Here is a 64,054-nt window from a genome sequence, read left to right on the forward strand (position 1 = left end):
CCTGGGTTCTGTTCCTAGCTATGCAATCAATTCACTTCATGACCTTGGACAAGTCGCTCATCCAGAAAGACTTCCATTTCCCCATCCATAAAATAAAGGGTTTGAAATAGGTAGTCTTTTAAGTCCTTGCCCTTCATAGGTGACATTTAGGAAGCATTTTATAGGCACCACTTCATTCAATCCTAGCAATGAGGATTGTGAAAAGGGGCAATTATTATCTTCCTGTGACAGATGAGGAAACAAAGGCTTAGAAAAATTAAGTGATTTACCTATGGCTACACAGTTATCATCGGAGCGCAAACTGGAAGCAGGTCTTTTTTTTTTATCATAAAAGTATTTGATTATTTTCCAGTTACATGTGAAGATAGTTTTCAACATTTGTTTTCATAAGGTTTTGAGTCCCAAATCTTTCTCCCTCTTTCTCTTTCCTTCCCCCTCCCCAAGACAGAAAGCAATCTGACAGGTTACACATGTACAATCACATCAAACATATTTCTGCATTACTCATGTTGTGAAAGAATCAGAACACAAGGGAAAAACCTCAAAAAAGAAAAAAAATAGAGCCCCAAAGTAGAAACTGTATGGTTCAATCTGTATTCAGAGCCCACAGTTCTTTTTTCTGGGTGTGGAGAACATTTTCTATCATGAGTTCTTTGGAATTATCTTGGATCATTATATTGCTGAGAAGAGTCAAATCTATCGAGGTTGCCCATCACACACTGTTGCTACTACTGTGTACAAAGTTCTCCTGGTTTTGCTCATCTCATTTCTCCAGGTTTTTCTGAAATCTGCCTGCTCATCATTTCTTTCTTTCTTTCTTTCTTTCTTTCTTTCTTTCTTTCTTTCTTTCTTTCTTTCTTTCTTTCTTTCTTTCTTTCTTTCTTTCTTTCTTTCTTTCTTTCTTTCTTTCTTTCTTTCTTTCCTTCCTTCCTTCCTTTCTTTCTCTTTCTTTTTTTTCAGGGCAATGAGGGTTAAGTGCCTTGCCCAGGGTCACACAGCTAGTAAGTATCAAGTGTCTGAGGTCAGATTTGAACTCAAGTCCTCCTGAATCCAGGGCTGGTGCTTTATCTACTGTGCCATCTAGCTGCCCCAGCTCAGGTCTTTCTGGCACATTTGTGGCAGGCTGAATTCTGGGGTCCCTTCTAGCTCAGAGAAATTGTCTTCTATAGTCCAAGAACCCTACCCACCTTGACATTCCACTTTCTGTGTCCCAAAATTCCTCTCCATTCTGATATTTTGTGTTTGACATTCCAAGGTCAATTAGTCAACTGATTAACCAACATACATTTATTAAGTACTAGGCATGATGCTAGGCTCTGGGGACACCAGAACAAGAAATGAAATTATCTCTATTTGCAAGGACTTTACATTAGAATGGAGGATACAATGAGTACTGATAGAAAAATAGATGGATGGATGGATGGATAGATGTGTGTATATATATGCACATGTATAAACATCTATGCATGTGTGTAAGTATACACACATATACATACATACATATATAAATGAATAGGGATATAATCAAAGTAGTTAAGTAAATACAAGGAGTAAGGGAGGGAGGACATCAGTCTGTTAGAGGGATCAGGAAAAACTTTATGCAGAAGCGGTACTGGAGTTGTGTCTTAAAGGGAAAGAAGGGCTTTATGAAGAGGAGGTAAGGAAGGAGTGCACTCTGGGCATGTGAGATGGTCCATTTTAAGGCATGGAGAAAGGGGATGAAGAGAAAGACAGAAGAGAAGAACCCTGAAGAACAGAACAGAGAGAGTCAGTGTCATTGGATTGCAGAGGGCGGAGGGTGGATAATGTCCAATAAGGCTGGAAGCCTGGGTGGGGACTTTAAAAGGTAAACTGAGAAGTTTCTATTTGATCCCAGCATCCATGGAAAGCCAGCCCTGACATTCTTCGTTGCATGTTGGAAGCTCCCTCCCAAGTTTTACGTTTCATGTTTTATGTTCTAAGGCCCTTCTCAGCTCTGATGTTCTATGTTCTGTATTGTAAGTTCCCTCTTCCTGACATTGTAAGTTCTGTGTTCCAGGTTCTGTTCTAGCCCTGACATTCTCTGTTCTTTGAACCTGCCTTTGAGTTCTATTTTGGTTTTGTAGTGGGTTTCTTACAACTATTCTGACTCATCTCTCTCATATGTTGACCGTCACATATTTCTTAGATTCATACCACCCGCTACACACAAAAAAACCTCAAGGGGTCCAACCTTCCTTCCCTCTTAGCTTCCACCTCTCCAAGCTGGGTTTATTCAATGGGCAAACCCATGAAATGAAGGGCAGCGTAGTGTAGAGAAAAGAACACTTGATTTGGACTCCAAAGACTGGTTTTCACTTCCTTTTTTATAGAGTGGGGACTCTAAAATGATTCATGATCTACTTGCTTCCTAGGGACATTTTGGGGAAAACAGAACTCCCAGACCATATCTAGAGAACTGTGTTCAGTTTTCAGGGGCCAAAATTTACATAGTGTCCAGAGGAGGGTGACCAGAAAGGGTCTGGAGTCCTGAAGAGGCATAGCAGCCAGGGATAACACTTGGTTTAGGATATAAACTAATTATAAAAATTTAACAGAGAAAGATAAAGGGAGCTCATGAGTGGTTTAGCCTCACAAGATTAATTATAGACATCATTCAAATCTTAAAATTTATTTAATCATCAAAAATGTTTGCTACCATGATATAGGAAGTACCATGTTGAGCCCAAGTTGAAGAGGGATTCTCCCTGGCTCATGAGATCCTCCAGATGTTCCTGGTTGTAGATGATGTGCTCAGAACACTGAAGAGCTGGTAGAGATCCATAACTTCTCAAAAGAGTTTGGTCTGACCATCCACACAGAAAATGCCAAGTGGATAAAGAATATTCATTTCTCAGATTGTGGCATGCTATTTGATGGATATAACCCATAAAATGTGTTCATCTCTCCATATATTTAGGACAGGCAGGACAAATAGAATCAATTAGGTGGAAGAAAGGGAATGGAAGTACCTTTAGGAAATTTCAAAGCTTCTTTAATGACCCCAAACTTCCCCTAGAAATAAAGGTCCATCTCTTTAAATATCAATATTCTACTACTGTTGTTATATCACAGAGAGAGGTACATGGTGGCTGTGACCAGGTATAACACATTATTTATTAATAGGGAACTCTTGGGGCAGCTAGGTGGCGCAGTGGATAGAGCACCGGCCCTGGAGTCAGGAGTACCTGAGTTCAAGTCTGGCCTCAGACACTTAACACTTCCTGCTGTGTGACCCTGGGCAAGTCACTTAACCCCAATTGCCTCACTTAAAAAAAATAGGGAACTCTTAAGGAATCTTGAATAGTTTTAAAATATGGATGAAAGAGGCTTTGTTGGAAGAGTCTTCAGGGTAGAATTTTGCTTTGCCAAATTGCATGCTTTCTCATAAAAAAGTAAGGTGGCCCCACTCTGGAGGAGTTGAAAAAAGAGCCAGCTATGGAAGAAGAACTAAGTGTCCCCTTTCCCCCTCACACCTCTTAGAAATTGTAGCAAGTGAGGAGGGGGTAGAGAGGAGGATTTCTCTCCTTGCCGCTCTAGATTGGCAATGGCATCTTGTAGTAGAAGCACTTGGCAATGTCCGTGGAACAGAGTCCAACTATGGAGTCCAATCAAGCTGGTAACAAGAAGCAAGAATCTGGCACTTAGAGCTGGGATGCTGCTTGAGAGATGGCAGCACCTACAGCCAAGACTGCCAGTCTTCCCAGGATTTTAGCTCTGCTTCTTTCTGAAAGGGCATAGAAGTACCCTTGACCAGGAGACTAGCTAACCTCCAAGTGAAGGCAGAGTGACTACGGTAAAGCAGGGAAGCAACATCTGTCCTAGAGAAGCATTCAGTGGCATTCTTCAGAGGCTGAGGTATGAAGACATGGGCAGCCTTGCAGGCTGGAGACCTTCTTACCTCACTCACAGACATGTATTCTTTGATCCAGTGACACCAGCCTCCTGGCAGTTCTGTGAATAAGACCCTCTATCTCTCAGCTCCAAGCATTTTCTCTGGTTTTCCCCCTGCTTAAAATGCTCTTTTTTTTTTTTTATGAGGCAATTGGGGTTAAGTGACTTGCCCAGGGTCACACAGCTAGTAAGTGTTAAGTGCCTGAGGCCAGATTTGAACTCAGGTCCTCCTGATTCCAGGGTCAGTGCTCTATCCACTGTGCCACCTAGCTGCCCCAAAATGTTCTCTTCCTAATCCTGACCATTGACCTCCCCAGCTTCCTTTAAGCAACAAATAAAATTCCTTCTTTCACTGGAAGCCTTTTCTACCACCTCTTAATTCTAGTGCCTTCTCTGTTAATTATTTCCTATTTTTCCTGTATATAGCTTCCTTTGTATATGTTTGTTTGCATGTTGTTTCCCTCATTAGATTGTATGCTACTTGAGGGCAGTAACTCTCATTTGCCTTTTTTTTTGTATCCCCAGGGCTTAGCACAGTGGCTGGCACATAGTAGGCACTTAATAAATGTTTATTGATTGACTAATAGATTGATTGATCTAAGTTGCCCCTCCTCATGAGTGTCTTGGCCACAGGTATTCTTGTGTTAATGTTCCTTTTCATTTTGGATCACTGTGTATTCACTCTTCATTTGTGGGAAAATGTGCTCAAGTTTATGGGAGAGGTGTTTTGTTGTTACTGTTCTTTTGTGTGTGTGTGTGTGTGTGTGTGTGTGTGTGTGTGTGAGGCAATCAGGGTTAAGTGACTTGCCAAGGGTCACATAGCTAGTAAGTGTCAAGTGTCTCAGACTGCATTTGAACTCAGGTCCTCTTGACTCCAGAGCCAGTACTCTATCTACTGAGCCACCTAGCTGCCCCTGTTGTTACTGTTCTTATGGAATTTCAGTAAGTGCCTTTGCTTTGAGTTAATCATATCCTCTGACCTACTAAAATCAAGGCAAACACACAAGTGGGGGTTCGTGAATTATAGTTTTAGGAGTTCAGGCCTATGGCATACCTTGAACCTGGGATAGTCATTCCTACAGGGACTTAACTTATGAATGTGAGTTGGGGAAGGATGGTCCAGAGGGTTTCTACACCAACAAATATTTTCATGGCTGAAAGTTTGTATATTTGGGTGATTGGAAGGATGGTGGTACCCTTAGTGCAGAAAGGGGCAAGTAGGCAGCACAGTGAGTGGCTAGAGCCCTGGTCCTGAAGTTGGGAGGACCTAAGTTCGAATTTGACCTCAGACACTTACTAGCTATGTGACCCTTGGCAAGTCACTTAACCCCGATTGCTTTAAAATAAATGTCTGGGCTATTAATGAACTCCCTAAGAAAAAATCCCCAGGGCCAGATGGGTTTACGGGTGAATTTTACCAAACATTTAAAGAACCATTAATTCCAATATTATACAAATTATTTGGAAAAATAGGTGAAGAAGGAGTTCTACCAAATTCGTTTTATGACACAAATATGGTGGTGATACCAGAACCAGGCAAAGCAAAAACAGAGAAAGAAAATTATAGACCAATTTCCCTAATGAATATTGATGCTAAAATCTTAAATAAGATATTAGCAAGGAGATTACAGCAAGTGATCACCAGGATAATACACTATGACCAGGTGGGATTTATACCAGGAATGCAGGGCTGGTTCAACATTAGGAAAACTATTAACATAATCAACCACATCAATAAGAAAACCAACCAAAATCATGTGATTATCTCAATAGATTCAGAGAAAGCTTTTGACAAAGTACAACACCCATTCCTAATAAAAACACTAGAGAGTTTAGGAATAGGGGGAGCTTTCCTTAGAAAAATAAACAGTATCTACCTAAAGCCATCAGCAAGTATTATATGCAATGGAGATAAATTAGAGGCCTTCCCAATAAGATGGGGGGGGGGGAACAGGGATGTTCATTATCACCCCTATTATTTAATATTGTCCTAGAAATGTTAGCTTTAGCAATCAGAGAAGAGAAAGGAATTAAAGGAATTAGAATAGGCAAGGAGGAAACAAAACTATCACTCTTTGCAGATGATATGATGATATACTTAAGGAATCCTAGAGAATCAACTCAAAAATTACTTGAAACAATTAACAACTTTAGCAAAGTAGCAGGATATAAAATAAATCCACATAAATCATCAGCACTTCTATACATGACCAACAAAGTCCAGCAGCAAGAGATAGAAAGAGAAATCCCATTTAAAGTAACGGTAGATAATATAAAATACTTGGGAGTCTACTTGCCAAGACAAACCCAGGAACTCTATGAACACAACTACCAAACACTCTTCACACAAATCAAATCAGATCTAAATAATTGGAAAGATATCAATTGCTCATGGATAGGCAGAGCTAATACAGTAAAAATGACAATACTGCCTAAATTAATTTACTTATTCAGTGCCATACCAATCAGACTACCTAAAAATTATTTTATACAGCTAGAAAAAATAATAACAAAATTCATCTGGAAAAACAAAAAATCAAGAATATCCAGGGAAATAATGAAAAAAAATTCACAGGAAGGTGGGTTAGCGGTACCAAACCTGGAGCTTTACTATAAAGCGGCAGTCATCAAAACTATCTGGTACTGGCTAAAAAATAGAGTGGTAGATCAATGGAATAGGCTAGGCTCAGGAAATGCAGTAGTAAATGACACTAGTAATGTAGTGTTGATAAACCCAAAGACTCCAGCTTCTGGGATAGGAACTCAGTATTTGACAAAAACTGCTGGGAAAACTGGAAGATAGTATGGCAGAAATTAGGCATAGACCAACATCTTACACCTTATACTAAAATAAGGTCAAAATGGATACATGATTTAGACATAAGAGGTGATACCATAGGTAAATTAGGAGAGAAAGGAATAGTGTACCTATCAGATCTTTGGAAAGGAGAACAGTTTTTGACCAAACAAGAGATAGAGTATATTATAAAATGCAAAATGGATGATTTTGATTATATTAAATTAAAAAATTTTTGTACAAACAGAAGCAATGCATCCAAAATTGGAAGGGAGGCAGAAAACTGGGAAACAATTTTTGAGGCCAGCGCTTCTGATAAAGGCCTCATCTCTAAAATATATAGGGAATTAAATCAAATTTATAAGAATCCAAGTCATTCCCAATTGAGAAATGGTCAAAGGATATGAACAGGCAGTTTTCTGATGAAGAAACCAAAGCTATCTATTCCCATATGAAAAAATGCTCTAAATCTCTAATGATTAGAGAGATGCAAATTAAAACAACTCTGAGGTACCACCTGACACCTATCAGATTGGCTAAAATGACAAAAAAGGAAGATAATAAATGTTGGAGAGGCTGTGGGAAAATTGGAACACTAATGCATTGTTGGTGGAGCTGTGAGCTGATCCAACCATTCTGGAGAGCAATTTGGAATTATGCCCAAAGGGCAATAAAGCTGTGCATACCCTTTGACCCAGCAATTCCACTTTTAGGTCTTTTGCCCAAAGAAATCATGGAAGGGGGAAAGGGACCCACATGTACAAAAATATTTATAGCTGCTCTTTATGTGATAGCAAGCAATTGGAAGTTGAGGGGGTGCCCATCAATTGGGGAATGGCTGGACAAGTTGTGGTATATGAATACAATGGAATACTATTGTGCTGTAAGAAATGATGAGCAGGAAGAGTTCAGAGAAACCTGGAGCTGATGATGAGTGAGATGAGCAGAACCAGAAGAACATTGTACACAGTATCATCAACATTGAGTGTTGACCTACTGTGATGGACTATATTCTTCTCACCAATGCAATGGAACAGAAGAGTTCCAGGGAACTCATAATAGAAGAGGATCTCCAAATCCAAGAAAAAAAAGAAAGAAAGAAAGAAAGAACTGTGGAGTATAGATGCTGATTGAACCATATTATTTCTTTTGTTTTGGGTGCTGTTGTTTTTTTTTTCTCTTTTGAGGTTTTGCATCACTGCTCTGATTTTTCTCTTGTAACAGGATTAATGCAGAAATAGGATTAATGTTATTATGTGTATATATATGTGTGTGTATATATCTATATGTATATGTATATGTATATAGATATATAGATATAACCTATATCAGATTACCTGCTGTCTAGGGGAGGGAGGGAGAAAAATCTGAAATTGTAAAGCTTGTATAAACAAAAGTTGAGAACTATCTTTACATGGAACGGAAAAAATAAAATACCTTATACATAAAAAAAAAATGTCTGGGACCATCTTCAGTCATCCTGATAATATATCTTGCCATTGGACCCAGATGGCTCTGGAGGAGAGAGTGAGGCTGGTGACTTTGTAGAACTCTCCTTCACTTAAATCCAATTCATTCTAAGTCATCACATCTGTCATGGTCCTCTTTGAGAATGAAGGACAAACAGCAGAAAGGTGCATTTGGAAAATAAGATAATCTGTTCTGTTTGGGATATATTGAGTTTGGGATGACCAATTAGGTGGTTCTTCTCCAGCTGAGAGGTGATGAGGGCCTAAATTAAGATTTGACCACATGAGTGTGTTAAGGGCTAAAATTCTAGCTAAACTGTCTAAAATATCTAATGAGTGGTCGCCAATAAATTATAAGCTTTAGCAAGAGTTAGACTTTTAAGCATTTATTAAGGAGAATAAGAATTTTGGTAAAGAGAGAGAAAGGCCTAGATTCCTATCTATTAAAGGGAGAGCACATTTCTAGCTCCGCTCTCCACCAGAGTCCAAAGGAAAGAGAGCGAGACTGAGCGCCAGTCTCTTCCTTCCTCCTCCCACTAGCCCGCGTCACTTCCTAACACCAAAGAAAAGACTCCTGGTCTTGCCCTCAAAGACCTTCGCTTCATGGGCAGAACTCTTCTACAGTAAGTCTCCAGCAGGTGGCGTCATTCCAATCGTTACAGTCCCCCCTGTTGTTCCTCAAGAAACAAAATGTTTCCTTGATGGAACAGTAATAAGAATATAATAACTATTGCTAACTAATAATATGTGAACAACAATATAGAAAAGGAAGAGAGGAAAGTTTTGTCCAGAGGGGCGATTTTTTTTTTGTCCTCATGAACCGACGCTTTGACATTGGTCTTGCAAAGGGAGGGCCTCTGCAGAGAATACATGTTACAGATGGCGTATATTATAACAGAAAGAGAAAAGAGAAAAAAAAACAAAACAAAACTGTTCATTTAAAGTCTCTGAAAGTCTTTTCTCAGATGTCCTCTAGGTGTAGTCTTGGAATGGAAGTCTTTTCAGGGATTGATGTGTGGATGCTGGTAATCAGCCAGGAAAATTTCCTACAACATTGAGCTTAACACAACTTTAAAATAGCTTTGTCAATAATCAAATCAAACAATGAAAGTTCTCAAAAACATGTCCAAGGGAATTCAGAATCTTAGTTGTTACACATGAAACATATAATAAAACAAAAATTGAACCATTCTTTAAAATTATAATATTACTATAGTCCCCCCTTATGGAGGGTAATTGAGAAGACAATTGCTGTGATATTAATTTTTAAAAATAATTTTTATCTTTGTTTCATCACTTTTTGCATCATCTGCCTAATCATCCTCATGCCATTATGAGAAATTTTAAAAATCTAATATAATTGGTAACAGGTGTCAAGGCCAAATTCAACAGTGTATTTATCATGACACCTGAGATAATTATGGGGGTTACCATAAAATAACAGAGAAATGATGGGATATGAGCATTCCCACACTTGAGCAATATATACTGCCCATGCAGTATGCCAGGCTTAAAATAGGTGGATGGAATATATGTCCATGCCACCGAACATATTGGAGGAAACTGAGTCAGACTTAATCAGATGCATGGGATTGAGATGTCCATGACATTAGGCATATAGGAGGGAGCATAGAAGCCAGGTGTAGAAGTGAGATGGGTGGGATGAATACTTCCAGCCATCTGTACAATATTGTGGGGAAAAATAAAATAAAATATTAAACCAAGAGAATCCAACCTCAACATTAGTCAAAAGCCGTTCCCTCGGCCATACCTTGACTTCATGCATGTCTCCCCTCATGTGACAGTTCAGTGTCTGCTCTTGCATGTATTCCTCTTGTGATTGGATGGCATCTTGGCCAACTGGCATCTGATAACTCAGAATAAAGGCAATTAATGTCTTAAATGATAAGTTCCCATAATCCAAGTCTCATATGGATTTAAAAATTGAGGATAATAAATGATTGCAAAAAATGTGAATACATCTTGACTCAGAACACAATATATAATTATGCAACAATTTCAAATAATACCCCCTTTTTTTTAACTTAGTATACAATTACTTTTTTGAAAAATCTGAACATATTTAAATACAAGTTAAAGCACAACACAATCTCAAAGACAACTTTTACAAATGTTCCCCTCTTTTTTTTTTTTTGGAATATGCTTATCAAAAATAATACTTCTAGAATCAATTTACACTTGCCATGGCAAACAATTTGCTAGGGAAATGCTTTAAAGAGTTTGATCAAATAATCAGTTGAGAAAAAATAACAAAACAAATAACTCAGAATATGGGAGCACAATACTCCTAGAATTAACATTGTATTATGAAATCAAAACCATGTTTCAAAATTAGATAGATGAATGAATAGAAGAAAATACACATGGAATAATAAGACAATGAAATTCAAACTAGGGAAATCTAAATGAATATGAATTTAATATTAATAAGAGTCTTATAAAATATAAACTTGATCACATGACTATAAAAAACTTTTACAAATATTCTCCTTGTTTTAAAAACTAAGTATAAAACACAATCTCAAAAGCATGAAAATCTCTATGAAAATAAACCCATACCATTAATTTCGAAATGTAGATGTAATAGCATAGAAATCCTATGTAACCTCTGAATTAACATTAATACTCTGAGTGAATTCAGAACACTTTTGATTCCGGTATCTAAAATCCCCAATACTCATATCAATACCTTGCTTCTTACTTCTACCTTTCTGTAAAATATATACCCTTCCATGGCAAAAGAAGCAGAGTCTTGAACTGTGTTGATGGTTGTCATTCTTATTCAGCTTAAGTTTTTCTTCTTTAACCCCTCTATATTGTCTGTCAGTCTACAAATGCTTTATAAGATTACTAATTAAAGACAAAAGCAGGTTCGCAAAATTATGAACAAAACAAGCATATCTGGAATTTAAAGGGTTTTCTAAGGTTGTCTCAGAAGCACAGCCAGGCTGGGGAAGGGCTGAGCCTGAAGCTGCAAATGTAGTTAGAGAAAGTTGCGCATGAGCATTAGATCTCTGGACTTCCCAGGCCTGGGAAGCAATGGGCTTGGCCATGGGAGGAGTAGAGGGTGGGGTCTGGAGAGGAGGGGAGGGACCAGCGCAATTTGAATCAGACTTGATTTTGAACTCAGGCCCTACCCCCACTGCTAGGGGATTAAAAGCTTCTAGAGGTTGGGTCCTTGCCTCCAGGCATGCAAAATTAAAGCAACAATTAGTGTTAGAACTGGGAAAAGCTGCGGGAATCTCTTCAGGTTTCTCTGAAAAAGCATGGTTGAGAGAGGGAGAGATATTTCCTTGTGTGAGTAAGTTGCTGGCTCTTTTAATAAAAAGAAAAATAGAAAATCCACAAAAACAAAGCATTAACATGATCTTATCTCCCATTTGTCTGGTTAAACAGACTAAAATAAAAAATAGGGTAATTAGGGAGTTTAAAAGGTGCATTTGAAAAAATTTAAAGGGAAAACACAGCCAGTACGCCAGTACTTAGCAGTTAAAAGGGAGAGGGAGGGGAAATTTCTTACCCAACCAAAAGATCAGAAGAAGACTGAGGTTTAGCTTTCCTCTTCGTGGTCAGCCATCTGTTAAGGGCTAAAATTCTAGCTAAACTGTCTAAAATATCTAATGAGTGGTCGCCAATAAATTATAAGCTTTAGCAAGAGTTAGACTTTTAAGCATTTATTAAGGAGAATAAGATTTTGGTAAAGAGAGAGAAAGGCCTAGATTCCTATCTATTAAAGGGAGAGCACATTTCTAGCTCCGCTCTCCACCAGAGTCCAAAGGAAAGAGAGCGAGACTGAGCGCCAGTCTCTTCCTTCCTCCTCCCACTAGCCCGCGTCACTTCCTGACGTCAAAGAAAAGACTCCTGGTCTTGCCCTCAAAGACCTTCACTTCATGGGCAGAACTCTTCTACAGTAAGTCTCCAGCAGGTGGCATCATTCCAATCGTTACAAGTGGAAAGAATGTATGAGAGAGATATTTTGGAGGTAGAACTGGCAGAATAGGTTTTGAAACATTGGATATATGGAGTAAGGGAGAGTGAGGAATCCAGGATAACTCTGAAGACTGAAGACTCTGGGACACTGGAAAGGTGATTTAGCTCTAAGGTCCCTGTCAACTCTAAATTTATGATCTTGTCAGAGCTTAAATGTTACAGAATCACACTATATCAGAGCTGGAAAGTCCCTCAAAGGCCTTCTATTCCAACCCTGCCTAAATAAGGATATTCTCGACGTCATTCCCAATGTAACACTTTTGCTTCCATGGGTTGGGTAGTGTCCAGAGGGATAGCCCTTTCATAAGGCATTCTGCTTTCAAGGGATGTGATTCCTGATTGGCAGAGGAAACGCTGAGCCCATGACACTGCAAACAGCACACGTGAAGGAGACTTGTTCAGAAGGTCTGAGGGTTTGAGAAAGGAAAGCTCTTTTTGAATGGTAAGTTCTAGATCCTGTGGAGCCTCAGATAAGGAAGTAAGGTGTGTCCTTAGTAAGGAAGCCAACTGCCACTGTTTTTTTCCCAATTTCTAGAGTCAGGTGGAACTAAGATCTTCTCTGACTTCTAGTTGAAAAGTTCATTTACTTGGATGTATTCTTTTATCTGCCCCTCTCTGTCTACTTCATCCAATTTGTGTTTACATCTTACTTTAAAAGAGTTTGACTTGGGCAGCTAGGTGGCGCAGTGGATAGAGCACCGGCCCTGGAGTCAGGAGTACCTGAGTTCAAATCCGGCCTCAGACACTTAACACTTACTAGCTGTGTGACCCTGGGCAAGTCACTTAACCCCAATTGCCTCACTAAAAAAAAAAAAGAGTTTGACTAGCTAGTCATTATGGTACTTTGTGTGGGGGGAACTAAGCTTATGTTAATGAGTTAAGTATTACCATCTCCTTGAGAGTGAATGGGAAGCTCCCAAGTATCAGCAGATTCCCAATAGTTGAGGTGTAGATATACTTCTAGCTCAATGTTGGAGATAGGTGAGGGAAGAAGCAGTCACTGCCATAGCCATAACCACACATAACCCACCTGCTGTTGGTCCTTGTTTTTCAGTTGTGTCCAATTCCTCATGACCTCATTTGGGATTTTCTTGGCAAACCACTGGAGTTGTTTGTCATTTCCTTCCCCAGCTCATTTTACACAAGAGGAAACTGAGGCAGACAGGGTGAAGTGACTTGCCCAGGGTCACACATCTAGGAAGTGTCTGAGGCCAGATTCGAAGTCAGGTTCTCCTGACTCCAGTATCAGTACTCTGTCCACTGTGCCACCTAATTGCTCTTCTCTCATTCCACAAGTGTGGGAATTATCTCCAAGGGTGAGACAAATCCCAGATCAGGTATCTATCCAAGCCACATGTGAATCATTCTGTTCTCCTCATATATAAACAATCGTACTGTATTGCATCATTTCATATCATATTAATATTATATTATAATTATGATAGACATTAGATATGCTTTCAATCAAGCAGCTAGGTAGCTCAATGGAAAGAGCATTGTACTTAGAATAAGGAAGTCCTGAGTTCAAGTAAGGCATCAAACACTTACCAGCTGTGTGACCCCGGATAAGTCACTTAACTTTTTCAGCCCCAGTTTCCTTATCTTTAAAATGGGCATAATAATAGAAGCTAGTTCATAGGGTTGTTCTGAGGTTCAAGTGGGTTAAGATATATACAATTCTAGGAGCATCTAGGTGGCGCAGTGGATAGAGCACTGGCCCTGGAGTCAGGAGTACCTCAGTTCAAATCCGGCCTCAGACACTTAACACACACTTACTAGCTGGGTGACCCTGGGCAAGTCACTTAACCCCAATTGCCTCACTAAAAAAATATATATATATATACATATATATATATGTGTATATATATATATACACAATTCTTTGCAAAAAGGTGGTATGTATATAGATATTGTTATTTTTTGTTAGATATTATTATATTACACAGCAAACATGTCTTTTTCTACATATTGGAGCTTGTCCACAGGACCTTTTTTTTTTTTTTTTGTCGTTAATGATTCCTGGTTGCTTCTGTTCCATGCATTTTTTTTTCTTTATTTTTCTGATCTTTTTAAGCTTTACAATTTTAGCCCTGGTTCAAAATGAATGTGTATTTGCTCCAGGTGTTTCCCATTGTATTTTCTGAAAAACTACAGAAGCTTCAGTAGCAATTTCAGTGTGAAAATCCCTGGACCCAGGCCTTTACCCTTTAGTTGCCTCTTACCACAGGTTTTTAATGTTCAGAGGCCAATTATTTTGGGTAGTTCAGTTTCAAAGAAAACTTTTCTGGCTTCACATTTTAAATTTAAATTTCTAAAAATCTTTCCTGAATTCACATTTTAAATTGGAATGGTTGCTTTAGGCTTGAGGTCTCGCTTCAGGTTTTGGAGTGTCAGGATAAAAAAAATTTTTAAGAGTAATTTCAAAGGGCAGTGTTTATTTGTTTTTTGGCCAGCCTGCTTTTAAAATAACTTTAAAGATTTGTTTCCTGGGTGAAGGCATTTGGATTTCTATTTTCCTTTCAACTTTTTTAAACTTTGGTAGTTTTTGTCAAAGATATAGTTTGACGTGCTGACTCTTGGAGTTGCTTCCTGGGGAATATTTTGGGGAAGCCATGTTGTTTTCAATATTGTTTCTTTGATGAGTATTTATTTTCTGAAGATATAAAGAGGAAATCTTGGCTTCACCCCCTTGTTGATACTATGATTAAAATGTTATTGTGGAGGGGCAGCTAGGTGGCACAGTGGATAAAGCACCTGCCCTGGATTCAGGAGGACCTGAGTTCAAATCTGACCTCAGACACTTGACACTTACTAGCTGTGTGACCTTGGGCAAAGTAACTTAACCCTCATTGCCCAGCAAAAAACCAAAAACAAAACACACACACACAAAGATTTAAAAAATCTTATTATGCAATTTTCCTATTGCTTAATTTTATTGTTGTGCAATATGTTTATAAGCAAGTTTCAGTGACTGCTATAATGCATAATTTGTTGCAATATGTGGATGTATTTATTTTTTTATTTTTATTTTTTAATTTATTTTTTTTATAAAAGTATTTTATTTTTTTCCAGTTACATGTAAAGATAGTTCTCAACATTTGTTTATACAAATTTTCCAATTTCAAATTTTTCTCCCCCCCTCCCCTAGACAGCAGGTAATCTGATATAGGTTATATATATATATAAAATAACATTCAACACATTTCTGCATTAGTCATTTTATAAGAGAAAAATCAAAGCAATGAGGAAAAACCTCAAAATAGAAAAACAACAACGACAACAAAAAGGGGGGCCAGCTAGGTAGAGCAGTGGTTAAAGTGCTGGCCCTGGATTCAAGAGTACCTGAGTTCAAATCCAGCCTCAGACACTTGACACTTACTAGCTGTGTGACCCTGGGCAAGTCACTTAACCCTCATTGCCCCACAAAAAAAAAATTGAAAAACAACAACACCAAAAACAAAAGAAATAGTATGTTTCATCCATCATCTATACTCCATAGTTCTTTTTTTTTTTCCTGGATTTGGAGATCCTCTTCCATCATGAGTCCCCTGGAACACTTCTGTACCATTGCATTGGTGAGAAGAATCTAGTCCATCACAGTAGATCAACACACAATGTTGATGATACTGTGTACAATGTTCTTCTGGTTCTGCTCATCTCACTCATCATCATCCCATGCAAGACCCTCCAGGTTTCTCTGAAGTCCTCCTGCTCATCATTTCTTACAGCACAATAGTATTCCATTACATTCATATACCACAACTTGTCCAGCCATTCCCCAATTGATGGGCATCCCCTCAACTTCCAATTCCTTGCCACCACATAAAGAGCAGCTATAAATATTTTTGTTATGTTGATGTATTTAAACTCATTGGTATTATTTCCTGATTTTATTTCATGCTGTTGCTTTGATATTGCATTATTGATAAACAGCTCCCAAGGAGCCCTGAGTGCTCTAAAATAGGGAATATTTATTGTTTGTGTTAATATTTGAGTATGGGTATTGGCACACAGGGTGCAATCTCTTTAAAATGTTACACCAGATAAGGGCCATCCAGGATTTTCTCGAAGATCTTTGATGAGGGGAATCCCAATACCTTTGTACTTAAGGTTGTTCATTATTCTAATTGCAGTTTGAGATTTCATTAGCTTTTTTTTTTTTGAGGCAATTGGGGTTAAGTGACTTGCCCAGGGGCACATAGCTAGTAAGTGTCAAGTGTCTAAAGCTGGATTTGAGCTCAGGTCCTCCTGAATCCAGGGCTGGTGCTTTATCCACTGCACCAGCTAGCTGCCCCCTGAAGTTTATTTTTGAATGCAAGTGTCAGGCTTTTTTTGCTTATTTCTATTCAATTTTATCTTCTTAGATTCAGTCCAACATGTTAGACAGAAAAATATTTTTGTATCCTTTATGCTATTAGTTTTCCTTCCTAGCTTTGTGTTATCTATAAATTTGATAAGCATGCATCTTATGCTTTTATCCACATCATTGGTCAAAATGTTCAACAACCCGGGGCCAAGCTCACATCTCTGAGATACTGCACTGGAGATTTCCTTTCAACCCGATGAACTGTTAATGATTAATCTTGGGATTCAACCAATTCCAAATACAGCACTAACTCGAGTAACATAGCTCATATCTTCTCATCTTTAAAAAAAAATAAGAATGGCATGAAACATTTGTTAAATGTTTTGCTCAAATCTTAGCTAGCTCTACAGCATTCCCCTAATCTACCAATCTAGTAACTGGCAAAAAGAAGGAAAGAAAGGAAGAAAGAAAGAAAGAAAGAAAGAAAGAAAGAGAGAGAGAAATAAATAAATAAATAATTGAATGAAATGAAATGTAATTCTATTCAGGCATAATTTGTTCTTGATAAAGCCTTGTTGGTGTTTTGTGATCATTACTTTCTTTTTTTAGATGGTGACTAATAATATGTTCTAGAACTCTGCAAAGGATCTTGTAAAAACAGGGAGGGAGAGAGAGAGAGAGAGGGAGAGGGAGAGGGAGAGAGAGAGAGAGAAAGAGAGAGAGAGAGAGAGAGAGAGAGAGAGAGAGAGAGAGAGAGAGAGAGAGGGAGAGAGAGAGAGAATCTCTGTTAGGGATTCCACTCTGTTCCCCAGTTAGATTCAGGTCTAGACCCCAGATTCCTTTCTTCACCTTTTGATAAGAAAGTTGAGGTGAGTTAAAATTTTTTCATCTTTTAGTAGAGAAATCATCAGCAGATTTCCAAAGAGTAGAAAGCATTAATTAATATCACCTACTCAATTGCCACATCAGACTCTTGAAGTATCTCTTAAACTCTTCATCCATTCCCTTCTTCTGTTTGGGTGATTTGTAGTATATTCACATAGAAATGAAAGAATCATTGATTGAGAGTTGGGAGGGACTTTAGAGTTCTTTTAGTCCAATCAGCTCATCTTACCACTGAAGAAAGGAAAGCCTACAGACATTTAGGTGACTTCTCCAAGGTCACAAAGGTAGAGAACAGGGGGAGGGGCAGCTAGGTGGTACAGTGGATAGAGCACTGGCCCTGGAGTCAGGAGGACCTGAGTTCAAATCCAGCTTCAGACACTTAACACTTACTAGCTGTGTGACCCTGGGTGAGTCACAACCCCAATTGCCTCACCAAAAAAAAAAAAAAAAGAATAGGGGGGTACATTCCTTTTCTGAAGAAACAGCATAGTGATGCTCAGGGTGCATATTGAAACATTTTAGTTTGGACAATTGATGAGCATTGGCTCACTATGTATATTTGTTATAAGGTTTTTTTTTTCTTTTCTGTTTTTTTTTTAATGAGTCAATTGGGGTTAAGTGACTTGCCCAGGGTCACACAGCTAGTAAGTGTTAAGTGTCTGAGACCGGATTTGAACTCAGGTACTCCTGACTCCAGGCCAGTACTTTATCCACTGCGCCACCTAGCCGCCCCTCTTTTCTTTTTTAAGAAGGGGGAAGTGGGGGGCAGCTAGGTGGCACAGTGGATAGAGCACCGGCCCTGGAGTCAGGAGTACCTGAGTTCAAATCCGGCCTCGGACACTTAACACTTACTAGCTGTGTGACCCTGGGCAAGTCACTTAACCCCAATTGCCTCACTAAAAAAAAAAAAAAAAGAAGGGGGAAGTGGGAGCTAGAGGAAATGGATTTTTGTTAAAAGAAATAAAATAAAAATGTTTAAAAGACACAGAAACGGGAATTGTTGTTTGGGTGGGGGAATTCTGAATAGGCCCGTTTGATTGGAACATAGAGTCAAACATTACAGCCTACTTGTGGTTCCCAATGTCCAACATTCCATCTTTGTAAGTTCCCTAAGACTGGAGTAGTGTACTTGCTCTTTGTGGTCTTTTAGTACATACAGCATCCTTTTGCTTGTCCTTCTTTCTAAAAAAGGATTAATGACATGGATGGGGAGTGATGTCTTGACTTGCAAGTGAATTGGATCTAAGTTGGGGCAGAGCTATGCAGAGTCATCAGCTCACTCTCTCCTCCAGAGTCATCGTAGTCCAGTGACAAGACATAGGTCAGGATGCGTGGCAATGGCCCAGGATGCAGTGGGGGATCTTGGCCTTTTTAAGCTAAGGTCTTTCCTAGGTCTTAGTTTGTCTGAGGCAACACCCAAGTCGACAACTTTTTTTTCTTTTTTTTTCTTTTTTTTTTTTGGTGAGGCAATTGGGGTTAAGTGACTTGCCCAGGATCACACATCTAGTAAGTGTCAAGCATTTGAGGTCACATTTGAACTCAGGTCCTCCTGAATCCAGGGCCTGTGCTTTATCCACTGTGCCACCTAGCTGCCCCCCCAAATCAACTACTACAGGCAACTACTATACCCCATTTGTTATTATCCTCTTTCAAGAAATTATTTTGTATCTTCTCTATGTATTTTGTATTTATTTATCTGTACGTGTGGTTCCCCCAGAACCAAAAGGTAGAATGAAGCCAACTTCAGAGGAAGAGTTCCCCCAGCTTATAATAGAATATAAGCTCCTTGAGAGTAAGGCCTATTTCATTTTTTGCCTCTGTATCTCTAGCACAGAGCTTGGTACCTTATACTCTTAAAAAATCCCCAGTCAATGAATATTTGAATAAGTAACCAGGAGCACAAGAAGAAGTCATTCAATTTAATTGAATTCAATAAACATTTATTGGGGTAGCTAGGTAGTGCAGTGGATAAAGCACTGGCCCTGGATTCAGGAGGACCTGAGTTCAAATCAGACCTCAGACACTTGACACTTACTATCTGTGTGACCCTGGGCAAGTCACTTAACCCTCATTGCCCTGCCCCCCCCCAATAAGCATTTATTGAACACCTATTATGTTCATGGCAATTTGGTAGGTCTGGATGTAGAGACAAAAATGAAAGAGTCCTGACCTTTTAGGAGCTGTTAAGTTTTCAACATTCATTTTCATAAGATTTAGAGTTCCAAATATTTCTCCCTCCCTCCCTCCCTTTCCTCCCCCCTCCACAAGATCACGATCAGGTTATATATGTACAATCCTCAAGTGTTCTTTTTATCAGTTCTTTCTATAGGAGTGCATAGTAAGCTTCCTCATTAGTTCCTTGGGATTGTCTTGGATCATTGCACTGCTGAGAGTAAGGAGCTGTTAAGTTGAAGGAATTCTGCCTCAGCCTCATTTGGCCCTAGTCTCTCCTTGGGAAGGGTGAATGGATGTAATTTTAGATCTATAACTTTTAGTTATTTGAGATACTTCGGTATCTCCTGTGTGTGGGTGGCAGAAGTGAGCTGAGTGTCTGGTCCGAGTGGACCACACCAGGATACTGGAGGCAGTGGCTGCGGATGAGAAAGATCCTCCCATTCATGGATAAGATTCATGTCTGAGAATATGGTTCTGTAATTTCCTTGCTCTGTTCCCACTAGCAATGGAGAGTGGGATAGAGACAGTGCTCTTCTGTGCTAAGAGGTGGGGCTAGACTGTTGAGAGTGGGGAGCCTTCTTTTCACTCTTCCTGCTCCTTCTCCTATCCAAGCTCTCCTGAATCCTGCTCATACTGCCTTATTGATATTTTTGACATCCTTTCCATCCTCTCCATTCCTCTCTCCACTTTACTTCTCTCAATTTCCTCATCTCTAAAATGGGGACATTCCTTGTAGAGAGGCTTTTCTGTGAGGCAATATATTTGCTTTGCCAGCCTCAAGGGGCCGTAGAAATGGGAGCTGTTGTTACCTCCTATAATACTTATGAAATAGATGATAGATTGTTTTTGACAACAACAAGAACCACACAGTTCGAGTTTAATCAGCAGATGTCACTCAGTGAGCTGTACCTAAGCTAGCCACCGGGGGGAGCATTATAGACTTGAATTGCTCTTGCTCATTTATCATTTATTGGTTATATGTGAATGAACCCAAAAGGAAGGAACAGAGATTCCTGTGGGGTTTCTGGAAGGAATCTTAGAGGCCATTAAGCCCAACTTCCTCATTTTCTAGATAAGGAAATGGAGGCTCAGAGTGGTTAAGTGTCTTGCCTAGAGTTACACAGCCAGTAAATGTCTGAGGCCGGTAGCTGGCCCAACGTACTGCTATACTCGATCAAGCCACTAGATGGTGTTCAAAGATTGAACGATATTAATTCACTCTGGCCACAGACGAGGGATGGATGACCAGTTTTTGCTAGAGGGAGTTTCTCCTAACACTGTTCTGGTCCCCATCTCTGGGTGTATGAATAACTCAAACGATAAACTCCAGTGGCTTCTTCTGAGCTCCAGGATCAAACAGAAACTCGCTTGCCTGACATTTAAAACCCTTCACAACGTGGCTCCAACCTGCTTTTCATTTTGAAAAATTCAATTCAATTTTCAAGTTCTAAATTCTCTCTCTCCCCTCTCCTTTCTCCCCTCCATTGAGAAGGCAAGGAAATCAGGACCCATTACGAATATATAGTGAAGGGGCAGCTAGGTGGCTGAGGGGATAGAACACTGGCCCTGGAGTCAGGAGGACCTGAGTTCAGGTCCAGCCTCAGACACTTAACACTTACTAGCTGTGTGACCCTGGGCAAGTCACTTAACCCCAATTGCCTCTCTCTCACACACGCAAAACGAACAAACAAACAAACCAAATATATAGTGAAGAAAAACCAATTCCCCTGTTACCTGTATATTTTTAAAATGCTTCAATCTGTCATCTGAGTCCATTAGCTCTCTATCTGAAGATGGGCAGCATGTTTCACCAAGAATCCTTTGGAATTGTGGTTGGTCATTGTTCCGACCTGCTTTTCCAGACAGATTACATATTCTTCCCTGCCACACACTCTACCGATCAGTCAAAGTGCTCTTTTTGCTGTCCTTCATAGATAATATTCCACATTCCATCTCCTCCGTGCCCTCTTGCCAGGAATCCCTGCCTCCTCCCTCACCTCTGCTCTTAGAATCTCTAGTTTCCTTTAAGATTCAGCTCAAGGTGGGGGGGGTCAGCTAGGTGGCACAGTGGATAGAGCACCAGCCCTGGATTCAAGAGGAGTTCAAATCCAGCCTCAGACACTTGACACTTACTAGCTGTGTGACCCAGGGCAAGTCACTTAACCCTCATTGCCCCACAAAAAACAAAACAAAACAAACAAACAAAAAAGATTCAGCTCAAGGGCCACAATTTACTTGATGCCTCTGGCCACTCCCTCTAAGTGGAACCCCACCCTCCATTAACCTTTATCTATTTTAAATATAACCATATATGTGTATGTGCCTCCTTTGACAAGATGAACTTCCTGGGGCCTAGGAAGGATTGCTTCCTCACAAATATATTATCAAAGCTGTGCCCAAAGAAACAAAGTAGAAGGCAATAATTCCAGATCATTGGTTGCATGTGGACAGGGTCTGAATCTCTGCTCCCCATCCCAGTCTTTAGAGTCTAATTGCTTCAGGTGCCTACATTCTCTTGTTCTAAAACCCTTTGTAGCTCTGACATTCTCTGTTCTTAGTCATGTCCTAGCTCTGGCAGTTTAGATGATATAGGGTTTAACAAATGAAATAATATTTGTAAAGTGCTTAGCACAGTGCTTGGCACATAGTAGGCAATTTAAAAATTCTTGTTCTCCTTGTTCTCCCTCCAACCTCAGCTATGACATTCTCTGTTCTAGGTTCTAAGGTCCTTCTCAGCTCTGGAATTCTTTGTTTTAGGTTTTAAGATTCCTTATGTTTTGACATACTGTGTTCTAAGGTCCTTTCCAGCTCTGACATTCAGGGTTATAGGGTCAAAGCCAACCTTGACATTCTCTGTTCTGGGCTCTAACATTTTTCTAGCTCCAACATTTCCTTGTTTTAAGGTCGATACTGACCTTGACATTCGATGTTCTAGTTGATCCCTTTCAGCTCTGACAATCTATCACGTTATGATTCTATGAGTTATTTTGCCACCTTGTGGTCATGTTTGAGAACTCCCAATCTCTACAAATTCCTGAAGGAAAAACAAAATTGAGAGAGATAGAATGATAGAAAGAGGCAGAGAGAAAGCAGAGCAGAGACAAAGACAGAGACAGAGGGAAGGAAGGTGGGAGGGAAAGAGAGAGAGAAGGGAGAGAGAGTGAGAGAGAGAGAGAGAGAAAGTGAGAACACAGAGTACAGTGTAGTAAGGACAGTGGACAGTGGTAAACCATACTGTGTTCAGAGCAAGTAACCAGCATGGTGAGGGGATTCCAAAGTGGGGGATTCAATGGGATGAGTTGAAGTTGATGTTACCTGGATAGTGGTCCTCTTTGACAATAAAGGATAACTAACTAAGCTGAATAAGAGAAAAGGGAAGACCCAAAAGGGGAGACATGAAAGTTGCCTTCAAGTATCTGAAGAGTTATCTGGAAGAGGCATCAGCCTTGTTCTGTTTGGTCTCACAGAGCAGAACTAGGAGAAATGAGGGTAACTTGTAACTTGAAAGAAGTAACTTGGGCTTCATGCCTTCCTTGCACTTGAAGCTATCCTAGAGTAGAATGGACTGTCTTGGGAGGGAGGGAGTCCCTCCTCACTGGAGGTCTTCAAGCAAGTCTGGATGCCAATTTGTCCCAGATGTGGTAGAGGGGATTCTTTTACCTTCCTTTAAAAAAATTAATAAACATTTTAATTTTAAGTTTGAGCTCCAAATTTTATCCCTCCTCTACTTCTCCTCTCCCTTCCCTGGGGTGGTAAGCAATCAGATCTAGGTTATACATGTTCAATTATGTAAAACATTACTGTATTAGTAATTTTATATAAGAAAACTTGAATAAAAGAAAAAAGGAAAGTAAGTGAAAAATAGCATATTTCAGTTTGTATTCAGTCAGTATCAGTTCTTTCTTTGGAGGGAGATACTATGCTTCATCATTAGTCCTTTGGGATTGCCTCGAATTGTATTGTTGAGAATAGTTAAGTCATTCACAGTTCTTCATCGAACAATATTGCTGTCACTGTGCACAATGTTCTCCTGGTTCTGCTCACTTCACTATACATCAGTTCATACAAGTCTTTCCAGGCTTTTCTGAAATCATGCTGCTTGTCATTTCTTATTGCACAATATTTCATCACCATCATATACCACAGCTTGTTTAGCCATCCTCCAATTGATGGACATTCCCTAAGAATTTCCAATTCTTAGCCACCACAAAAAGAGTTGCTATAAATATTTTTGTACAAATTGGTCTTTTTCAGATGACTTTGGAATATAAACCTAGCAGTGGTATTGCTGGTTCAAAGGGTATGTACAGTTCTTTAGCCCTTTGGTCATAGTTCCAAATTACTCTTCAGAATGGTTGGATCTGTTCACAACTCCACCGACAGTGGATTGATGTCTCAATTTTTCCACATTCCCTCCAATATTTTCCTTTTTTTGTCATATTTACCACTCTGATACGTGTGAGGTGATACCATAGAGTTGTTTTAATTTGCATTTTAGGGGGGATTCTTGTTCTGGCAAAGGACTGGACTGTATGCTAACCTGAGGTTTCTTCCTCTTTTTTTTTGCAAGGCAATAGGGGTTAAGTGACTTGCCCAGGGTCACACAGCTAATAAAAATAATTTGCCTTTTTTTTCCCCAGAGCAAAGAGGGTTAAGTGACTTGCCCAGGGTCACACAGCTTGAGGTCTCTTCTAACTCTGAGATTCTATGATCTTGGGCAACAATTCCTCTGAGTGCTTAAGGAAGCCTAGTCACCCTGAATGATGCGAAAGTGACTTTGGGGAGGAGGGAAACCTGTGAATGTCTTAGAGATCAGTGCCAAGGCAGATGGGGGGTGTATATGGGAGGAAATCACTATTCTTCTCCCTCCCTTTTAATCTTCCCTTTCACTGCTAAGATTCTGTAAAGAAGCTGCTCTCATCACCCACCTATTAGGCTCCTCCTACCTCTGACTCAGGCCTGCCTGGGCCCATAGAGCAGAACTCAGAAGGGGTGGCAAAGGATGCAGCTGTCCCTGACTCTGGATGCCTAGCCCTTCAGTACTCTCTGTGAACAAGATCTCGGACAACTCCATCACAGCATAGCTATGAGACGTTGAGACATTCCCAATCATTACCCAACCACAGGAACACACACAGCCACTGCTGAAGAAGCATCAGACCAATCCATGCCTTTGAATGTCAGGCCGAACAAGGTCTCCCTCCCCTAACTCCTGCTTTTCTTCTTGCCAAGGCAATCAGATCTTCAGCTCCAGTCTAAGGGCCAATACAGAGAGTGCAAGCCCACAGGACAGGAGTCTCTGCTCTTAGCTCTTGTATGTAGGTGTTCCCAGGGTGGAAGACAGGCTTAGTGCCCTTCCTAAGGCTAGGGGCATCTTGGTCCCCTTCCCCTGAGAAGTTCCAAGGATCCTTCTGCTCATCTCACTAAAGCAGGGCTTCAAAGGGTCTGTCAACACTACACAATGCAGCAAGGTCTGGGCCACCATAACCACCTTGATCTCTGGGAGGATCATTGCAGTTAGGATAATGACAAAAATAATAACTCACATTTCTTTTCTTTTTTTTCTTGCGGGGCAATGAGGGTTAAGTGACTTGCCCAGGGTCACACAGGTAGTAAGTGTTAAGTATCTGAGGTAATATTTGAACTCAGGTCCTCCTGAATCCAGGGCCGGTGCTCTATCCACTGCACCACCTAGCTGCCCCATAACCCACATTTCTACAAAGATATGCAAAGTGCTTTCCTCTCAAGAATTCTCTAAGGGAGAAGGATGAGTGTTTTTTATCCCCACTATACAGCTAAGCTGAGACTTGTCTACGGATACAGAGAAGCCAATGGCAAAGCCAGGCTTCAAACTCCTCTCTCTCTTTCTTCCTTCTTCCTCCCCTCCTCTTCTTCCATCTCCCCATTTCTTCCTTCTGTCTTCCTTTTTATTTCTCCTCCCCTTCTGTCTTCTTCCCTCCTTCTCTCCTCTCTCCATCTCTCTTCTTTTTCTCCTTCACTACAATCAACTGATCAATTGATTGATAGACATTTATTAAGTACTTGCCATGTGCCAGGTACTGTGCTAACCACTGGGCCCCGGGGACTTCACATCTGTGACCTTAAGGATCCTTGTCCTCAGACTTATATTCTGAGTCTGTACCCTTGATTCAGATTTCTGGCTTGACATTGAGATAAACCTCAGTGGTTTTGTCTCATCATGGTATGGTGGAAAGAGGATGGGACTTCATTTGGTTTCAGGCTGTGCTAAGTATTAGCTGTATGGTCTTGGGTGTTATTCTCATCCCTAAGTCTGCATTTCTCCCTCTGTAGAATGGGAATACCAACCCTTGTCCTTTCTAACTCACACATTCATTGTGTGTATTAGCACTACATAGATGAATTGCTCATTAATACTGCCCTGAACACCTTGTCAGAAGTCGTGTTTGCCTTTGTTCATGGTCCAAATAAAATGACGAGTCACTTTTGGTTATATATTTGCTGTTATTTATATGCAGTCAAATTCTTATTCTCTGAGTGTTTTTTTCTCAGCACTGCAGAACTCCTCAGACCCAGTTCTACCCTAATGTGTATACAGAACCCAAGTTTATTAATTGCCAATAGTGATTCAAGCCAGAAAAATATTAGGAAGACAAATCTCTCCCTACCCACAATTCTCTTCCCAGCCCCCAAATCACAAAATCCATCTCAAAGGAACAGAAAAAAAGAAAAAAAAGAGTTCTGTAATGTTTGTATGTGTTTACTTGAATCATTGGCTGTTAAGTGAAGGGACTTTCTGACTGGGTCATGGTATCCATTCCTAGGAACAGCAGAGCTAATGGAGTGATCTTAGGTATAGATGAATCCCATTCTTAGACCTCAGAAATAAGTGGGGCATTGGTATGGGAGGCTTCTCTGGATCTGGCACCAGCTCAAAACGGAGGAGGGTCAGGGCCAGTCCCACCTTCAGCTCCAGCATGGCAAACTGCTGCCCAATGCAGTTCCTGTGAAGGAAAGGGGGAAATTGCAATTTGGATAAGTTTTGTTAACTCTTCTTCTTGAAGCTTGTTGATGTGAGATAAATCATTGAATAGAAAGACTGAAACATACTTCCAGGATTCAAAGGATTTTGAGATAGAAGGGTCCTTAGAGATGTCTAATTCAACCACCTTATTTTACAAAAAATAAAATAAAATAAACTGAGGAGAGAAAGGGGGATAGACTTGTCCAAGGACACCTTGGATAGCTGTGATAGTATAATATCCTGTTACAGTAATTTACTAATTTTAAGTGTAGGTAAATATAATGACCCTTCTAGTACACATAGTTTACTCCTCCACTGCTCTAGAACATTTGTATTAAAGAAAAATTAGGAATATGATGAGAGTTACATTGTGCTTCCTATAAGGGAAAAATGCCAGATATTTTACGTTTACTTACCTTCATATTTCTTTCTTTTTTTTAAAATTTTTTTTTTTTAGTGAGGCAATTGGGGTTAAGTGACTTGCCCAGGGTCACACAGCATATTTATTTCTTGATGGCCTCTATTACCAGGAAGATTTGGGAAAAGAAGCAGCAAAGTATCTTACAGTGGTTGTTAATAGACATGCACTGGGAGGAGAAGTCGGGAAAAGAGACCTTTTATTGGAACTTCCTTCTAGGTGTATACAGCTGGTGGCTTTGGCCTGAACCTTCTGCTTCAAGATTCTGAGAGGGCTGATGTCCCTCCTCCATCTCTCCTTAACTCTGCCACAACTTAGTCCTATTTTCTTTTTCTCTCTTTGCAGTTGTCCTTTGCAACCATGCAGCTATGCTGCTGATTCTTTCAGGCTCAGCTCTCAGCTGACTTTTCCTTGAGATCTCTCTCCATGGTCCTGAACGAGAACCTCCTTTAACACAAGTTCCTTAGGGCATGCCCAAATCCCTCACCCAATCAGAATAGACTTCTGGTTGCACTTAATTAAAATATCTTTGATGGATTCAAGGAGATTTCCAGGCCTTGAATACGTAGTGTTCTCACCTGTCTAGAAAATCCCAAACAAGTGGTCATGTAGTCTTTCACTCATTTGAGAAGATCCATTACCTCCTTTTCCTTTGGGACAACTCCAATGGTTAGGGAAGTTTGCCGTTTTAACAAGCCTAGGTATTTTTTTAAACTTGACCTATCTATACCTACCCTATTATTCCTAGTTCTACTGTCTCAGGCCAAGCAGATGATTAGGAACATTTAATTCTTCTTCCACGTGATAGCCCTTCTAATACACGAAGGCAACCATCATGTACCTGTGTCCCCAACTGGTCACAAAATATTCAATGCCACAGGTTAAAAACAATGTAGTCCCTTCAACTGTGCTTCATGACTATGAGGTTTCTCACCATCCAGTTTGTCCTTTCCTGGACTTGCTCTGGATTATCAATGTCTGTCTGTCTGTCTTTCTTTCTTTCATGGGGCAATGAGGGTTAAGTGACTTGCCCAGGGTCACACAGTTAGTAAGTGTCAAGTCTTTGAGGCTGGATTTGAACTCGGGTCCTCCTGAATCCAGGGCTGGTGGTTTTATGCACTGTGCCACCTAGCTGCCCCTATCAATGCCTTTCTTAAACTGTGGTGTTTGAAAGTAAGCGCAATATTCCAAATGAGGTTTGACCAGGGCAGAGTATAGCAGGATCATTACCTGTCCAATCCTGGACATGCTGTCTCTTGAAGCAGGCTCCCTTTTCAGTCTCATTTCACATTTCTCCCTTTTACATACTTTATCCCACTCAACAGTCTGTTATTGCCTGTAGATGTCATTTCATCTTACCTCTTCATGTCTTGGTATAGGTGGTCTCCTATGCCTGGAATGCAATCACTCATCACTTCTGCATTGATAGTTCCTTAGATTTCTTCTATTTTTTTTTAGTGAGGCAATTGGGGTTAAGTGACTTTCCCAGGGTCACACAGCTAGTAAGTGTTAAGTGTCTGAGGTTGGATTTGAACTCAGGTACTCCTGACTCCAGGGCCAGTGCTCTATCTACTGCACCACCTAGCTGCCCCCTTAGATTTCTTCTAAGCCCAGCTTAGGTGCTATCCTTTTCTGGTGCTCTCAGTGATTAGTGCTCTTTCCCTTTGGAAATTACCTTGAATATACTTTGTATTTATTTGTACATCCGGTGTTATCTCCCCATAAGCTTCTTGAGAGCAGGGGTTATTCTTGTGGGTTTTTTTGCATTTGCATCCCTAAACACATTACCCCATACCTGCACACAGTAGCAGAGGACATGAAGCCCACTCAGTTAATATTTACAAAATTTAACTGCACTGACTGTTCTAATTTTGTACGAGCCACTTGGACTCATATCATCTTCTTGTCCTCAATAGTGTGACATTAGCTTGCAGTGCCTCAAAATATCCAGATCTTTTCCAAATGCACTGTACTTGCCATGACTGTCCCAGTTTGCATTTGAGAAATTGATTTCTTGAAGCTAACTTGGGCCTGAAGTACACAGAAATATTGCAAACAAATATAAAAAGGCAGAAATCATAAACATATCCTTTACAGACCACAATGTAACAAAATTAATAAACACTTCAGGAGCACAAACAAAAAACATAGACCCAAATAGAAACTTAATAATGAAATCCTAAGCAATGAGTAGGTCAAAGAACAAAACAAAGAAATAATTAAAATTATGTGAAAGCAAATAATATTGATGAAACAATATATTAAAATTTCTGTGCTGCAGATTGAGCCCAAAGTTCCAGCCCGTCCATATATTTTTGGATCCTAGATGTTTTTCAATATATTAGCTATCGCACCTGGTTTGGCATTATCTGCTAATTTCATAAGCATGCTGTCTCTACTATTATCCAAGTCATTAGTAAAATGTTAATGTGCAATTCTAAGCACAGATAATTGGGACATTCAACTAAACACCTCCTTTCCATTCTACATTACCAGTTACCCTACTGGACATCTCTAGCATCAAGTGAAGATTTAAAACCCTTCCCAACCTGGCTCCTTCTTATCCTTACAGGCTCTATGTCATTAGTCCCCTTCAAATATTCTATTGTAAAGCACAAATAGACTTCTTGCAGTTCTTCAGATACTAAACTCTATATATTACTTCTGTATCTTTGCATAAGGTATTTCTCATGACTGTAATGCATCCCCACAATTTCTGCTGTTAGAATTTCTAGTTTACCCTAACATGACGTTTCTGGTGTTCTGGTTCCCTGCTATTCTTATTGGGGGTTGACTCAGTCACTTGTTCCATCTGACCTAGTTCCAGCCATGCTTTGCTTGACTTCCCGGTCATTTCTGCATCAGCTGCCATGCTGCAGAGTGTTTACCTGCCACTTCCTTTCTAGTTTTTGGAACCATAATCAAAGCAACTTTGTCATTTCTCCCAACTTTGCTTATTCTCTCCAATGAGAGAGGAGGAAAAAATTCTATATGGGGAGAGATGTCAGGTCAATCTTCATCCAAGGTTAACCTGTTATGCATGAATATGGGCTTCACTTATTGGTCTCCATTCTTTTCTTTTAGGTAGAGGAAATCTGTGATGATTACAACCTTGTGAACTTCCATAGGCCCAGGAGTCAAGCCCATGCCAGGGTTTGCAGCTAGATAATTCCACATTGACGTTCCAAGCAGGGATTTTGGGGACCATCTAGTCAGGAGCAGAGACGGGGACATAGCCAACAGCGATATGATATTCGGAGCATTTGGAAACAAAATTGGTGGAAACAATGCTATGAAGAAACTGAGTTAAATCTGAGCACTCTCTCCCAATGGACCAAGATGGGATAGCATGAAGCATGTCTGCTAAATGTTGGGGGTGGAGAAATGTTTGTACTTCTGTTCTTGCTATACCCTTGTAAAAGCTAACTGACATTAACTTATTAATTATTTTTTTGGTGAGGCAATTGGGGTTAAGTGACTTGCCCAGGGTCACATAGCCAGTAAGTGTCAAGTGTCTGAGGCTGCACTTGAACTCAGGTCCTCCTGAATTCGGGGCCGGTGCTCTATCCACTGCACCACCTAGCTGCTTCCTGACATTAATTTATTAAACATAATTGAGGTACTAGTCACTGGTGGATAGCAGAATGTAACACACCAGAATAGGGCTGGAGCCAATAGCATTAAAGAAGATACACTCCAAACCCTTGGTTGGAACCTGTGTGGGAGATGTGGTCAAACTCATTTTGTGAGACTGAGGTAAGAGGAATTGCAATATTTGGAATATGATCAAAATATGAACTAGCCCACCATTATGGTATTTGCTCCTGCAAATTTGACAACTTGTTCCCTAGAATCTGAATGAATCTTAATATTTGTGGTGTATCATGTTTAAAAAAGATCCCAATATGTATTGGTATTGAGTTACTGATAATTAAATCTTGTTTTACTAAAAGCTTTGCAACCTGATTTCTGTAAATGTTATCCTTTTTTGGCGCAACCTGATTTCTAAAGAAGAATCTCTTGAGACTAAATTTTAGATGACTTTATCGTCTCATTATTTTTCTAAGCTATTTCCCAGCCATCTGTTTAGATGCTTCCTATATTCTGGTCACAATTCCTTGGACCCTGTCCCTTGTTTCACTCAGTTCTTTATTTCTTTCTTTATTTTTGTAGTGAGGCAGTTGGGGTTAAGTGACTTGCCCAGGGGCACACAGCTAGTAAGTTTCAAGTGTCTGAGGCCAGATTTGAACTCAGGTCCTCCTGACTCCAGGGCCGGTGCTCTATCCACTGAGCCACCTAGCCACCCCTCACTCAGTTCTTAAAGGTGAACTGTTGCCTTATCTTGCCTGGACCTAGGCTACTTCCTGGCCATTTCCACATGATGCTACTACATGTTAACCTACTCCCCTTTATGTGCTGTTCCCACTCCCACCCGTTCAAATCTATCTGGCAAGTTAATAAATGATTCATACATGCTCTATTGATTCATCTGGTAAAATGTGGTACAGAGTTAGCTAGGAAAAGGAGGTAAAGACTCAGGAGAATAATAAGGTGTATAAAACAAGCAGAAAGCTGCCAAATCAGCAATCTGTGATGCAAAATAAAAATGCTACCCCCCTCCCCCATAAGTGGGTGTTGGTGCCTTTCCTATGCTATCCTTCCCAACCATGTCTTCACATCCTCCAAAGTGAAAGGAGGACTTTATTATAGTCTTTGATCTCTACTCCCTGATTTTCAGGATAACAACCTTCTTGCTCTTGAAGCACAAAATGAGGGAAATATGGAATCTGACTTCTAAGTCTGTTTTATTTTATTGTCTTCCTAAAGAATTTGGCATCATTGTAAAGGACTATGGGAAGATTATATGTTGCTATGTTGAAAATACTTTCCAATGGAAAGCATTGCTCTCTTCAGGAGGGATGATGGGAATTATTCTGTAACTTGTTTGTGTGACTTCCTAACCTAATAACATATTAATGTTTTGCCTCATTCTCAGCATATTCCAAATGATACCACACAGCCTGTAAATCTTGTTGATTCTATTAGTGTTGTATACCCTTAGCATTCTCCTAAGTCTTTTTCATTCTTCTCTTAGCTAATTCTGCACCACACTCATTCTTTTGGTCTTGTATCCTCATTGTTGCTATGTCATTATAGTCCTGTCCCACTCTTTGTGACTTTATTTGGGGTTTTCTTCACAGAGATACTGCAGTGGTTTGCCATTCCCTTCTCTAGCTCATTCTAAAGATGAGGTAATTAAGGCAAACAAGGTTAAGTGACTTGACCAGGGGTCACACAACTAGTAAGTATCTGAGGCCAGATTTGAATTTGTGAAGATGAGTCTTCCTGACTCCAAGCCCAGTGTTCTATCCACTGCACCACCTAGCCACCTGTATACTCAAATGAATAGAACTTTTTCAGCTATAGTTTAACTATGGCAACAATTAGTGTGCCTGTAGTCTGTCTCTTCCCTTACAGCTGTAAGTAACAAAGAACAATGACTATGTTAAAAATAGAAATACAGAGTATAGAGTCAATTTCTTACCATTGCTCTCTGGGTCTGTCCTTTCCAACCAATTCTAAATAAACCTAACTGAGAAGCCATCTTTTAATTCACCTCACTCCATCTTATCCACTAGACTAGCACGAGAGGCAATCACATGCTTTTCTACAATTTACAAAATATCTATCTATACCATTCCCCTGTTGTCTGAGTTTAATAGCCCATGAACAAAGGAAATGAGCTTATACTGCTGTGACCTATTCTGGATGAAACCACCTATCACAGCTTCCTTTTCTAGGTGTTCCCTAATCATCCTTTTAGTCAGATGCATAATAGCTTTTTTCCAGGAATTAATGCTAAGTTCAATGATTTATCATTTATAGACTCGATTTTCTTCCTTTTTTTGAAAATTGGAATAGTATTTACCCTTTGTTAGGCCTGTAATACATCTTCCATTCTACTGTTTTTTCCTTTTTCAAGATCACTGACAGTGACACAGCAATCACACTTGGCTGTTCTCTCAATGCCTTGGAATCATTTGGGTCTAGTGACTTGAACTCATTAAGAGGATGTAGGTGCTCTGTGCTCTCACATTATTCTTTTATCTTGCATGGCAAGCTCAATTATCTATTTTTTTCCTTTCTGGTTTAAGGATATTTCCATTGGTAGACAAAAACAGAAGCAAAACAATAGCTGCCTTTTTTCACGATCTGTTAACATTAACGTACCAACCCTTAGTGGCGGCAATCCTAACACCCTTTCTCCTCTTTCCTTCATATAGAAAAAGACCCTTCTGTGATCCTTAATATTCATCACCGCCTTGATTCATTCTCAGGTTAGTGCTTCTGATCAAAAATGATGCTTGTTCTGTATCCTTTCTCTGTTACCTGCCCTTGCCTCTATCTTCTCTACATGTCCTTCCAAAGATGTCAGTGATTGGTGAATTTCCTTTGTATCCACCTTTTATTTAGATAATTTCCTCTCCACGTTCAGCAGAATTGCTATTCTTTGTGACTTCAAAATTTCACCACTGAGAATTTACCATCCCTTTGATAATCTCCACAATTAAGCATCTTAAACCTCATCTTCCACTCTATCTTCTAGTCCTCCTGAGACATGGCTCATATTGTTCATCCTCAGCCCATGTCAGTGATCACAAACCCTATTTTCTGCACAAACCCCATTTCCCCCCTACATTTGATGGTTCCTTAGGCCTACATACCTCAATCCTACCCCTCCTCCAAGATTGCACACCAGATCTGCCTGCCCTTCCACTGGGACCTCTGGATTGCTTGTTCCATGATTAACATCCTTCCTTGTACCTTTTCCTCCTTCCATGTTCTAGATATCACATAGACAGAGATCTCTCCCAATGGCTCAGTCTCCCTCACCATTCTTTCCATAACTACCCACACTTTCTCTCATATGCCCCTCATTCCTTGATGCTCTGGTCATGGTGGAGGAGTACAAATATTTCTTGCTCTCCATTGACATTTTCCCATCTTCTCCTGAGCATCTTCATTATGATACTTCCCTTCCTTTCAGGTTCATTCTATCTAAATTTATTGTTGGATTTGCAATATGGATCCCTGTGACTGTTATCAAGGACTTGTCCTTCTTTCCCTAAGGAGTTTGAGGCCTAGCTCACAATCTTTTCTCCCCATACTGGTGGGCTTAATAGGTATCAATGTGCCCTAAAATACCCTAATGTGCCATTTCTTTCTATTCAATTTCCATGACTAACTTTTCCACTCAATCTCAGCTACACACAGATATGGTAACCCCTTTGACCTTGTCATCACCTACAAATGTTCTTTCATGTGCATGAGTTCCAAAGTTCCTTTATCTGATCATAATCTTTTATTATTTCATTTTTCTCTATGCTTTATGACCCTTAACCTTGTTCTTCATAATCTCCATTCTCTCTACCCCTCATTTCTTTCCCCGGCCATCTCCCCCTAGGCTGGCCATATTTTCCTCCACTTCTTACCTTAACTCTTTGGTTAACCAATTCAACTCTATAATATCTTGCACTCTTGATTTCCTTGTTCCTTGTCCTATTGCTGATCATACCTTCCCAAGTCCTGACCCTGGCTTAATGCCACCATTTGTCTCTACTTGTAAGCTATGGAACAGAGGAAGAGGAAACCCCAAAACCATCCTGACTGAGCACACTAGTATGTTATCTAATTTCAACTGGGTCCTCACTGTAGCTGGTAGTGCAGTAGACAAAGCACAGGACCTGGCATCAGGAAGAAATGACAACCTCAGACACTTACTTGCTGTGTGAACCTGGGCAAGTCACAACCTCTCAGGGTTGTTGTGAGGAACAAATGAGATAATAATTGTAAAGCACTTAGCACAGTAACCAGAACATAGTAAACACTACATAAATGTTCATTATTTTTGTTCATATTCTTAACCTTTTTTAGCTTTGGTTTCCTCAGTTGGAAAATGGGGATAATAATAGTCCTCACCTTGTAGGATTATTGTGATGATCAAATAAGATAATATTCTTAAAATTGCTTAGCAAATGCCTGGCATACAATAGTGCTATATAAATGTTTGATTGTTCCCCTTCCCCCATTGATTCATCATTTTAAATCTCCATAGTGGCTGTTCCAAACCTTCTCATCTTTCCTTAAACCTTTCATTAGGCCCACACCCCATTGTCTTAGTCTAAGTACCTTGGCTCTTACTTTACCAAAGATATTGAGATCCTTTTCCAAGAGCTTCTCTTCTCCCCTTTTCTTTATCTCTCACATCATGCAGACCATTGATGGTTGGCATTTTTTATATTCTCTGCTTTTTCATGGCTAAACTTCTTGAGAAAATCATCCATATACAGTGCCTACACTTCTCTTACTCTCTTCTGTACCAGGGTGTTGTAAACTTTTTTCACTGTTGACCTCTTTTTGCCTGAGAAATCTTTATGTGACTTCCAAGTATATAGGTATATAAAATAAGGCTACATAAGCTTTTACTCTTGCCAAATTTTTTGCAACCCCACATTCAGTTATGTGACCCCAGATGGGGTTGTGTCCCATAGTTTAAGAAGCTTTCTTCTAGATGGCCTACACTTTGGATTCAGAGCTCACTATTCAGCAGAATCTGCCTCCTTTAAAATGACCTTGTTTTTGTTGAGTTGTTTCAGTCACTCCCGACTCTTCGTGGCCCCATTTGGGCAAAGATACTGCATTTCCTTCTACAGCTCATGTTATAGGTGAGGAGGCAAATGGAGTTAAGTGACTTGCCCAGGGTCACACAGCTAGTGTCTGAGACTGGATTTGAACTCAGTCTTCCTAAAGCCAGATCCTGTGATTTACTGTATCATCTAGCTGCCCTTGAAAGTAACCAATAATCTTTTAATTGCCAAAATTGAAAGCCTTTTCTCTATCCTGATCCTCTGTGATCTCCCTGAAGCATTTGACACTGTCAATCATCTTTTCTTCTGGATGGTTGCACCTCTCTAAGTTTTCATGACACTGCTCTCTCCTGCTTCTCTACTGATCTCTATTACTGCTCCTTCTCAGTCTCTCGTGCCAGGTCATCATTCAAGTCATGCCCTCTAACAATGCATGTTCTTCACAGCTCTGTTCTGAGTCCCCTTATCTTTTTCTTTTTTTCTTTTTTTTTTAAAGTTGTAGATTTCTTTTTTTTATTGTTTTTTTTTTGGGGGGGGGTGAGGCAATTGGGGTTAAGTGACTTGCCCAGGGTCACACAACTAGGAAGTGTTAAGTGTCTGAGGCCAGATTTGAACTCAGGTCCTCCTGACTCCAGGGCCGGTGCTTTATCCACTGCACCGCCTAGCCGCCCCCCCCCCTTATCTTTTTCACTCCATCATCTCTCATAGGTTGAATTGTCTTCTCTTTGCAAATGATTCCTGGATCTCTATGTTTAGCCCTAAGTTCTCTCCTGAGCTGCAGCAACAGAGTTGTCTCCATCCTGTTGCCTCTTGGATAGCTGCTAGATCTCTTGTAGAAATCTCAAACCAAACACGTCCCAAATCATCTTTTATTCCCAAGCTTCTTGCCATCCCAACTTATTGTAATTATGATTATGAACAACAGCTAGCACCGATGTAGCACTTTAAGGGCTTTTAGACATGCTCTCTCATTTAATGCCCACAACTTCAGCATGTAGGCATTATTAACTCCATTTTTAGATGAGAAAACAAGGTCTGAAAAGCTAAGTGACTTGTCCAGGGTGCACAGCTAGTTGTGAGAAAATAATGGGCTTTGCCAACACTCAAAGGCCCCAGCTGGGATTAATTTGGACTGATTGGATTGACTGAGATTGACTGACTTCACTGATTAATGTAAAGTTAATTCAGTTGAAACCACATCTGGCAGAAGAATGTGGACTATGACCTCAATAAGGGACCACCCTCAAGTCCAGTGAACCAATGGATTTGGGTGATGCTAGCCAATGAGCTTGAAGCTGGGTGGAAGGACTGCCTCTCCTCCAGATATGGAAGAAGGATCTTGGGGGCAGTTCGTGGCTTGAACAAGCACATGGTGAGAAGAAGCAGGCCAGGCTGAACTCTTATCTCTCCTCTAGGGTAGATAGGCTTTTTCTTGGCTTTCTGAGCCAGGTGTTCTCTTTTTCACTAACAAATCTTAATGCCCCAAACTGGTGTTAGAGCTTCTAATTTATAAGTAAACCCTAGGGGGCAGCTAGGTGGAACAGTGGATAAAGTACCAGCCCTGGATTCAGGAGAACTTGAGTACTAATCTGGCCTCAGACACTTGACACTTAATAGCAGCGTGACCCTGGGCAAGTCACTTAACCCTCATTGCCCCACCAAAAAACAAAAACAAAGAAATAAGTAAACCCTAGCTAGCTTTCCCTACACTTGGGACAGGAATAAGGCTACCACAATTAGATTTTAAATGTCACATAAGTAAGCAATGGGGGGCAGGATACCAACTCAGGGCTTCTGACTCCAAGTCCAATACTCCATCTGCTTATTTACACTGCTATGTCTGTTTGGGGACAGCATCCATCTTTCAGTGTTGAAGGCCCACAACCCAGGTATCATCCTCAACTCCTCACTCTCACTCATACCAAATAGCCAATCTATTGACATCTCTTGTTTTGACCTGCACAGTATTATGTGCGACCATTTCCTGCTCTCCCCTCACATTCCTAGTTCAGATCTTCATAATCTCTCCCCTGAATGATTAAATAGCCTTCTGGTTGGTGTCCTAGCCTTGAGTTTCTCTTCATTCCAACCTGTCAAAGCTGTCAAAGTGATTTTTCTAAAGCATCGGTCTGGTCGTCTTACACCCCTGCTTAGTGAGCATTAATGACTCCCTAGCAACTACAGAATCAAATATCCAATCCTTTCTTGGGTTTTTAAAGCTCTTCATATCCTGTCCTTTTTCTACTTTTCCAGCCTCCTTATACCTTCCCTATCCCTGAAGTTCCTGCTACAATGGGCTTTTTAATCCCGCAAACATGATATTCTATCTCCCATCACCATGACTCTGCACCAATTGCACCATTTTCCTTCTCCACCTAAAATTTGCTGCCTTCTTCCCCCTGCCTATTATTTTCCCTTCTTTTAAGGCTCAGCTTAAATCCTCATCTTCTGCAGGAGGCCATCCCTGGTTCCCCCAGCTGCTAACATTTTAATATTACATTCAGGTTGTTCTCTATATATCTTGTATGTTCCTAGATATTTACATCTGTACTCCATTAGAGTGTGAGCTTCTGGAAGACAGACTGGTTTTTGTTTTGTTTTTGTTTTTATCCCAAGTGCTTAATACAGTGCCTGGTACATAGTAAGCTCTTTTTCCCCTTTTTCCCCTTTTTCATAGTAAGCTCTAGTTTGATTAGCTGACTTTCCCTATGGACTTTTAGTCTATAAGATCCTACCTTTTTTCCCTGAACCCTTTAAGATCTAGGTTACATTTTAGACTGTGCGCTGCTTTTCTCTCCTCTATTACAATGTCTAATGGGGGGAAGCTAGGTGGCACAGTGGATAGAGTACCAGCCCTGGAGTCAGGAGGATCTGAGTTCAAATCTAGCCTCAGATGCTTGACACTTACTAGCTGTGTGACCCTGGGCAAGTCACTTAACCCCAATTGCCTCACCAAAAAAAAAAAAAAGGAAAAGAAAAAGAAAAAAACCCACAATATCTAATAGGGCATGGTAAAGCTCCCTTAATATTGCTATCATTTCCACCCCAGCCACCAGTTTGTCTTTGTCAGTGAGAATCAGGAATAAATCACCACTTCTACTCATTGACTCTTTCACTGTTCAAGGATGAAATTCCCATTCAAGCAAGCTAAGAAGTTGCAGTCTACTTTGCTTTGGGCAAAGAGAGAGCCCCCCCCCATATATCCAGATAATGGACATTTCTTATCATTGCTATCGCAGGCCACCATGACAATCTCATAACCTATTTCCTGAACTCCTCATGGATTTTCTCTTTATGTCCAAGCAGAATGTGGCACATACCCTAATGTTGTTGGTTTTCTCCCAAATGCTCCCCACTATGTTGCCCCTTTGCTTTTAAAATTTCCTCACGGCAATATAGCTTCTTGACACACACTGCTATTATATCCCCTACCTTTTGTCTCTTCTGTTTATTGTGAATAAGGTATACCTCCCTTCAAAGATCTATACACATTATTTGTCCTATTCTATCAAGTCTCAGTGATACTTTTGATGTCCCACTAAATATCAGGGATACAGATGAGATCCTCTGACTTCAAATCCTTTCTTCTTTCTTTGACTCTTCATGCCACTCTTTCCCCCCATAAAATCCCAAACTTTAATTATAGAATTTATTATCACTATCTGGCTGCTACCAGAAGTGCTAATCAATAGCAAAATTGACTAACTTAAATTTCATCATCTTTTTTTCTTTCCATCTACTTAGTTGAGACCAAGTTAAGAGTAAGTAACTGAGGTTTTTGTTGAGGTCAGGTTAAAAGTAAATAGCCAGGGGCAGCTAGGTGGCGCAGTGGATAGAGCACCAGCCCTGGAGTCAGGAGTACCTGAGTTCAAATCTGGCCTCAGACACTTAAGACTTACTAGCTGTGTGACCCTGGGCAAGTCACTTAACCCCAATTGCCTCACTAAAAAAAAAAGTAAATAGCCATCTCATGCCTCTCTTTTATTTATTTATTTATCTATCTATCTACTATCTATTCATTCATTTATCTATCTGTCTGTTTATTTTTTGTGGGGCAATGAGGGTTAAGTGACTTGCCCGGGGTCATACAGCTAGTAAGTGTCAAGTGTCTGAGGCAGGACTTGAACTCAGGTCCTCCTGAATCCAAGGCTGGTGCTTTATCCACTATGCCACCTAGCTGCCCCTCATGCCTCTCTTAAAACCATCCCTTATTACTGTCTATGGCTCCATCTGTCTAGTTGACCTTCCTCATTCTCCAACCCTGGGGTGAGCCTGAAGAATCATTTTTCTTGGAGTAGTGACAGGTCTTACTGCTCTATTTCTATGCTTTGTGACCAGTGGCATATAGCCATCTACAGGGTGAATGACTAAGGTTAGTGGTGTAGGTTGTGATCATTGAAACAAATAGTCTCCTTTGTGAAGCCTCCCATGACATTCTCATGCTTAAATACCTTTAGTCTCTGCCTAGTGCTTCTAGGATAAGATGCACATCCCTTACCTGGACATTGAAGGCCTTCCATAGTCTGATTCCAACCTAATTTTTATTTCATATTGCTTATCTTCATCCATTTTGTGTTCCAGACCAACTGTATGATTAACTGTTCCTTGAGTTTGATATTCTGTTATCTGTGTGTATTGGCTTTAACTCCTGAACCAACCAGTTATGGTCATGACTTCAACAAAAGAGAACCCAAGTGGGGGCATGGAACTAAGAGGGCTGAGGAGCTGAGGGGAAGAAGTGGTTTCCAAGTAAAAACTTGTGGCTATTTTCACCATGGTACCCCAATACAATCATGTGATGCATCCTCACCTATGTCCATCTGAGAATGGTAAGAAAGCATAGGAGTGTCTCTTCGCAGAATTCTCTTGGGAGAACCTCTGAGGGTCAAAGACCTGTAATGAGATCACCCCCCAGGCCCCAACTATAATGAATATATTTCTTGTCTTTTTAAAAATTGCTCAGAAGTTGGCCTAGGTAATTAAACATTCAAGGCTTTACTTCAAATTTGGCTCTCCTTGCATTGAACTCAAATGGAAAAAAATAGGAACTTTGGCACTAGCCAGGCTACGTTCTTTTCTAAAGAAACAAATAGGAAAGAGTCCCCAGTGATAAGAGCAATAGGTCTGCTCTTTGCTATCAGTTTCATGTAAGACACTTTTCTCTTCATGTCACAATTAGATCTTCAATCCTAGTAGACTATAGCTGGACTTCCATGAAAAGAAAGAATAGGGGCATTTATTTAATGAATTTTGAGTGGTTTAGATGAATGAGACAAAAAATTCAGGCAAAAGAAGACTTTTATGGCTTGGAAGGCTGAACTCTGGCATATTCTTGGACTCCTGGCTTTTGCTGTCGGCTGCGCAATCACAGATTTCTCTGGGCATGGTCTCTCTTGTCCATCCCCTGGTCACACTCACTGTCTGGAGCTTCTATATGGGTCTACCTTGGAATCTAGAAAAATCAATACTTCAAGGGACCTGAGTTTCATCTTGGGAGGCCCCCTTTCCATCCTTCCTCTACATGTGTTCCAAGATGGATCATATTTATGAACTGCTATGCTGAACCTACCCAACTATCTATCACCTAAGAGCCAACCTCTGCGTGATGAACCTCTTTGGACTTCTTGACTGGCCCTTGGGAGCTAGATACATACTACACTGTCCATCTATAGTCCCATACTCAGAGCCTTCCGGGAAGTGGGATATGACCTTCTAGGGTATCAAACTCAAACAGAAATGGGGGCCACTAAACCACACATAAGGATTCCTGAAGGCCACATATTGATAGAAAACCACATATTAACATTAGGTATTTTTTGTCAATATTTCCCAACTAAATTTGAACTGGTTTGGGCAGCACTTAAAACTGTGGCCCATGGGTCACCTGTTTGACACCTCTGTTCTAGAGTGCTTTCTCTTCTGGCAAAACTTCAGAGAGCTTAGGGTCATCTTCCAAAGGAGATATGTTAGAAGACTTTAATGAAAGACCTAAGTAATATGCCTTCCATTTCACCCATTCCCCTGCCCCAAACCAAATAAACCCATTTCCACCATTTCCAGGCAATTGAAAGAAATGGGTTGAATTTCTCCTTTTTAATTTTCTTCCCCTGCCATTGTCCTCTGAAGACTTGTCATGGTGTAGAGATAATCATGGGGGTCTTGAAGGCTCTCCAAAGGAGTAACAACTTTCTCTACCTAAGCTGGAACAACTTTGAGACTAGGCTTAGCAGATGAATCAGGTTCTATCCTATGAAAACCTGCCTTCTTAGGGAGGAGTTCATCATCAGAGAGGTGACTGGAGGTGATAAGTTTTCTCAGCTCCAGAAACTTACCAAGGACACCTGCTAGAGAGAGGCATGGACTAGGGACATGATAATGCCAAGTACATGTTCCTTCAATAACTGAATGAATGAATGAATGAATGAATGGAGTTAGTGGAGGAAGGATCTATATCATTGAAAGTTACTTCAGTTTTTGAAGCAACTTAACTCATTGTATCCTTGGCTCATAGATTTAGAACTGAAAAGTTCTTAAGAAACTTTTAAGTGCAGCCCTTCATTTTATGGGGGAGGATCTAAGGCTCAGAAAGATTAGGTGGGTTACCCATTAGCAATGTGTAAGATGCAGAAGCAGGTGTGAACTAAGGTTTTTAGGTCACTTAGGGTTGTTGGGAAAGAACAATGTGCATTTGAGTATCTGCCACAGAGTGGATTTGGATGTAATTGCTTCTGTGAAACATTTGTGGTAGAATGAGTCATACCTGTGGGTTTTCCCAGATAGCAGGGTTGTGGTGGAGAGCCCAGATGTTCAGGACAACTATCATACCTAGACAGGGAAGGAAGGATGAAGGGGATGAAGAGGGAGAGGAAGAAGAGGGAGGGAGGAATGGAAAGAGAGGGAGAGGGAGGGAGGAATAAAGGGATGAAGAGAGAGGGAGAGGGAGAGGGAGAGGGGAAGAGAGAGATCATTTCATTTTGACTGCCACCTCCTCTCTGAAGCCTTCCATGATCTCTCCCTCCCCCCTCCAAAGTGTACTCTTTCTCCTAGCAGTTTCCTAGAGCCCCCTTTCTGGATCCTTCCTTTCTCCTCTTCACACTGTACCTTGCATAATATATACCTTTGTAGATGTTGTACTCTCCCAATTAGTAGGTATGACTACATTATACCCTCATTATTTTATAGTTGATTCACATATTCAAACCTACTTCCTGAGCATTACCGAATATTAACCTTATCTGGTCTTTATCTTTTCCTAAATTTCCCTTTCGTTGTAACCACAACTCTTAGCACTTGGCACAATTAGGCACTTATGCTAGTTCATTGACTGACATGGTGAGATCCACAAGGGTCCACACAGGGCCAGATTTACCAGAAATTTAGGAGTGATTTAAAAGGGACCAAATAAGTCTGGAGAAGTGAAGACTCAGGGGAACACAAGATCAGTATCCTCAAATATCTGAAGGCCTGTCAAGTGGAAGCAGGATCACAGGATTGGCTTGGTTTGACCCTACAGGACATAAATAATGGCTTGAAATTGCAGAGAGGCAACTTCTGCTTGATATAGGAAAGAGAACTCTCCAAAATTAAATTGAGCTGCCTGGGGCATAATCAATCTCCTATTTCTGGTGGTTTTCAAGTAAAAGATGGTTGAATACTTATCAGGATTGAAGAAGAGGGGATTGTTGTTTTCAGGTTGAACTAGATGACATCTAATGTACCTTCTGACTTAGATTCTGTAAAATCTAACTTTCCTTCCCTGTAAAAGCCCTTCCAATAATTGAAACTGCCTCTATAAGGCTTTTTATTCATTCGTTCATTCATTCGCTCACTCATTTATCTATCTATCCATTCATTCATTCATTCATTTTTATAAGTCTTTCTTGTTCTGTTTCCATACAGTGTTTTAAAAAAAATCAACCATTCTGTATTGTTTCCAATAAAGACCTGAGCTAGAAATTCAGTATTCTCTCTTAGCTCCTCCATGAACCAACAGGCTGCTTGGTCCTATTTGCTATGATCCCTGGGGCAATGAATTCTAGAGGAAATTGATTGTGTTGGGCAGACAGAGTGATACCTGTGGGCAAGGAGCGTCCATCTGGGAAGGTGATGGGTTTGCTCAGCTCCCTGGCTATGGTGATGTTAGGTGGGTAGAGGCGGAGGGCCTCCTGGATACACATGGTGCTATAGGGCATCTGGTCCAGGTGGCCCCTGTGAGGAAGCACAGACAAGAAAGAGATGGAAAGGTAAGGGTTTTGCCAGGGTCTCCATTAGGCATATAAAGACCCCTGGGATTTTGGAGTTTTAGCCCTTAGAAGGCAGCCAAGAGTAGTGAGGACTGCTGGATTTGCAATCAAAGGCTTGTGTGTTATCAATTCTTAACAAAGCCTACCCTGGTCATTAAAATAATTGGATTTGGAAGAAAATGGCCTGAATTCAACTCTGGCCCCTGTTTCTAAGCAGCAAGTCATTTCTGTCCTCTGAGCCTCAGTTTCTCTATCAGTAAAATGGTCATAATCATTTTTGCACTCCCTCCCCCATGGGTTATTATAAGGAAAGTACCCAAAGAACCATAGAAAGCGGAGTTATCATTTTAAATACCTATACACCAGAACACATTCCAAAATTAGACCCATTTTGAACTGTGGGATCAAATGAAATAATATTTGGGAAAGGACAGCACAGTGCCTGGCACATAGTGGGAGCTATAGAAATGATTTTTCTTTTCCCACACTGGGAAGAGATGCAAATCCCAGGGCTTTGGTGACCAGCCAATATCTTGGCCAAGATTGTTCTAATTATGCCTCCCACCTGCCATCTTTGTGCCTTGGCACTGGCCGTCCCATGCTGGAAATGTTCTCCTTAGTCACCTCACAGAATCCATCTTTTCCTTCAAAACATTGCCAAGGGGCAGCTAGGTGGTGCAGTGGATACAGCATGGGCCCTGGAGTGAAGAGGACCTGAGTTCAAATCTGGATACAGACACTTACTTGCTGTGTGACCCTGGGCAAGTCATTTAAACTTGATTGCCTACAACCTAACCCTACCACCAAAAAAATCCAAAACCAAAAATGTGCTCTTAGTACCACCTTCTATATGTATTCTTTCCCAATTCCCCCAACTTGCTCATGCCTTTGTTCCTCCCTAACAACCTTGTATTTAACAACTATGTACATATATATATATATATACATATATATGTATGTATATATTCCACATATGCTTATATAGTAGCAAGCATTTATTAAGTGTCAGGCTCATGTTAAGCAGATATCTCTTTTGATTTTCTGGACAGGATGTGTTATTATTGTTCCATTTTATAGTTGTAGAAACTAAGACTGAGAGAGGCTAAGTGACTTGCCTAGGGTCCCATAGCTAGTAAATGTCTGAGGTCAGATTTGAACTCAGGTCTTCCTGACTCTTTGACTAGCACTCTAGCCACTATGCCGACTAGTTGCCCCAATACGTACATATGTACATGTTGTTTCTAAGCTCATAGATATTGTTTCCTTTTTTTGTATATGTAAAATCAGAGCCTAGTATAGTTCCTAGCACTAAAGGTGATTGATGGATTTATTGACTGGTGATAGTGTCTATATTGTATCTCCCTGTGCACTCAGTACAGGGTCTAGGAAATATTAGGTATTTAACTGAATGTCTGCTGAATTGGAATGAACTTATCATCACTGTGGGGCTATGGTTTCAACATGCCAAAGGACTTGAGCCAGGTGCCTAACATTTGGTGAGGCCTCTGGGGATCACCTGTTCTTTTAGGAGGGCACCCACCTCTACTCGAGCTGAGACATAGCAAGAGACCCTGGTGTGAAGAAATAAGAATAAGTGATGGGCATCCACAGTGCCTGAGGAGCAAAAGAAGCAAAAACCCAAGAATTAGGATCAAGTGTTTGATGTTCTTACCAGGTAATGGTGTCCCCATGTTTTAGGATACCTCTGATCTCCTCTCGGCATTGGTGTTGGTGCTCAGGGTTCATGGCCATACAGTAGAAGAGCCAGGATAGGCTCGAGGCTGTGGTGTCATGGCCACTGAACACAAATGTGTTAAACTCAGCCTCCAGCTCCTCATCTGATAAGCCTTCTCCATTTTCACTCTGAAAAAGGATAAAAGCATTCTTTACCCAAAGCTAATTTTTTAATGATTCTTTCCATCTGCCAATTATGAGACTGTGGCAGAAGAGAACTCAAGAGGCTCTGATTTTATTTTATTTTATTTTTTCCATAAAATTCTTTTATTATTTTCCGGTTACATGTAGAGATAGTTTGCAACATTTGTTTAAGATTTCTAGTTTCAATTTTTTTCTCCCTCCCTCCCCAAGACAGCTAGCAATTTGATATAGGTTATATATGTACAATCACATTAAACATATTTCTGAATTAGTCATGCTGTGAAAGAAGAATCAGAGCAAAAAGGAAAAACCTCAAAAAAGAAAAAAAATAGAGATAGTATGGTTCAATCTGCATCTAGATTCCATAGTGGGATCTTTTTCTGGATTTGGAGAGCATTTTCCATCATGAGTCCCCTGGAACTATCTTGGACCATTGCATTGCTGAGAAGAGTCAAGTCCATCGCAGTTGATCAACACACAATGTTGTTGATACTGTGTACAATGTTCTCCAGGTTCTGCTCACTTAACCCAGCATCAGTTCATGTAAGTCCTTCTAGGTTTCTCTGAAATCTACCTGCTCATCATTTCTTACAGCACAGTAGTATTTATTCCATTACATCCATATACCACAACTTGTTCAGCCGTTCCCCAACTGATGGGTATCCCCTCAATTTCCAATTTCTTGCCACCATAAAAAGAGCAGCTATAAATATTTCTATACATGTGGGTCCTTTCCCTTTTTTATGATCTCTTTGGGAAAAAGACCCAGTAGTGGTACTGCTGGGTCAAAGGGCATGCACAGCTCCATAACCCTTTGGGCATAGTTCCAAACCGCTCTCCAGAATGGTTGGATCAATTCACAGCTCCACCAACAATGTATTAGTGTTCCAACTTATATATGTACAATCACAGTCCACAACTTCTCCAACATTTATTATTTTCCTTTTTTGTCATATTAGCTGATAGGTGTCAGGTAGTACCTCAGAGTTGTTTTAATTTGCATTTCTCTAATCAATAGTGATTTAGAGCATTTTTTTCATATGACAATAGTTTTTATTTTTCCATCAGAAAACAGCCTGTTCATATCTTTTGACTGTTTCTTAATTGGGGAATGACTTGGGTTCTTATAAATTTGATTTAGTTCCCAATATATTTTGGAAATGAGGCCTTTGTCAGAAACACTGGCTATCAAAATTGTTTCCCAGCTTTCTGTATCTCTTCTAATTTTGGATGCATTGCTTTTGTTTGTACAAAACCTTTTTAATTTAATGTAATCAAAATCATCCATTTTGCATTTAATAATATTCTCTATCTCTTGTTTGGTCATAAACTGTTCTCCTTTCCATAAATCTGAGAGGTAAACTATTCCTTCCTCTTCTAATTTACCTATGGTATCACCTTTTATGTCTAAATCATGTACCCATTTTGACCTTATTTTAGTATAAGGTGTAAGATGTTGGTCTATGCCTAGTTTCTGCCATACTATCCTCCAGTTTTCCTAGCAGTTTTTGTCAAATGCTGAATTCCTATCCCAGAAGTTGGAGTCTTTGGGTTTTGATTACTAAAGTCATTTACTACTGTGTCTCCTGTGAAGAGGCTCTGATTTTAGACATCATTCATAGACATCCATTGACATCATTCATAGAACCTCCCCTTTCCCAATGACGACAGCCTTCTCCCTTAAATTCCCAGAGCACTGTATTTTCACCTCCCTAATGGATTTGTCAAGTGGCATTGCATATCAGTCATCTGCATTTATGTTTCATATCCCCACTAAACGGTGATCTTCATGAGGCTGAGCATCATGTCTTAACTAATTTTTTTATCTGCCCCAGTGGTTACCATATTCTTTAACATAAATACGTACTTAATGAATAGTTTAAATGACTCAATCACACAGTCAAAATCACAAAATTCCACTTTTTCATCAAAATGGAGAGTTGGGGGCTTCTTAGCCCAGTCAGTTTACTGAACTTCTATGACAACTTCATTTAATCTAATTTATTGATCATTTCATCCCAACAACCCAATTTGCCTGTCTTTCCATGCATCTTGATTTTTTAGTAAAATGCAAATTCCTTGGAGTCAGGGATTATTATCAATTTTGTCTTTGGGTCTCCAAGACCTAGCATGGTGGTAGGCAAAAATCTTTATTTCTTTTTTTTGTTTTGTTTTGTTTTTGGTGAGGCAGTTGGGGTTAAGTGACTTGCCCAGGGTCACACAGCTAGTAAGTGTCAAATGTCTGAGGCTGGATTTGAACTCAGGTCCTCCTGAATCCAGGGCCGGTGCTTTGCCACTGTGCCATCTAGCTGCCCCTGGCAGGCACAAATCTAACAAACAAACAAATAGATAAAAGAAACAAACAGATGAATGAATGAATGAATGAATGAATGAATAGTGGTTCTATTGAATTGAATGGAACCAATGTGTTGGGTGGGTTTGCTCAGATGTCTGGTAGACTTACTTTGGCACAGAGAAGAATATCCAAAAAATCCAGGTATTTCTTCTTTTGGATTTTGTCCTGTTCACCATCATTCTTGAGGGATTCCCTCCTTTCTTGGATGAGTTTGGCTGGGGAAAAGTTCAAAATATTTTTCCTCTTACCATGAGGAACATGGAGCTAATTATTACCAATGATTCTGTGGAGAGCTGCTGCCTCGCAGCTGGCTCTCAATCTCATTTGGCTTTACTATGTTGGTAGTTGACAGTTTCAAGCTACCTTTTTGTAATTTCTGATTACTGTTCCTTGTTTTGCCCACTGGGGCTAAGCAACTTAATTTTTCAATTTGACTAGCTTGTCTCCTCTAGGTCTTCTCTGGACTAAACAGGCTCAATTTCTTTCTTCCTTCCTTCCTTCCTTCCTTCCTTTCTTTCTTTCTTTCTTTCTTTCTTTCTTTCTTTCTTTCTTTCTTTCTTTCTTTCTTTCTTTCTTTCTTTCTTTCTTTCTTTCTCTCTCTCTCTCTCTCTCTCTCTCTCTCTCTCTCTCTCTCTCTCTCTCTCTTTCCTTCCTTCCTTCTTTCCTTCCTTTCTTCGGGAAAATGGGGGTTAAGTGACTTGCCCAGGGTCACACAGCTAGTAAGTGTCAAAGTGTCTGAGGCCAGATTTGAACTCAGGTCCTCCTGAATCCAGGACCAGTGCTTTATCCACTGTGCCATCTAGCTGCCTCATGGCCCAATTTCTTCAACCAAATTTCATAAACTCCAGTCTCAAGGCTGTTCTTCAACCTGGTTGTTCTCCTTTTGATGCTTTGCAGTTTATCAATAAACTGTCTAAAAATGACACCAAGAAATCTATAAATTACTCCAGATTTCGCCTGATAGGGTTTCCTTCCTTCCTTCCTTCCTTCCTCCCTTCCTTCCTTCCTTCCTTCCTTCCTCCCTCCCTTCCTTCCTCCCTTCCTCCCTTCCTTCCTTCCTTCCTTCCTTCCTTCCTTCCTTCCTTCCTTCCTTCCTTCCTTCCTTCCTTCCTTCCTTCCTTCCTTCCTTCCTTCCCTCCTTTCTTTCTCTCTTTCTTTCAGCAAACATGATTAAGTGACTCGCTTGGGGTCACATAGCTAGTAAGTGTCTGAGGCTGGATTTGAACCCAGATCCTCCTCACTCCAGGGCCAGTGCTCTATCCACTGTACTGCCTAGCTGTCCTAACATTATATTTCTTTTTTTTTTCCCAGTGAGGCATTTGGGGTTAAGTGACTTGCCTAGGGCCACACAGCTAGTAAGTGCTGTGTCTGAGGCTGGATTTGAACTCAGGTCCTCCTGAATTCAGGCATATTTCTTTTAATGTAGCCTATTGCATGATATTCATTGCTTTCCCTATCATACTATCGGTTCATGTTAAGCGTGTGGTTTAACCGGGAATTTCATATTTTTTTTCTAAGAAACTATCTTTTAACCATGTTTCCTCAATCTTGTGCTTATGAAATTGACATTTTGAGTTTGAGTGTAAGCCTTAAAATTTATTTGATAGGGATCAACATAAATATTATAATATTTGACCTAATATTTTATGAAGCTTGATTTTCCTCCAATTCAGCTCCACTAAAGAGCTATACATTAAATTCTTACAGTGTGCCAGGCACTGGAGATACAAAAATGCATGTTTATTACACATGGAATGCTTTTCCTACTCTCCTCTGTCCTTGGAATCCCTAGTTCCCTTTGGAATCCCAAAGTTCAGCTTAGCTTGACAGCTCCATAAGGCTTGTTTTTATATTCCCCCAAAGTTAGCATTTTCTCCAAAGTTCTTTGTCTATATTTTGTATTTATCTACATGTGTAATATGTAAGCTACATATTAGGGTTAGGGGCTGTTCCTTTCTCTGAATCCACATAGCCGATCAGAGTTCTTGGTACATGGTAGGTGATGACTCTATTTTTGTTGAATTGAATTGAGTATTCCAGCCAACAGGAGTCAGTGAACTAAAGAGCATGCAGAGATTGCCCAGGGTGCAGGAAATACCTGGGTGCTGATGTGCTATTTGGCAGAGAGCCTGGAATTCTTGCCCCTTAGAGCTCCACCTGTAAATCAAGTCATTGTGATGGAGGTCGCTGTGCAGGCGGTGAAAGATGAGGTCTGAGAGTTTGGTCACAGTCAAGAAGTAGTTGGTAGAGAAGCTACAAGAGGAGGCACAATGCATTATCAGGGGCTAGGGTGCTGATCAACAGGCCTCTTACTCTGTACCCCTCACCACTGACCTTTCTGTCTGGGAGCTGGTCTGAACATTGAAGGCACATTTCATGATGCTGTCCAAGGTCATCAGGCGGATGGGCTCACAGATCTCCGCAGAACTGTCCTGGGTGCTGAGCTTCCCCCATGTATCCTGAGACAGGAGAGTAAAATGGGCATCATCAGTGCCTTCCAAGACTCTTTCATTGCTTGTCTATGGCATGACTGTCCTCCCTCCCTCTTTCCTTCTCTACTCTTCCCCCCTCACCTTGTCCCTCTCCCTCTCTCTTTCTGTCTTCCCCTCCCTTTCTTCCCACTCTATCTCCCTCCTCCTTCTCCCTCCCTTCTTTGACTCCATGGACAAAATGTTATATATAGAAATGTTAATATTGATGGTCTGGTATAATGGAAGGTACGCTAGAACTGAAGTCAGAAGACTTGGGTTCAAATCCAATCTCTATGACCGGTTTGCCCTGGGCCAGACACTTGATTCCTCTGAATTATTATTACTACTGATCAATGACCCAAGACTGAATGACTACATAAACAAATGAATTAGGATTTTTACATTGGATAATGCCTACAACCCTTGCAAGTTCTAACATTCTTTATTCCAATGAAACAATGATTATATGCTATTAGTATTGGTACTAATCTTGTTCTTATAATTTTCTTTTTGGATGGGGCTCAAATAGAAATGTTCCTTTGTCAAGTTATTATCTTACCATTATTCTTTTACATTTAATGTTTTATGAAATAGTGCAAGGTTATTCTTTTGCAGTTAATGTTCTATGAACATTTGCACAGATGAATAAAACAACACCTCTGTTCTATTTAAGAAAAGTTTTCAAGTCCTCAAGCATGCAAAATACAACTTCAGTAGTAGACAGGGACCTTTGTTCAAAATTTCCTTGGTCCTTCACCTTCCCATATACCACAAGTTCCTAGCACAGTGCTTAGCACAGAAGGAGATGCTTATATTGTCTCTGGTGGCTGGCGCTATTTCCTGATGGGTCCCTGGGCTATTCCCTCACCAGCATCCTGCAGACAGAGTCACTCATCACATGGATGTAAGGCTTCAGAATGCTGAAGTGGAAAGCAGGAGTGAGCAGATGGCGATGCTGGTACCACTTCTTTCCCTCTAGGCTTAACAATCCTCTTCCTTAAGAGATCATAAAGACAAAAACCCCTCAAATTGTGTCAGATGATCAAAGGGATGTTCATGTGGCACCACAGAAAGAGTGCTGGTCTCAGAGGGTCTAGGCTGGTGGGATGGCTATCTCTCTTTTTTTTGCAGGGCAATGAGGGTTGAGTGACTTGCACAGGGTCACACAGCTAGTAAGTGTCAAGTGTCTGAGGCCAGATTTGAACTCAGGTCCTCCTGAATCCGGTGCCGGTGCTTTATCCACTGTGCCACCTAGCTGCCCCTAAGACTTTCCCACATAACTGCTCTTCTGGACTTCATGATCTCTAGAAACTCATCATCCTACAAGATGAAATCAAATCAGTAACTCAGGGCTCCTCAGATCATATTCCACTTCATCATGCTTCTCTAGAGTACCATCCCCTCCTTCACCTGTTTTATAAGGGACAATAAATATGCATTTGTTGTCTGTTTAATATTAGTTCTCTGACATTGAATTTAAAGAATACAAAAAGTATCATGTAAACTGAAATTGAATAAAAGTTAGGATAAAACCAATTATCTCTCCTAGTTTGCATTTAAACTACTCTGTAGGGGCAGCTAGGTGGTACAGTGGATAGAGCACTGGCCCTGGATTCAGGAGGACCTGAGTTCAAATCCAGTCTCAGACACTTGACACTTACTAGCTGTGTGACCCTGGGCAAGTCACTTAACCCCAATTGCCTCACCAAAACAAACAAACAAACAAATAAATAAATAAACTACTCTGCAAGTCATTTTAATCTGCAAGTAGATGTTTTCAAGAGTATAAATTGTAGTATAAAATATTTGTGAGGGGGCAGCTAGGTGGCACAGTGGATAAAGCACTGGCCCTGTATTAAGGAAGACCTGAGTTCAAATCCAGCCTCAGACACTTGACACTTACTACTGTGTGACCCTGGGTGAGTCACTTAATCCTCATTGCCCCACAAAAAAAATTGTGAGAAAAATACTTTTAGAAATACACATATATAGGTTTTATTTCCAAAAGGATTGAGAAATTAAATTCTACTGATCAGTTTGAAAATGATGTTGAAAGTGACATTAAATCCTAAAGGTAGCTGTATTTGTTTTGTTCTCTCCCTCTTCATTTTCCTCCCCCTCCTCCTTTTCTTCTTCTTCCTCTTTTTCCTCCTCTCTTTGCCTTGGCAAAACCCCATGCCTGGAATTCTCTCTCTCCTCATCTCTGCCTCTGGCTTCTTTAAAGACTCTTTTTGAACACCTCTTTTTGCAAGATGCCTTTTCCAGGGGGCAGAATCAAGATAACAGAGTATAGGTCAGGCCCCTGCTGAACTCTCCCAAAATTCCCCTTCAAACAACTTTAAAATAGCAGCTCAAATAAAATTTTGGAGTGGTAGAGCCAAAAAAAGGTCAAAGGGAAACATTTTTTCTAACCTAAAACAACTTAGGAGGTCCACAGGAGAGGCTATTAACACTGGGGTGGACACAGGTCTGGAGCATGACAGGAGCATCAGCAGTAGGCTTTGGAAGTGGCCATGACAGCAATACCATCAGCTTTGGAAATCCTTAGTCCAAAGATGATAAGGGGGTTGGACAACTGATCACAAAGAGATTACAGGAGGTCCTTTGCTGGCACTAGGTACATCCAGCACTGATTTTCAACTCTATTGCATATAGTTAGTTTTGGGTTGCAGTTCCAGGTTGATGAAAAATGCTTGTGATTGGGTCACAAGGGAGTAGAGGCCCTTGTCACAGTTCCAGGGCATAGAACAGTTCTAGTACTTATGGCTGTAGAAGAGCAGGGGCCCTTCTTAGGTAAAGACCAGAGCACAGACCTAGAGAACTCTCCCAGGATAACCCCACTTTGAAAGAAGCAAAAACTTGCAGAAGATCCTCCAGAACTAGCTCTGAAAACAACAGCACAAGCACCAGCTCTGGAGTCAGGAAGACCAGAGTTCAAATGTGGCCTCAGACACTTGACACTTACTAGTTCTGTGGCCCTGGGCAAGTCACTTAACCCTGATTGCCTCACAAAAGAGAAAAAATAAAACAGAAATGCAAAAAAGCCTGAAGCTTGGTAAAGTGCCTCTGTACCTTCAGGTGAGCAGAATCCAACTTTGACATAAAGTTCAAAGTCAAGAAGTAGGCTGGAAAAATGAGCAAACAACAACAAAAGACCTTGATCATAAAAAGCTATTATGGTGGCAGGGAAGAATAAGACATAAATTTAAAAAACTACAACAATGTGAAAACAACTACAAGCAAAGCCTCAAAGAAAAATGCTAATTGGACCCAAGCCCAGCAAAAATTCCTAGAAGGGCTAAGGAAAGAGTGGTAGAGGAAAAATTAGGAACAAAAATGAGAGTGATGAAAAAAATTATTAAAAGAGAATTAATTAACAGCTTGGTAAAAAAGACACAAAACAATTGAAGAAAATACCACCTTACAAACCAGAATTGGCCTAATGGTACAAGGGCACAAAAATTCACTGAAAAAAGAACTCCTTGAAAAGCAGAACTGGGCAAGTAGAAAAAGAGGTACAAAAGCTCACTGAGGAAAATCATTCCTTAAAAATTAGAACTGGGCAAGTGGAATCTAATGACTATATGAGATTTTTAAAAAAAACAATAAAACAAAGTCAAAAGAATGAAAAATGAGAAAAATGCAGACTACCTCATCAGAAAAAAACTGACATGGAAAATAGATTGAGGAGAGGTAATTTAAGAATTACTGGATTACCAGAAAGCCATTCTCAGAAGAAGAGCCTAGACATCATCATTTAAAAAAACATCAAGGAAAACTTCCCTTATATCTTATATCCAGAAGATAAAATAGAAATAAAAAGAATCCACTGATCACCTCTTGAAAGAGATTCCAAAATGAAAACTCCCAGGAATATTATAGTCCAATTCAAGAGTTCCCAGGTCAAAAATTACTTTGGATTTACTTTTTATATGTTTTGTATTGATCTATCTGGGCACATCTTTTATTTCCACTGATACAATGTAAGCTCCTTGACACTAGGAATTTTTTCCTTGCTATATTCTGTAATGATTGGAATGACGCCACCTGCTGGAGACTTACTGTAGAAACGCTCCACCATGAAGTGAAGGTCTTTGAAGGCAAGACCAGGAGTCTTTTCTTTGGTGTCAGGAAGTGAAGTTTGCTGGAGGGAGGAAGAAGGGGGGAGCCTGGTGCTCTGACTCTCACTCTTTCCTGGGGACTCTGGTGGAGAGCGGAGCTAGAAATGCACTCTCCATTTAATAGATAGATGAAGGTAGGCCTTTCTCTCTCTCTTTACCAAATTCTTATTCTCCTTAATAAATTCTTAAAAGCCTAACTCTTGCTAAAGCTTATAATTTATTGGCAACCACTCATTAGATATTTTAGACAGACTAGCTAGAATTTTAGCCCTTAACAATTCCTAACTCTCATTGAGAAGACCAAGCTGATCATAGGTACTCACCAACCCAAGGGACAATAAACTTGTACCCAAGCTGAATTTTGGGATCTGTAAAGTCAAGCACAGAAGAGAAAAGACCTACATTAGGCAGAAACATAGTGTTTTCAGGCTTCTACATTTTGCTTGGGATTAATAGATACATAACTTGGGCAAGAAGAAGCAAATGTGGGGCAGCTAGGTAGTGCAGTGGATAAAGCACCAGCCCTGGATTCAGGAGGACCTGAGTTCAAATCCAGCCTTAGACACTTGACACTACCTGTGTGACCCTGGGCAAGTCACTTAACCCCAAGTCAAGTTAACAACTGGAACTCTCGTGCAAGAGTGGCAGGTCCTATGAGGTCTGTAGGGAAAGACTGGATAAAGATTTTTTGAATAACTAGGTGGTGCAGTGGATACAGGAATGGGCCAGGAGTCAGGAAGACCTGATTTCAAATCTGGTCTCAGACTCTTATTAGCTGTGTGACCCTGGGCAAGTCACTTAACTTAGTTTCCTCAATTATAAAATGGCTATAATAAGAACACTTACCTTTCAGGATTGTTGTGAGGCTCAAATGAGACAATGATTTTAAAGCACTTGGCCCAGTATGTGGCACACAGTAGGTGATTACTAATTGCTTGCTTCCCCCTTTCCCCCTTTATTCAATCCTCATCCTCTCCGCAGCAAAGGGATTCTCTCTCCTCTCTGGCTTTTTTTCCCCTCTGGGGCAATGAGGGTTAAGTGACTTGCCTAGGGTCACACAGCTAGTAAGTGTCAAGTGTCTAAGGCCAGATCTGAACTCAGGTCCTACTGAATCCAGGGCTGGTGCTTTAAACCACTGTGCCACCTAGGTCCTCCCTCTCTGGATTTTCTTAGCATTGTTTCCTCTCAGTTCTTCTCCTATCTCTCTGACTGCTCCTTCTCTGTCTCCTTTGCTGGAGCATTATTCAGGCCATGCCCCTTTCTGTGGGTGTCCCGTGAGGATCTGTCCTGCCTCTTCTCTTTTCTCTCTACATTGCTGCATTGGACCATCTTATCAACTTCCATGTGTTTCAACTTTCTCCTTATTGGATATTTTGAACAGGACATCCCATAAGCATCTCAAACTCCACACATGTCATACAAAACTCATCATTTGCCTCCCCCTCCTTTTCCCTCTTTCAAACTTTTAAACATTTCTATTGAACATATCCTGGGCTTGAGATCTCAGAGTCATCATCTATTCCTCAATCTTACTCATTCCACATACATAATCAGTTGCTAAGTCTTGCCATTTTGACCCTCATGATGTTTCTTGCAAATGCTTTCTTATCTCCACAACATAGCCACCACCCTCATTATATAGAAGGAGCTTCCAAATTGAGGCTCTAAGTTAGGCCTCTCCCTACTCCAACCCCTTTACCCACAGAGCAGCCAAAGTGATTTTCCCAAAGTACAAGTGTAACCATTCACTCTCTAGTTCAATAAACTCCAGTGGCTCACTAGCCCCTTTAGACCCATATATTTATGAAAGATAAACTTCTTCAAAGTTCTTCACAATCTGGCCTCAACTCACTTTACCAGTTTTATTACAGATTAACCCTCCCCCTTTACACACTCTAGGGTCCAGCCAAACTGGCACCTTATTATTCCTCATATGCAACACCCCCATCTTCCATCCTCATGGTTTTGCACTTGCTGGGTCTCTCATTCCTGGAATATACTCCTGTCTTATCTGTATCTCACAGAGACCCCAGTTCAGGAAGCACCTTCCACAAGAGGCCTTTCTTCATTCCCTGACTGCTAGTTCCCACCCTGCCCAAATTAGTATGAATCAATTTTATATACACCTACATATGTATCAGTTCATGTGTGTCTCCTCCTTTAGAGTGTAAACTTCTTGAGGGCAGGGACTGTTCACCTTTGTCTTTGTATCCTCTGGTCCTAGGCACTTTATAAATACTAGTTGATTGATTGTGAACTACACAGCCTCTCCCATCCTCTCCAGGTCCTACAGTTTAGCACTGGTCCACTCTGAGCATCCTTACCTCTTCGGTTCAGAAGAATTTTTGCATACTCTGGGTCATAGATATTTAAAAGCACCTGAAAAGCTCCAACCCAGCGAGGGAAAGCACAGGGGTACTTTTCTACCAACACATCGAATTGTTGTAGTTCTTTTTCTGGGTTAAACTGCAATGAGAAAATCAAGAAGGTTGAGTTTGGGCAGTCTGCCTAAGGAAAACTTCAGTTAGTCCTTGGGTGACTGGTCAACAGAATATACTTGAAATCTTCCTAGTAAAGTAAGACCTGCCCCACACGCCACTTGCAAAGCTTTGAAGAACTCAGGGTTATCTCTAGCCCCATTGGACAGTTCTGGAGGACTTCAATGGAGGGAGGGGATGAGCTTCAGGAGAAATGGGATCAGGGCTCATTGAAATGGCTTAGGAGAGCCTACCGCTTGGGAATCATGCAACCATAGTCTCAGGACTCAACAAATGATCAACCAGTCCCTTCTTTCTAGAGATGGAGTTGCTGAGGTCTTGAGGCCACTGACTAGCACAAAGGACACACCCAGAGTAAGTGAGAGGGCAAGAATCTGAACCCAGGTCATCTGACAAGTCATTTTTTCCCCCATGATGGTCAGTGATTGTGTGTATGTGTGTGTTTATGGTGGGGTGGGGAGTGAGTCTGGAGAAGTACTGTAAGATGGTATTGGATTTGAAAAGGGTCATAGAGAAGCTAAGAGAGAGACACCATTGCTAACCCAAGTTTAAAGCGGCAGTCCCCAGACCTCAAGGGTTCATTCTAAGGTTTCCTCTTTCATGAGGGTGTCCTTAGTGCTGCAGTGGGACCTCAGGGTATTGTTGTTTGCCTTTCTCTGAGGCATTGATTATGACTATTGGGGATTGCATTTCTCTCTCTCTGTCCTGTGCTGCTTGAAGGCACACACACACACACACACACACACACACACACACACACACACGATAGACACAGCTGCTTGGGGACACTGACTGGAGATGATCTAGACTCGAATCTCCCATAATGCCCAGCACACAATAGGTGCTACATAGTTGTTGAATTTAACTGGATGAATGGGATACTGATGGCAAAGCTCTGCATTTGGGGTCAAATTCTTGGTTTGCCTGTAAATTTACTAAGTGGGTGACTTCAGATGGAGGTCCTGTTCCACAGTAGTAAAATGCACCCAGGTCATCTGACTCCACAGCCTTTGTTCTCTGTGTGCCATCCAGGAGCTGGGAGAACAAATCGAAAGGCTGGGGAAAGGGCCATGCTAATAGGGAGGAGGGAGAAGGCCATGAGCTGTCAAGCAGACTCTCCCAATGTTTCCCTAGAATGAATGTGCGTCGCTCCTAAGGCCCTTCTCTCCCCTCCTGCCTCCTACTGAGGGAGACCCCTCCCCCTTGGACCTGAAACCTGCCCTCCCGGGGAGTCAGGCCAAGGGCAGCAGCCTCTCTCTCCCTCTGTCCCGGTCGTCGTTCTGAGTGCCGCCAGAGCCCCCGCTTACCTCCCTCTGGTTTCCATAGAGCCAGTGTGTCGGGGGTCCCGGGAAGGGGCGCAGGGCTCGCAGCAGTCCCTGGCGCCGGAGGTGGAGCTTGACTATCTGCAGCAGCAGCAGCGCGAGGGCGAACGTCAAGGCCAAATGCAAGGGCCGAGCCCCGTGGCTCTCCAGCCAAGAAGGGTCCGCGTCCGAGCCCATGGCTCCCGGCGCTCCCGGGATGCTCAGCTGGCGAGGTCAGGTGGCAGGTGTGGCAGCTCCTTCTGTCTGTCCCGAGGTCCCTCCCCCACCCAGTTCTCCCACCCAAAATCCCCGCCCCCTTCTCCCACCCTGCATCCCCAGCCTCCTCTCTGCACATCCCAGCCCTCTTCCTTTCCGTCCCCTCCAGGCGGTCCGCACTTCCTTCTAGCCAACCCTTCCCCGAATCATCATTTGTTTGCAGTATGCACCGCCTCCCTCGCGTTTTCCTCTCTCGATCTCTGCTTTGAAGGTGGCTAGGAAGGGCCAGGGGGAGAGCAGAAGGAAAGGGGTGGGGGGTGAGGGGGGGGCAGCACCAACGAGGGGAGAAGCCACTCCGGGGAGGGGCGGCCCAGTCCAGCTACAGGGACTTGGCAGCAACACCAGAAGAATCTTAACAGAACCCATTTCCTGATAGGGGAGGAGGGATTGGGGGCGGGGAGAAAAAAGGAAACAAACAAAATACCATACGTTGAGTGGCTTCTGGTATTCCAAAGCAGGAGAGAAGCGGCGCCCTTCCTCTCCCAGAAATCGCGCCTGGGTGGAATGGGGCCATGGGAAGGTGGACCCAAGGTCCTCAGCCAAATGAGCTGGTGGCTGAGACGATCTCTCACTATCACCGCCCTTCCCCACACACCTGGGACAGTCTCGGGGCCTTTCTTGCGCCTCCTTTCCTAGTCTCAGGCTCTGGGGAACCTCCTCATCCAAGGACCTTTGTATCCGCTTTGTATTTATTCTGTATGTAATGGGATTCGGCGGATTCCCAGACCACTTCAAATGGAAACACCGCAGTGGGAGGATGGGAGCTCTGGGGACCCGCTTCTGGGAGACAGGAAGGCCGGGCAGGTCACACGTCCTGTGTTGGTGTAATGCTAGGTTTTCTGAAGCTGACTGTGGCTTAAATTTGCTTGACTGGGGCAGTCTCCTTCCCACCAGTCCAGGGGTAAAAGGATTCCTTCATCACAGCAGCTGACAAAATGTGTGTGGTGGTAGGGGAGGAACAGTTCTAAAGGGGGGAAGCCCTTGAACCTAGGAGGTCCAGGAGCCTAGGACTCCAGTTTTGCTTCCTGCCTAGAAGGGAAGCCCTGAGAATCAACAGTCTGGGGGATATAAGCCAAGGGGGTTCCATCAATTCATTCAACTCAATATGCATATTGCCATCATTTAATTAAGCCTCTACTTTGTGACTTGTATTAATTTAATATCTCATTAAGTCTTTGGCTGGTCACTCCACTTGGTCCCTTAACTTCTTCCTCTCCATCATACAACATGTGGGATTCTGTGTCGTCTTCCTTCTTTTCTTCTTTGACCTTCCTGGGGGCAGAAATTTTGAGAATATCACATAAGCTTTTGAATCGAGTCAGGTCTTTTTTTTTTTAATTCCCCCCCATGAGGGTTAAGTGACTTGCCCAGGGTCACACAACTAGTAAGTGCCAAGTGTCTGAGGCTGGATTTGAACTCAGGTCCTCCTGAATCCAAGGCCTGTGAAGAGTCAGGTCTTTATCAGTGCCCCTCCTGAATGGCAGAATTGTGGGGATGAATAGCAATGAACCTTCAGTTTCTAGTCAGCTCTTTGGCACAATGTACTTAGAATCAGGAAGACCTGAGTTCAAATCTGGCCTCAGACACTAGCTTTGTGACCCTGGGCAAGTGACTTAAAATTTTTGTGTCTAAGTTTCTTTTTTTGGGGGGGGGGTTTGCAGGGCAGTGAGGGTTAAGTGACTTGCCCAAGGTCACACAGCTAGTACTGTGTCAAGTGTCTGAATCCGGATTTGAACTCAGGTCCTCCTGAATCCAGGGCTGGTGCTTTATCCACTGTGCCACCTAGCTGCCCTAAGTTTCTTAATCTAAAAAATAGGAATAATAATAGCACCTTTCTCCTAGGGAGGATCAAATAAATAAATAAATAGATAAACAAATAAATAAATACACACATATAGCTTTGCAAAGTTTAAAGCCTACATAAGTGCTAGCTATAGTTATTATTCTTCAACCCTCTTTTATCACTATGTAGAAAAGTAACATCTCTTGAGGAGACCTAATCAGGGTATAACCTAGGGCTGTTTCTAGTTGCTGCTGCTGGGACCCATTTTCATCTTTATCTGTGAGCAGTTGAGTTTAGGGCTAAAATTAACTCAGCTTCAGCAGATTGTCAACATTTCATTTCTTGGACACTGTCTATACTGCTAATGGGAGCTCCTGTGAATTTCCATTCATTTCTGGAGGCACTGGTTCCATCAAACTGGTGCTAGTCTTTTCCTGTTCTTAATTCCCTTTGGTGATACTACTTCATCAAAGTACCCAGCCTGAGGGCATGAGTGTGATATCTCATTCCCCAACAGTTCCATGAGTAATGTGAGGGGTGTATGTGTGTGTGTGTGTGCATAATTGGGTGATAGGAAAGAAATTGGAAAGCAAACAAGGAGCTGTCTCCCTCATTTCCTTTTTTAAATAGCTCTGAAGAATGCATTACTTTATTTCTTAATTGTATATTTTTAATGTAAAAATAAAAAATAGGTCCCAAATGAAAACACTATTAAGTACAGGTAGAAGAGAAAGGAATGTTAAATTTAAAGAACAGCTTAACAGGCTTGCTTCTGCCTTTTGCCCCTCTCTCCCTTCATGACCGCTTCACATTGTAGGGGACAAATTTAATATGTAGAGAGTTAATTGGGTGGCTTGCCATAATATTGGGGTTCAGAAAATGAGGGAACTCTAGGACCAAAGCTCCAATGAAGAAGTGGACTTACTTCTTATCTAGGCTGACTCTTCTACTTACACAGGTGAGCCCATTCTATCTCATCTCCTCCAGCATACTGCCCCTTCTCTCATCCCCACTCTTACTTCTTTTCTTTTTTAAATTTAATTAAAAAATTTTTTTCACTCTTACTTGTTTTCACTCTCTTTATCTACTGGCTTTTTTTTTCTTCCTGCCTACAGACATGCCTATGTGTCCCTCATGCTGAAAAAACAAAAACAAACCAACAATCTTGATCCTTCCATCTGTACTCTAATCCTAGATTTCTTCTGCTATTTGTAGCTAAACTCCTTGAAAAGGCCAGATACAATACTTAACCTTTGCAGTCCTGCTACCAGCCTCATCTTTCCACTGAAACTGTTCTCTCATTTGGAACTATGACCAAAGAGCTATAGAACTGTGCATACATACACTTTGTGTGTGTGTGTGTGTGTGTGTGCGTGTGTGTGTGTGTGTGTGTGTGTGTTTTGCGGGGCAATGGGGGTTAACTGACTTGCCCAGGGTCACACAGCTAGTAAGTGTCAACTGTCTGAGGTCAGATTTGAACTCAAGTACTCTTGAATCCAGGGCTGGTGCTTTATCTACTGCGCCACCTAGCTGCCCCTGTGCATACACTTTGATCTAGCAATACCACTGCTAGGTTTCTGCCCCAAAGACATACCCCAAAAGAGAAAAGGAACAATTTGTACAAAAAGTATTTATAGCAGCTCTTTTTGTGGTGGCTAAGAATTGGAAATTATTAGGGAATACCCATCAGTGGGGGAATGGCTAAACAAGCTGTGGCATATGATAGTGATGGAATATTATTATGCTATAAGAAATGATAAGCAAGATGATTTCAGAAGGGCCTGGAAAGATTTGTATGAACTGATATATAGTGAAGTGAGCATAACCAGGAGAATGTGGTGCACAGTGACAACAATGTTGTTCAATGAAGAACTGTGAATGACTTAACTTTTCTCAGCAATACAACGATCCAAGACAATCCCAAAGGACTAATGATGAAGCATACTATCCACTTCCAAAGAAAGAACTGCTATTGATTTAACACAGACTGAAACATGCTATTTTTCACTTTCTTTCATTTTTTTCTTTTATTCAAGTTTTCTTTTACAAAATGACTAATATAGGTGGCGCAGTGGATAGAGCACCGGCCCTGGATTCAGGAGGACCTGAGTTCATATCCGACCTCAGACACTTAACACTTACTAGCTTTGTGACCCTGGGCAAGTCACTTAACCTCAATTGCCTCAAAAAAATGACTAATATGTTAATGTTTTACATAATCGCATATATATGTATATATATGTATGTATATATATATATATATATATATATATATATATATATATATATATATATCCTGTATCTGATTGATTCTCATCTTCTCATCTCAGGGAGGGAAAGGGGAGGGAGGAAAGGAGGGATAAAATTTGAAACTCAAAACTATAAATAAAAATGCTTATTATTAGAAAAAAAAAAGAAACTGCTCTGTCCAAAGTTACCAATGATCTCTTAGTTGCCAAACCCCATGGCCTTTTCTCAGTCTTCATTCTCCTCAAACTTTCTGTGGCATTTGATACTCTTGATCACCTTCTTATCCTTTATCCTTTCTTCTCCCTAGGTTTTTGGAACATCCCTCTCTCCTGGTTCTCTCCCTGCCTAGGTGACCATTTCTTCTCAGTCTCCTTTTCTGCATTCTCCTCTAGGTCATGACCTCTAACTGTAGCTGTCCCTCAGGGTTCTGTCCCGGGCTTTCTTCTCTTCTCCCTCTCTGCTACTTCACTTGCTAATCTCATCAGCTTCCATGAATTCAATGACCATCTCCCTACTTAATAGTGTTTTCATTTTGGGCCTATTCTTTCTTTTTATATTAAAAATATGCAATTACGAAATAAATGAATGCACTCTTCATATCTATTTGAAAAAGGAACTGAGGGAGATATGCTCCTTGTTTGCTTCCTTCCTTAGAGGGGAGTTCCTTGGAGAGCATCCAAGGGGATATATCATCCCCTCATCTGTGGTTTACGAAAGAAATGATCTGGGTGAAAAATCCAGTTGGGTCCCCACAATACATAGGTCATTTTTTGGGGGTGGGGCAATGAGGGTTAATTGACTTGCCCAAGGTCACACAACTAGTGCCAAGAGTCTGAGGCTGGATTTGAACTCAGGTCCTCCTGAATCCAGGGCCAGTGCTTTATCCACTGTGCCACCTAGCTGCCCCCACACAGGTCATTTAAAACGAAAGTCTAAATTCACCTTCCCTAGGACAAATAAGGTAAGGGATAGGGTGAATGGAATTGGGATTTCACAGGCATAAGAAACTCCCCAGTTAGTAAATTCCATCTACCAATGTAGGCCAGTACCTGCTCTGCCACTGATAATCTTAGAGCAATAGTCAAACTCAAATAGAAAGGGGGGCCAATTATCAGTTTTTCAGAATCCCTGTCGGTGGTATATCAGCAGTTTAAAAATGTAATATCTATGTTTTATTTATTTTTAACTCATGTTTTATTTGAACTCTATAGGGTATGACTGATTCTTTTCTTATTTTTTTACATTTTTAATCA

The 64,054-nt window shown here is 40.9% G+C and overlaps 1 protein-coding gene across 3 annotated transcripts; it reads right to left on the minus strand.

Moving 5' to 3' along the window:
• Positions 1 to 25,938: 25,938 nt before the first annotated feature.
• LOC122756128 (cytochrome P450 4A4-like) lies at positions 25,939 to 59,571 on the minus strand. Of its 3 annotated transcripts, none has more exons than XM_044005250.1 (13): positions 59,364 to 59,571; positions 58,499 to 58,717; positions 57,018 to 57,159; positions 55,017 to 55,061; positions 51,441 to 51,568; positions 50,436 to 50,560; positions 50,200 to 50,354; positions 48,210 to 48,316; positions 45,540 to 45,730; positions 43,699 to 43,832; positions 42,385 to 42,449; positions 40,435 to 40,517; positions 25,945 to 26,538 (listed from the first exon to the last, which is right to left on the minus strand). In XM_044005250.1, the coding sequence occupies exons 2-13, from the start codon at positions 58,688 to 58,690 to the stop codon at positions 26,370 to 26,372; spliced, it is 1,536 nt and encodes a 511-aa protein (XP_043861185.1). In that variant the 5' UTR covers positions 58,691 to 58,717; positions 59,364 to 59,571; the 3' UTR covers positions 25,945 to 26,369. The 3 variants fall into 3 exon arrangements, with proteins under 3 accessions (XP_043861187.1, XP_043861185.1, XP_043861186.1); XM_044005251.1 differs by lacking the exon at positions 59,364 to 59,571 and adding an exon at positions 59,198 to 59,351; XM_044005252.1 differs by lacking the exons at positions 40,435 to 40,517; positions 59,364 to 59,571 and having other exon boundaries at positions 25,939 to 26,538; positions 58,499 to 58,794.
• Positions 59,572 to 64,054: the final 4,483 nt, after the last annotated feature.

This window comes from Dromiciops gliroides, chromosome 4, assembly GCF_019393635.1.
Source record: "Dromiciops gliroides isolate mDroGli1 chromosome 4, mDroGli1.pri, whole genome shotgun sequence".
NCBI lineage: Eukaryota > Metazoa > Chordata > Mammalia > Microbiotheria > Microbiotheriidae > Dromiciops > Dromiciops gliroides.

What these genes read in the sequence shown, in the direction of transcription:
- LOC122756128 (XM_044005250.1), bottom strand. Translation starts at nt 58,690, where the DNA reads ATGGGCTCGGACGCGGACCCTTCTTGGCTGGAGAGCCACGGGGCTCGG. An exon ending in TCTATGGAAACCAGAGGGAG is followed by an intron (nt 57,160 to 58,498) that starts GTAAGCGGGGGC and finishes TTCTCATTGCAG; the next exon opens with TTTAACCCAGAAAAAGAACT. An exon ending in TGGACGCTCCTTGCCCACAG is followed by an intron (nt 42,450 to 43,698) that starts GTATCACTCTGT and finishes TTCCCTGTCTAG; the next exon opens with GTATGATAGTTGTCCTGAAC.